A 72,089-nucleotide genomic window follows, 5' to 3' on the forward strand; every position below is an offset into this window, starting at 1 on the left:
CATTGAGTAGCAGTGCTTTTTTAGAGCAAAGAAGCAATAATATCTTTTGATTTCTGGTTAGAGTATGCAGAGATTGAGCTTACTGATCTTTAAATATAATTTTCATGAAAGAAAATAAGATATAATAGTGACATTTAGAGAAAAAAGAATATCACAAAACAGACAATTTGCAACAGTAAAAAAAACAGGATTAAATGTGAACACAGTTTGCCTAGTCTTTGGTTTCATGCAGAGTCCAGTTCACTTGCAACATAGTCCAATATCATAAATCAGAGTCATTGGCTCTCATAAATGACTCATAGCATTTTTTCATAGTTAATTCTTATTGGTCCCTGGAGAAGGCATTTACAAACATAAAGCAATCAATAAAAGGATCTGAGGGGTGTGCTGAAGGCATATTGAAGTGTTTAATTAAGCTCCAGCAGACATTCCCTTAATGCCAATTATTCTAACTATATCTATGTTTGCAGATGACTGAGATTCACATTCCAACAAAATGAAATTGCGGTTTGATAGATACCAACTATGACATGAAGCCTATGTTTGTTTCTCTTAGTAGGTGTAATATGTCCCATCATCCTTCTGAACCTGATAAAATAGATTAGCTGATTATTATTTGTTTATACATTAGTGTAACCATGTTCCATGAAGGTATCCCTATAACTGCAAGCATTCTGGAATATGAAATGGAGTTAGGCTTTGATAGTTAAAAAACCCAGACCAAAATGTCTAATGTCAAACCATTGAACAGACAGTATTACGGCCCAATTTTGACGTCCAATTATATCAACCATTTAGGACTGATTTGCATTAGGAGGTATCCTTGCAGATTCTGGCTAAGATGTTTCTGCATTCCTTTCTAGCTGCTTTTCTCTGTGTCAGTGTGTTTTTGGCTGGTTGTTTACTTTTGTCAAAAGTATTACCTCCCATGATTGCCTAGCACAAACATGAGATTTAAACCTGACCATATTTGTTGTCAACTATTTGACTTTTGGAAAAATGAGGGTTGAGCTGTGTGTAATATGACTACTCTACCCTCTCCACACAGTTTAGGGTCATCAGAACTCATTATCAGCACATCCCCCATACTCAAAAGCATGTATTTAGAAGCTTTTCCAAAAGATCAGCTATAGAGAACAGTAATAGTAAGTATAAGTAGGTCAGGGAAGGATCTTTTAGAGACATCTGTCACTTTGCCCTGAAGGCACTTTGCCCACCTTCACTCTCCAGTGCCCATTTCATGCTAGTGATCACTCATGATCCACAGGTGTCAATACCTTGCTGCCAGTCTAGCTCGACTGCTCCCTTGCCATCAAGCAAGATTCGGAAGAATTTCAGCCAGCGTTTTAGTGGCACAGTGGAAGCAAGTGAGTGTTCTGTTTTCTATTCTGTTGCTGGAAAACTGTTCCAGAGACAAGACTTTAAAATGGGCTTGTCAGCAGATATACAAAATAAAAATAATTATTTGCATTATTTGAAGTGAAGTTTTTATTTTATTTTCCATGGAAAGACCTTTAAGACAATGTTGAGCATATATGTATATATACCATTGCGCGTTTATGAGAAAGTATGTGTATTCCTGCATAGACGTATGCAATGTTTCCTTTAATTTCTGACAATCTTTCAAATATAATAGAAATGGTTACCAACAAAAAAAAATAAAAAAATTAGCTTTTTATCAGCCAGTGTCAAATGCATCTCAATGTCTATGGTTCCTGGTCCTCAGTATGACCTCAGAAGGGAACAGCACAGCCTTACCAATAAAAAAAATCCCGCTCACATAGTAGTATAGTCTGTTTGTGTTTCCTCCTCATCTGTTGAAATGAGCCATCTGCTCTTTGCCAAAACCAATACGGGATCAACCAGTCACTGTCTGTAGGTATCTACCAGGATAAGTCTCACAGGGCTCTACTTGTTGTGGAAATTTGCTGAATATAAATAGAAAACAGGCCAAAAATGTAAGATGAAGTTGGCTAAAGTGTGGGCTGCAGAAAAGAAGGATGCATGGAGAACATTTAAGGTCAAAGCTTCACATGAAAATATAGGAACTAAAGGTGTTGTGAATATTCCAATTTACTTTTTTGCCATATCCCAAATATTTGGATAGTTATCCATCTGAAGCTGAATACAAAGCCAAACAGTTCGTGTAACTATAAAAAGAACATAAAAACACAACTTCTGTTTCTTTTTCATAGGTTCATTGAGTTTTATTACACACACTTGTTGTTCTGGCAATTTCTATAGTGCAAATGTACATTCCAATTTTGTAAAAGAAAGACAAGCCTTTCTTGTCTTGTAATTAACAGAGAGCATAAATAATTCAAATGCTTTGGCCCAGAGAAAGCAAAACATAGTCCCTTCAAAACCCGGGAAAATAGCTGAAGATTTCAGGTGTGAATGAACCTATTGCATTATTCTATTAACAACATAATAAAATTAGGATTATTTTTATTATAATAATATTTTTACAGCTTTATCAGATTTGGTGACCCCCTCCAAGCTCTGTATTTTTTCTTTAGCGTCAGAGACATTTTTATCCTAGCTGACTTTTGCAATGTCCTGCCCAAAGTTTAGCACTGTCGGATTCTTCCATGTCCATGTGGCACTTTACCCAGAGTACCAATTTATATTTACTATTAGTATTAGAAAAAACTATTTAAGGGTCAGTACACCTGAAAGTGATGTTTCAGTGTTTAAGTACTTGAAAGTTAAGCCTCCTGACGGTTTCTTATATATCTCTGGGACTCCATTAAAGAAATCTCACCACTGCGTCCTCAAGAAATATGATGACAGTAGGGTCGATTTACTAAAGACAAATGGATTGAAAAAGACAAATAAAATTCACTTTGCAAAGGAATTTTCCCCAGAGCTTCGTGAATGTAGTGAAATTTCTCTTAGCAAAGTATACCCAATCACATGCAAGGAAAATTTTAAAGTGAAAGTGCATTTTTGCATGAAGTCAGTAGAGCTTCACTTCATTCCCTTGCAAAGTAGAGTTTAGTAACTCAACCCCAGTGTGCAACTAAGGATGCAAAATTGGACATATACTCAAATTGTCCAATTTTGCATACACTGCACATGCCTGCAGCAGCTTCTAAAATCCTCCTGTCATAGATTAATCTTCCATATATTTACCAGCAGACCCAGTTGCTCATAATGAGCACATTAAATATTATCTTGTAAAAAAGAAAATATTCAGAGCCTCACAGGGATAATTCATGAGGCAACAGTCACTGTTGTCTGATGAAGGAGATCTCTAAGGCTTTGGAATGTTGCTTTATTACATATGATTATTAAATTTGCTCATTATGAGCAACTGAATAGCACATACTGGGTAGCAATCCACCATGAGTTCACTAAGCACACCTTCCTTAAGGTCTTCATGCCAAATGGAGTGCGCCTGGATATACACATTTACACAGATTCATTTTGGAATGTTCTGACAGGCAAAGGTTCAATAAATCTGACTTAAGTCAGAGCTTGCCATTAAGCTCCACCCCCACACAATCTTAGTGGCTCATCATTACAATGGCCAGCCTGGCTAATAGGAATGAGCAGGAGGTAGGAAGGGCATGCAACTTCAGCAGGAGACTTTTGGAGACATTATTTCACACAAAGTTCTTAGTGCTGCTGACTTCTCTGAAACGATCAACAACATCCTACCCTGGCCATTCGACTCAAAAGTACATGCTGCTAAATTGGGGGAAATTGGGGCGACTTCATAAAAATTATCTGCGATTTCTTGGATTCTCTGAAGGGGCTGAAGGCAAAATCCCTAAAGAATTTCTTACTGAATTAATGAAAAAATTGATTGTTTGTGAGATGGCTATGCAGAGTTTAACAGTGGACATTTGTAATGTCCGAGGCTTCAATTCTAAAATAAAGCTCTCCCTAGTATTTCAATATATATAAAAGCATAAACCTCACTTTATACTCTTACAAGAAACTCATCTTATTGATTCTAAGGTAATGGCTTTGAAACAGGCATTTGTGGCCCACACACTGCATTCAGCGTACTGCAGATTAATAACTCATCCTATGCTTTTTTGTCCCTATATATTCCACCTCCTTTCACTGTGACTTTTTGGGAACATGTTATGGCTAGAGTACTTCCAGTGGCAAAGGGCTCTGTACTTCAAGCTGGAGATTTTAATATGGTACTCTCATCTGACCTGGATAGGTAGACTCCAAGATAGACTCCAACTACTCTTCCCCATTAGCTGTGTGGCAAAATATAACTAGACTGCCTGCTGACGGTGGAAATACCCCCAGGCCAGAGAATTCTCCTGTCACACATGATTCGCTTTCTCGGCTGGACATGTGTTTTGTATCTCTGAATCTTCATCATCTTGTTCTGGAGGTTAAATACCTGCCCAGAGCTATCTCTGGCCATTCTCCATTATTATTGAAAGTTGACCTAGCTGTCCCCAGTAAGATATGTTTTATGGTGATTGAGTCCATTATGACTAAAATAAGAGTTTTTTTTCTGCTACTGACTACTACTTTTTTTTTACATTTGTGACTACTGGAACACCAACTCATCAGGTACTTCAATGGCTACTTCTTGGGATGCCTTTATGGCTAAATTTTGGGGTAATATTATAGGAACAATTAAACAACTCAGATCTGATTGGGCCTGGAAGGTCTCCACTCATAAACAGGTTGCCTCAGCAGCTGAACTGGAATATATTAAAAACCTCTCCTCCAGTAATTATCAACTATAGAGGGAGGCTGCTAGAAAACTTGATCTGGTTCTAGTAGAAAAAGTGCAAAAGAAGTTGCTTTACCAACAGCAGCAACTGTTTGCATTTGCTCATACAGCTGCATAGGGTATAACTCGAGTTTTCATTGATGTCTATACTCAGTTGTATACTTCCAGGGTTGAGTACACTACTAAGACCCTTCTAACCTGTTTAGATATGGTCCACCCCCCTGCACTGCCTCTGACTGTGGCTGACACACTTAATTTACCTATTACCACAAAAGTATTTGACGCTGCCATAGCTTATTTTACTCACAACAAAATCCCTGGTCTGAATGGTTACTCGACAGACTGGTAAAAGACTTATGCTGACTATCTTACCCTTAAGCTGTTAGAGATGTTCTTCACCATGCTTCCCGAATCTATGTGCGAAGCATTAGTTGTCCTTATACCCAAGCTGAACAAGAACCCCAAATACTGTGACTCTTACCGTCCCATTGCTCTAATCAATGTGGATGCTAAGATTCTAGCTAAAGACTGAATTCGGTAATTGATACTTTTATACATTCAGATTAAATGGGTATTATACCCGTGAGCTCTATGGCCATTAATTTACACCACTCATTTTCTAATTTACAAATCTCTTTTGCAGACCCAGATACTAGGTGTCAGGGCTCCCGGGTATGACCAGAGGTGTGTGACTGACGCAGGGAAACGCAGACTTCAGATATATTATAAACAATGTAATTTATTAACACTAACAATACAAACATAAACGCAGTGCAATACTAAAACATAACACAGTGCAAACAAACCAACCAACCACCCACAGATAACAGTACATACAATGCAAGCGTCGTCAGGCAGGCCGGGTCAATATCAATTGGGCAGGTAGGTACAGGGGGAGCAAGCGGAGAATGGTCGGGGTCACAGGCCAGGTTCAGCAGGTAGCGGGCAGCGTGGTAGAGAGGGTCAGGCAGAGGAGAATGGTCAGACAAGCCAGGGATCAGAGCAGGGTCAGCAGAGAATCAGACAGGAACAGGGAACAGGGAGCAGGAACAGGATACAGGGCCCAGGAGAAACACAACACCAAGGCAGAGTCTGCAGGTCTGAATGTCCCTTAAATACACCAGTATAATTAGTTCCAGGTGTTTGACTGGCTGCAAGGTTGAGTCTCTGATTGCTGGGAGCACCCGCTGGCCAGCCCTGGTACTGCAGCTCATAAGGCAGCTGAGTCCCACTATTGCTGGCCAGTCCATTCCTGACACTAGGATTGTGGTGTCGCTTGACACTGCCCCTCCAACCTCTAACAACATATACCCAACAATGTCTCACCGCTGGTGCAGCAGCTGAAGGACAGCTTAGGGACTTCGGCCACACTACCACTAACCCTACTGGGAAAGATAAATGTATTTAAAATGATTTTTCTGCCCAGGTTCTTGTATGTGTTTTGTTATGTTCTAGTTTATATCCCTAAAAACCTTTGCAGAGATTGATGCGTTACTAACTTCTTTCTTATGGGGGTCCAGCCCACCTAGAATATGCTTGGAAACTCTTCAGTTGCCCACTGGGGGGGCAGTTAGCACTACCTAATTAATACATATCATTATTTTTATCTTCAACTTCATCATGCAGTTGCAGCCTAATTTTGACTGCAAGAAGTTTCCCTCCAACCATTTGCACTTGAAGCTGCTCTGCTAGGAAAGGATCATTCTAAGTTAATATCTACATACTATCATCTGTTACCCCTTCATACACCTTGTGCAGAGAAACTTAAACTGTAGTGGCAAACTGATCTTCCAGCATTACAGGATGACTCCTGGGAAGAGGTGGTGGGGAGTCAGGTAACTAGTGTTATTGCTGCAAGAGATAAGGTCATCCAAATGAAATATTTACATAGGATCTATTACACTCCACTCAGGCTATATAAAATGTGCAGATTGGTTTCCCCAGAGTGTCATAGATATCACACTGCTACTGGAGAGTTCTTTCATAAGATATGGACCTGCCCCAGGGTGGGATCCTTTTGGTCTTCTATTACTAAATTTATGGAAGAAAAATAGCTTTACCTAATATCTGCAATCATAGTAGGTGTTTAGTTGGAGACTTTGGCGATGAGGACCTCCATGAATCCCAAAAGTTGATGATACGTCTCCTCTTCTTTTATGCCAAAAGGTGTATTGCACAACACTGGAAAAAACTCAAACTCCTAGCTTACACATGTGGAATAGATTGGTCAACCTTACCTATGTGTAGCACTACCCCATTAGGAGTTGATGAAGTTTTGGGTCCCCCTATAGTCCTGCACTGCCAGGCAACATGCATTTCCACAATAACTTGCATCCAGGAGACAGTAACCAGTCCTTAGCTTTGTTTTGTGACTTTATTAGGGGATTTGAACTGGGATAGGTTAGGGGTGTACGGGATGCCCAATGGAACTGTGAAACTGAGAACAACTTCCTAGAACTATAAAAAACTATAAGTTTTTTGCAGCAAAATCCTCTTCTTAGAGGGCTAGCAAGCCTCTCCAGATTTACCACCCCAGACCCCAGATACTTCTTTATCCAGCTGCCTGGAGGGATTCCTGAGCAGGGGATCTAGTGCCTGTCACTTCAAAGTAAGACAGTCCCCAATAGTCATTAATCTGATTTCCCACCAGAATGCTCTTTCCCCTATCTGGCCAAGGGGGTGCAGGTTTACTCACTTAGTCCTTCTTCTGTGTTGCTGGCAGGTCGGTGGCTGCTAACAGGCCTTCTAGCTGGGCTGCTCCTTCCCTGCCACACAGGGGGTCTTCTCTCAGGGAGTCGGTGAAGTCCCAAGCTTTCCTCCTTCAAAGATTCCTGCCTGGAGGTGAGTCCATCTCCAATTTGGGCCCCCTCCCAGGCTCCTGCTCTCAAGCTTCACTTCCTCATCTTCCACCCGAACTCTACTCCAACTCTCCTGCTGCTGAGCAGGCTCAGTTACTCTTAGAGACTGTCCTGGCCCCTTGCCAAGCCCCCTGTTAGGGATTGGCCAGTATCCTCTAAGAGTACAGACCAGTCACTCCTCACCTCCTCCCACTGCCTCTAGCTCTCTCTCCAAAGTTCTCCAAATCCCAGAGAGCAGGTCTGCAGAGCTGTGACCTAAATTTGACCCACCTGGCTATTACACCCAGGTTGCTACTCTAGCTAACAAATAAAGCTACAGTTCTCCCTAGCTAACTAGGAGGGTGCTACATATGTATACATTGATCTATATTGTTAGAGGTTGTCCACGTAAATTTGATAAAATGTGGTCTACCTGGACTTCCTTTGTGTCTGGGGACATCGAGGCTTAGACTACTATGCCCCTTCCTCTTTATTTCTATTAAAGTTCTTAGCTCCTAATTTGCCATCTGAGATGAGGACTTTGTCCCGTAATATACTCACCAGCTTTTTTTGTTTGTTTATTTGGATAGTTAGTAAACTTACCTTTAAAAAAAGGAAGAGGGAGGAAACACCTTTACTTTTATGATATCATTATATTCCTAATCAGACAAAAGGATTTTACTGAATCAGATCAAACAGATCCAGAGATAATGTTTCTCAGCAAATCTGCTTGGTTAAAACTAAAAACCCATCCAACACCTTTTTCCTTTTCTCTCACTATTGTTTTTTACATTTTTAAATGTAAAAATGTAGCTCCCCCCCTCATTCTCCAGAGGTATTTGAGGGACCCCAAGTGGCAGGGTGGTCTAACATCTACCCAGGGTTCAGTCAATGGCTTGTAATGGGGGACTGAGAAAAACGGTAACTTTCTTGTTTTTAAGTTTTTATTTCTCCAAACATGTAGAGAAAGGGTTGAGGGCTGCAGATACCCATAGCAACACTTACAGACTCCAGAACGTCTTCCAGCTCATACAGTTAAAAATGTGCCTTTAAGTTGTAATCCAGCACCACTGCAGATAGCAGAACTTCAGCTGGCTAGCAGGCTCTTCTGTGCATCCTCTTAAGAGAATCACCAGGCCCCTCTAAGGGACCAGATTCTTTCCAGTTCAACATAAAGTAAGCCCCTGGCAACAGGCAGAAGCAACAACAATCCAGAGCTTAGAGGATGTCAAAATGAGTAGAGCCCTACAAACCAGCTTCTGCTGTTTACCAGACAGCAAAAAGTATTTAGATAGTCACCCAAGCTTGGGGCAAGGTGGCTAGAAAAAAAAACTAGTGTCTCAGTCTGATAAAAATTCCAGTCCCATGCACGAACATGTCTACGTATGATGTCACATGAGTGTGTTCAGCACCACAGCCGACAGCTGAAACAACACATTTCAGCAGTGTGCTCCCATGCTTCTTTCACATCAGATGAATTGGCATTTGGCTGTTTGGGAAGACTACAGATCTTATCATAGAAATGCACAGCACAACATGTCTTTGAATTCTAAATTGAAAATGAAGTCCATGTATGCAGCCCCATGGAGAATACCCTGAGACATGTATGTAGTTTGATCTCATTCATTTTTGGGGTGGCAAAGAAAGCCATAGCTATATCATGGAGTTTGGGAGTGATAACTTTAAACTTGGTAAAGACCAAACTGACCTGGCTCATGATTAATGAGCATCTATCTGCAGTACTGAACGACAAACTCAAGCTGTTTGAAAAAACCTGGAGCCCCTGGATTCAGTATCTGATGGAGGACACTCAGACCCTCTCAGTCTAGATTGTGGTCTGGTTCAGGAGGTTGGCACCTCCTTTCCTTTCTTTTCTCTTCTTTCTTTTTTCTTTCCTTCTAGTCCGCTATTATCTGTCCTTTCTTTGGGGAGTGTAACCTCCCCGTTACCAGTTTTTGGGAAGTCCACTGCTATTCTCTGAGATTCAAAGTCTTTCCCTCCATTTGGTGGAAGTTGGAAACCATGTATAATGCCAGCACACAAGACAGTGTACTGTGTGTCCCTCCTATAGCTTATCTATCTTCTATTGTAATTTAGCTGTGAATGATGTATTGTGCCTAGGCTATTTACTGCCAGACAGAATGGTTGCTTTGACTATAGGCTTGTTTAACTTGTAGTGTACCATGGTGATAAGATCCTAATATCCTTGTGTGTGCAGATAGGCTCAACACAATCAAGGTTTTCAGTGGACCTAGATCTCCTTTACCATACGTGATTCTATTCTTTTATTTTGTAAGTTTGTGAAGATGTATGACTTGGCATTGTCTTAATGTAATCTTACAACGCTGTTTATATTTTTCTCTTGTAAAATAATTTTTCAATAAAAATTATTGGAAATGAAAATGAAGTCCATGTAGCACACAAAACTGAAAAAAAACCTAATCAAAAATTTTAATAATTAGCTCCATCACCCAGGCATCATATAATGTCAAGCGCTCCAAGGTCTGATATACTAGAATGAAACAGTGAAGATGAACAGTGATCACTTTCCCTTCCAACAAAATGATGTTAACTTTTTTACAGTATATATCTTGCATGTTTGTATGCAAGGGCGTTGCTAAGTCACCCAAAGCAATTGGCATGTGGATTTAAGAGTCATGGTGCAATTATGATAACCTTTATTCCCATGGTAATATAATGACAAACCTTTCAGCCCTTACAAACTATAGGTGCTCTTCTCACCTGTTGGTGCTCACATTACTGACTGTCTCACTGTATGCTTTCATTGAGCCCTGGTTCACACTGATGCAGTTTGGAATTCGCAGCGTTTTCTGTGCGAATTCCGCACCGCATCAGAATCACACCCCGTTTATGCGAACCACTGCGGTTGTGTATGTTAACAACAACCCGAAAGCGGTCCACAAAACACCGTGCGATGTGCAGAATCGGATCGCATAGGTGTGAATACCCATGCGATTCGATTCTAGTGCTGACCAAAAAAAGGGTCCTGCACCTTTTTGGTGAGGGTGCAGTTGATTAGAGCCATACAAAATGTATGGCTCCAACCGCACACAAATCGCATGTGATTTGCACAGGAATGCGGTGCGGTTCCTGTGTGAATCACATGCGATATACCGCACCGCATATATGTGAACCCAGGCTAACAGTCAAACTGTGCAAAAAAAATTTTCCCTTGCAATGGCAGGCACTGCTCATTTTTGTCTAGGGGTTTCGAGAACGGAGATATACTTACCTACTCCTCCAATTCTTCCGTTTTTCCCCTCCTTCCACAAAACCACGTGCACTTCTGGTTTACGGCTTGACGTCATCGGCATACCCTACGCGTTATATCACGTTCTTAGGAGTACTCCTGATGAAGTCACGTGACGTGATGTAACGCATAGTGTATGTTGATGACGTCAAGCCATAAACCGGAAGTGCACGTACCGCCATTTTGAATAAGGGATCCATGGACTTTCATTCAAGAAAGACACTGTATAGTGAGTCCTTAATCCTGTAGTGTCCCAGATGGACATTTACAAATGTGAGTGCATTTTGATCATTATTTTAATAAAGTTGAATACATTTGGCTATACTTCACTATATGGAGCATTATTTTTTTCAATTTTCTGTGGAGCGTTTTGGAGCTTAGAAGTGCTGAAGGTAATGGAGATCTTTGCACCAGCATACCCTCCCGGGGTTAAAGGGAAAGGTGTAGTTTGAACTAAGTATTCAGGTCAAATCTGAAGGAAAGCATAAGTGTGTTGGAGGTGGATAAGCACTAAGGGGTGACACAGGAGCACCAAATATGTATACTGTGACGGGAGTGACTTTTGGGGGTGGGGGGACCGCTTGGTCAGCTCATGTCCCCCTCATTATGTTTAACCCACCCTGTGCCTGTTAAGGGGTACAGGGTGTGAATGTGAATGTCCCAGTATTGTGTATAGTGTGTGTTCCTATGTCCCTGCCATGTGCTCCCCCCCATGGTGCTGTGTCTTCCTGTCCAGCCAACTATTATGGGATGTACTGTTTGTGTATTGGTGTGGGGGTTGGTCAATGTCCTTTGCCACATGGTTGCATCCCATTGTTCTGTGTCTGATTGGATGGGGAGGGGTGATGAGGTATTTCCTGCCTATACTGTAGCCCTTCCCACTGAGAGGGTGGGCTGATGATGTATGTCCTGTTCCTGGATGTGTTTCCCCGCCCTCTGTATAAAACATGTTGTTTGTGAAAAATAAAGAGTTGTTGGCTTCCTGTTTCAGTAAGAGCTGGGTATTGTCTATTTTCCTGAGGGATTTCAAGGGCGTGGTCCGTGGATGGTGTTCGGACAGGGGAAGTTGTGCTATAACGGAAAAACTCAGTGCGGTCTGGGTTCCGGTTCCGTTACATTGGTGGCAAGCGGTGGGATTGTGCTTCCAGCTGTAAACACATCCAAACCACCACCGGGATTCAAGAGCAGGAAAAGACGTCAGTCACCCCAGTGGAGATATGGACCTGGCATCAGAGTTCCCAGGGCTGCTACAGACTGTTCTTGCAACATACCCCAGGACTGTGTCTACGTATCAGTACCTGGAGCTCAGGCAGCGGATTTGGGAGGTGCTTTGGAGAGGTATGGACAAGGGCAAGTGGTATCCAACCCCAGAGGAGAGGGCCAGGGACCAACGGAAGTTACGGATGCCATTCCTGGGAGAGCAACCCCAGGAGCAATGGTTGGCTGAGTTGGACAGGCTGGTCCAGCAGGAGATACAACTGGACAATAGATATCGGGCTCTGCGGTGGTACGCAGAGCAGGAGTATTTAGGGGAGGCAACAGAATGCTTTCCTGAGGGACATGACTTTGGTGGGCCTGGATTGCTGTGGGAGAGCCTTACAAATCTTTTTGTGTTTGGCGATAGAGGAGAACCTACTCTGGAGGAGTTGCGGGAAGGCAGAGAGGCTATGTTTGGTCTCAGAGGGGTCTCAGAACTTAAACCAGATCTGGAATACCTGCTGAAGAAAGAACTGGATCTAGAAAGGGCATACAGGCGACTGCTAGGACATGTTCGGCAGCATGCCCAAGAATCAGCAGTGGAAATTCCAGAGACTGGGGATCTGATAGACTTCTCTGCTGAGGAGGAACCAGCAGTAGACCTGGCAACAGGGCCAAACAGTACTGAACTCTGCCCAGCACTGGTAACGTCTCCTGAGTTCCACGGACAGGAGATGGTGAGCCCCGATCCCCAAACCCCAGTTCCAGAGGCTGGGGATTTGATTGATTTCTTTTCTGAGGAGGAACCAGCCGGGGAGCCGCCAGCTGAAGTGCTGACAACCGGACAGAGGGTCCAGGACCTCTGTCCCATGCCTGTGGTAGTTTCAGAGGCCCAGGGTGAGAAGGGAGAGGAGGTTGTTGTCCTCTCTCCCCCACAGTCAGCCAGAGTGGGGGAAACTGTTTTCCCTCCCAAGCCAGGATCTGTGCACCAGGGGGACAGTGACAGAGGAATGCCATCCCAGCAGCAGATCCACAGTCTGGGAGGGGAGGAAGCCGGCCTCCCTCCCCTACAGTTAGCTGGAGCAGATGTGGGGTCCCCAGCAGAAGTTCTGGCAACAGGGCAGAGCGCCGCTGGCCTCTGCCTAGCAACTACAGCTACCACCTGGATACCCCAGGGATGCTGGGCAGTCGGCCCAGATCCCCCACAGAAGGATGAAGGCGGCCCAGCCATTCTGTCTTCTCCCCAGTGGCTGAGAGGATTCCCAGGAGAAGGACTAGTCCGTACTTCTCCCCAGCGGTGGGTATGTTCTACGGGAGAGGCAGAGGTTGGCTGGGTGAGTAATGCTTGGTGTGGGACAATTTGCATGGGGTACTGTGCGGGTGCTGGCATTGAGGGACTGGAGGTGCAGAGTAACTTCAGAGTACATCCGTCTGGGATCTACTCCTGTGTTACTCTCCTGCCGAAAGGGGAGATATGTGACGGGAGTGACTTTTGGGGGTGGGGGGACCGCTTGGTCAGCTCATGTCCCCCTCATTATGTTTAACCCACCCTGTGCCTGTTAAGGGGTACAGGGTGTGAATGTGAATGTCCCAGTATTGTGTATAGTGTGTGTTCCTTTGTCCCTGCCATGTGCTCCCCCCCATGGTGCTGTGTCTTCCTGTCCAGCCAACTATTATGGGATGTACTGTTTGTGTATTGGTGTGGGGGTTGGTCAATGTCCTTTGCCACATGGTTGCATCCCATTTTTCTGTGTCTGGTTGGATGGGGAGGGGTGATGAGGTATTTCCTGCCTATACTGTAGCCCTTCCAACTGAGAGGGTGGGCTGATGATGTATGTCCTGTTCCTGGATGTGTTTCCCCGCCCCCTGTATAAAACATGTTGTTTGTGAAAAATAAAGAGTTGTTGGCTTCCTGTTTCAGTAAGAGCTGGGTATTGTCTATTTTCCTGAGGGATTTCAAGGGCGTGGTCCGTGGATGGTGTTCGGACAGGGGAAGTTGTGCTATAACGGAAAAACTCAGTGCGGTCTGGGTTCCGGTTCCGTTACATATACACAGTAGAGTGATTACACAAATTCACTTGGAGCACAGCGGTCTTAAAGGGACAGTTCACCAGCATTCTGATACCATAACATTGGGACACTTGTTGATGGTATTTGGTACATGATGCACAGGAGATATATCGCATAAGCACATATGAAGATTTTGGAGTGTTAAAGGGACAGTTCACCATATTATACGATTAATTTGGTATTTGTATACACAATTCATTTAGCACTGGTATATGCAGTTTTATTTATATATGTGTTTCATTTTGATGTAGCACATATTATTGTCACGAAGATTCCCTGATGAAGCAGCTGTTAACTGCAATACGTGTTGGATATAGGGCAGCAGGATTTACTCAGCATCTCTTTTGGAAACTATTTACAACCTTATTAAATGTGTTTTATGTTATTGAATGTATTGCATTATAACAGTCCGTGAGGACCTTAATTTTTAAACTGAATTGCGTAATAAAAAAACTCTTTATTTTATTTAATTTTGTTTTTTGTTGCCTCACCTTTAGTATGGAGCCTTAAAACTCCAGAGTTTAGTAATGTGGTTTCCTTCCTATTGTTCCTGTGTAGCTGAAGACCGCTAAAAAGCTGGACCCGGCAGAGTCTCAGATATGCCTATGCATGGAATCCAGTGTCTGGAATGCTGGGAAGATGGACCGCTAGGCGCGGAGATACCTAACTCTGTAAAATCAATGAAATAACTTTTATCAATGGAGGGGGAAGAAGGGGGCAGGTCCTCATCTGACCATCTCCACTGCTTTTCTGAAAGAAGATGCAAAGCTATTAACTGCTGCAGTGCCGAAATTCAGAGACAAAAATAGATAGGTATTCCTGCAGTGAAGATTTTGCCAATATCCAGCTGCCTGCACAACGTGGGATATAATTCTTTACAGGTAAGAGATGTGACTAAAGCTGTAGGAAAAATTAAATACATGCGTTTAAAGCAAATTTCTAAATGCATATAAATCCATGATGTAATGATTTTCAAAGATATAATTTACACTGTGTGCTTACCTGATTACATGTGTTTAGGTGCATTCAGTTCAGCTGCACTTAGAAAAAATAGAATTCTGTACATCCAGAGACTGATTAGATACTCTGAACGGGTGTGAATGCATGTAAACACACGTAAAAGTAAGTACAACTGAACTCGAGCAGGAACTTTTTTTTTTATACTTACCAGATCATTTGCTTTCTAATTGGGACTATTGTGAATGTAACCTTAAATAACTGATTTGAGTATGTGCTGCCCATGTGCTACTTTCACATGTACATTCGCTTAAGCTATTTGTGCATTGCAATAGCTAACATTTCCTGATATTTTTCATAAAATTATCTGCTGGGGATAACCAGCAAGTTCACTTTGGAAGCTATTACACTTAACTTTTACAGGGAGACTGGGTGCAAGCAAGGCACTTTCATGTTATTCAGCTGCTCCCAGCACATATTCATGATACATGCATACATTCAGAGCATGGCATCATCCAACTTTAGGATGACATTGTAATAATTAACCCTTGCTTGTCTGTTTCTAAGATGAGAGTATGCATGCTGGAAAAGGATGCTTGAATATAGCAAATTAGTGCATGTGTGATATTGACCTGAGAATGTGCATATATATGCATGCTCTGATTACACTCAGTTTCTAGTAATTCTGGAAAAGGCAATACTTAATTTTCTGCGTTCCCTGGCCCCAGCATGTGAGATAACTATTGCATCAAGCACCCATACTCTACCCAGATTTCTGCTTTACTGTGGGAAATATAATGACAGAGACAATAATCAACAATTCTAAAAGTCCCCCCAAGTCTCTGGCTTATGGCAGATTTCTTTTGCACGTGTGTGCAGAGTGGTCCCTATTGTCAGAAGTTAGTAAATTCTCGGAACTGGCTGTCTGAGACCCCAGGTAAGAATGTTAGAATCTTCCTTTCATGTCACTGATGCTCTGCCTTCAAGTGTGGTCTGAGCCTTAGCAATGGAGACCACTTGGGGCATCTGGCAAGTTGTTTTCTGACCCTCTGTACTTATAGAAATGCAAAGACTTCTAACCAGGGGCGGACTGACCATTTGGAAACTTGGGCACTGCCCGAGGGCCTGGGGTCAGTAGGGGGCCCCATGAGATGCCCCTGGTACCTTTTTCATAGGCTTTTTTGAGTTTGGGCAAGGACACAGGGGCCCTATGATCCCCTATTGCCCAGGGGCCCCATGAGTTGTCAGTCCGCCCCTGCTTCTAATGTAACATAGAAAATACTCTGCACCTGGGTTTCACCTCGAAAGATACCTCTGATAGATTACTGTCTGTAATAGACTGTACCTTTTGCAGGTATGCTGGGGCAGCACGTAGCCTAAGTTAGGAATAGGGATGTAGGAATAATCCTGCTTTTGCATGTTGGACTGGGAGATATTAATTTTGTATTTTTTCAAGTAAAGCTTTGAAACTTTGTCTAAAGTTACTCAAGGGGTGTATTGCAAGTAACCTGCACCATAGCCTAAGATTTGGGTCATTAAATTCACTGGGGTATGAAGACAGCTATGCAAGAGTTAATACAGTGTGGAGCGCAAGCAAGTGATTACCTAGGGTAACGGACGTTTAGCAAGCAGCCTGTCGATAGCATGTACCTGTTGCAGGAAGGTTGGCCTCTAGAGGCGAGGAAGATGTTGTTAGCACTCTTTCCACTGCAGTCTGTTTCCCATAGCAACGGGAGTGGACTCGCATTACAGGGGTCCCCATCCTGTACAGAGGTACGAAAGCTCACAGGTGAAGTCTTTTGCAGATTGGAGCCCGCACTAGGTATATGGCGGGGCCCAGTATGATACTGGGGACAGCAGTGGAAAATGCTGGACAGGTAGTTGTGGTCAGTGTTAGTCACAGCCCTCCTGATTGTAAGCAGTAATGGAAAAATGTACATTTTATGCGGGACCCGAGAATTAACTGGAGAACAGTTATGGTGCAAGTGTACCTGGTGTACGTTCTCTAGAGTAGAGGCCCACCTTAAGGGTGAGTATTCTCCAATTAGAACTTCAGCCTTGTTCCAGGGCATTGGTGAAAATGGCAGAGAGTAAAGGTGCCCCATGTGGGAGGCAATGACCCTGTTACAGGTGCCTAACTTAGCCTAGAAAAACCCACCCTGGGGGTAGTCCTTTCATGTGATCCAAACTTGGCACCCAACGAGTTAATAGGAAGCATGGATGAGGTGCCACCTACCTACTACCCCCCTTCTGCACCTAGATCAGTATATTTCCATATGTTTCTTATCATCCATGGACCATAAACCTGTACAAATCAATGACAGGCCAACACCATCCACAGAACACATGAAATGATTACCTGTGATTAGGTATGGATGTGCACCTCTGGATGCAAACTATCTGCATCCAGAAGGGCACATCCATCCCTAACTGCAGGTAATCATTCAATGTACTATTTGGATAGTGTCAGCCTGTCATTGATTAAAACAGGCTTTTGAGGCTGATCAGAAACCCCAGTTGTGCTTCAAAGTTTGCATACCCTGACAGAAATTGTGAAATTTTGACATTTATGTTGAAAATATGACTGATCATGCCAAACAACTGTCTTTTAATTAAGGATAGTTATCATATGAAGCTAGTTATAATCACGTAGTTGTTTGGCTCCTTTTTAAATCCTTTTGATAACAGAAATCACGCAAATGGCCATGATCAAAAGACTACATAGCCTGAAATGCTTGACCTTGGTACAGACACACAAGGAGGGTTTTTTTTTATATGAACAATTCTTCTGGCAGTTGTGGCTGCAATCATTCTTGGTCTACCTGATCTTGGCTTGGTATGAAGAGATCCCCGAATTTTCCACTTCTTAATAGGTGATTGGACAGTACTGCCTGGCATATTCAAGGCTTTCGACATCTTTGTATTCCTTTCCCATCTTTATAAAGTTCCAATACCTTGTCATGCAGGTCTTTTGACAGTTCTTTTCTGCTCCTCATGGCTCAGTATCTAGATGCTCAGTGCATCCATGTAAGAGTTAGCAAACTTATTGTCTATTTATACACAGACCCTAATTGCAATTTAAAAAGCCACAGATGTGGGAAATCCATATTTAATTGCCAGTATAACCTGTGTATGTCACCTTGTGTGTTTGTACCAACTTTTGATCATGACTATTTGGAGGACTTTTGTTATCATTATGATTTAAAAAGGAGCCAAACAACAACGTGATGATACATGGCTTCATATTATCACTATTCTTGATCAGTCATATTTTTAATATAAATGCCAAAATGTCATCATTTCTGCCAGGGTATGCAAACTTTTGAGCACAGCTATATGCTGATCTAGGTGGTGCATGGCCATGTTCATGAGCCCTAATATTCCACTGCAAATTGCTAATCAATCGCAGTATAAATTTAGATTGATTCAAATTGTTCTATAGCACTGCTAGCTTGCCTTACATGTGACAGGTTCCCTTTAAACAATATCGTGAAAATCATGTAGAAAGGTATCTAGCACCTCCTGCCTGCAGCTGAACCTTACTTGGAATGTGCACAGGCTGGTGCACTTTATGCGGCCATACTGCCTATGTGAGCTCTATTGTTATGCATGCCCTAGCGCTGACATAGGAAAGAAGGGAAGCCCTGCAGAGCCGGGACAAGTCCATCCATCATCATCTACCTCGTCGTAGTAGTGAGTAGGCTGGGGAGCCCCGCCCACTTCGAAAGCTGTCAAACCGCCGGGACGCTGTGATTGGTGCACGCCTAAGACAACACCTGCTTGACTCCTTCATTCAAGTGACAGCAGAGCTCGCAGGGGATATTTGAGGCACCATCCCTCCCCGATTCTCATCATTCCCAGTGTTTGGTGGGCAGCTCGAGTTGCACTCACGCTGAAAGGGGCTGGCCAGTGCTACAAGTATAGGCTGATCTGTCAGCCTCTCTCTATTGCAGCCCGGAGTGTGAGCATTCACAAAACAGGACCATGTGCTCAGAACTTCTCCACAGACTGGTCACTCTGGGACTGGTGTTCGCCAGCTTTGATGCCGTGCTTGGGACAGATGCCACAGACCTGCCCGAGAGCAGCCAGGACAGAGCAGACAAACTGGCTAACCAGAAAGGGAGGCTCTCCCTGCAGAACACAGGTAACTTCCACTGAGCCAGCCTGGAACCTTGACCTTTCTCCTGCAGCCATCTAACTTTGAGTATCTATCTGTTCATTTCACCAATCTCTTGCAGTAATCTATCTATCTACCGGTCTATCTATTGATCTCTCTCTCTCTCTCTCTCTCTCTCTCTCTCTCTCCCCCCCCCCCCCCTTGACCTATCTCTTGCAGTTATCTAACATCTAACTGAGTATCTATCTATCTATCTGACCTATCTCTTGCAGCTATCTACCTCTGAGTATCTCTCACTCTTTTTCAGCCATCTAACTTTTACTCTCTATCTCTCTCTCTTTAGATAGATAGATAGATAGATAGATAGATAGATAGATAGATAGATAGATTTCCTTGACCTAACTCCTGCAGCCATCTAACTTTGAGTATCTATCTGTTCATTTGACCAATCTCTTGCAGTAATAGAGAGAGTGAGAGAGAGAGAGAGAGACCCTTGACCAGTCATCTAACTTTGAGTATCTATCTATCTATCTATCTATCTATCTATCTATCTATCTATCTATCTATATACCCTTGACCTATCTCTTGCAGCTATCTAACTTTGAGTATCTATCTATCTATCTATCTATCTATCTATCTATCTATCTATCTATCTATCTATCTATCTCTCTGTTCATTTGACCAATCTCTTTCAGTATTCTATCTATCTATCTATCTATCTATCTATCTATCTATCTATCTATCTGTTCATTTGACCAATCTCTTGCAGTATTATATCTATCTATCTATCTATCTATCTATCTATCTATCTGTTCATTTGATCAATCTCTTGCAGTATTATATCTATCTATCTATCTATCTATCTATCTATCTATCTATCTATCTGTTCATTTGATCAATCTCTTGCAGTATTATATCTATCTATCTATCTATCTATCTATCTATCTATCTATCTATCTATCTGTTCATTTGATCAATCTCTTGCAGTATTATATCTATCTATCTATCTATCTATCTATCTATCTATCTATCTATCTATCTATCTATCTATCTATCCATCCACCCTTTACCAAATCAAACCTGTATGTAGATGACACATACATCCAGAGGTTCACAGACATACACAGATAAATAAACAGATGAGTAGTTTAAATTATGACAAGATATATATTGTATCTTTTAATTTCTTCCCAGGAGTAATACAGTAATTTCACCTAGGTTCACACATATGCATTGCAGGAAACGCAGCAATCCCAGCACATTTCCCTCGCTGCATTGCAATCACACTGTGTTTTGCGATCTGCTGCGGGTGTCAATACAAAGTTAATGACACCTCAAAGCAGGTCACAAACACAGTACGTTTGCCTGCACTGAATCGCAAGGTACAAAGCGACCATGTGATTGGGTTGCAGTGCGGCCGAAAAAAGGTGCGTGCACGTTTTTGGTGCTATGTGGTGCAATATGAACCCATCCAAAATCAATGGCTTCAAATTGCACCACTCTGAATGGCATGTGAATTGCGCGGGAATGTGGTGTGGTTCCTGTGCGATTCACATGAGAGTTATAGTGTGAACTTTGTTTCAGTGCTATAACTGATTCAGATCAGAAGAGGAGTTCAATAAATGTAGAAATCTTATTTCTGATGTGTTTACAAAGTTATCGCAACATGATTAAACAAAATTCTCATGTGGTTACAAATATTTTGGGAATATGGCAAAATACATGATTGTAGAACTTTCTTTCAGCAATAAAATGAAGCTTGCTGACAGGCAGTGAGATTTGTAGTGTGTGAATGCTTGCTACTAACCAGTGCTTGTGTTAAAGCACGTGCTAAGTGTGCCTGCTAGGGGAGGAATAGTTTATTCACATGGGAATTGCAGAGTTAATATCTGCAAGTCAGAGACTGAAAGAAAAAAAAATACACTCATCCCCAGACAGGCTGCTGTAGTAAATAGGATGGTGTTTTGTCTGACTGGACCAAGGCTGGGGTCTTTTACAAGAAATGGCCTGTTTTCTGTTTAGCAAACATGTCAGCGAGATTCAGGTTGCCAGTTCAGGTAACAATAGTACTTTGAGGTGTTTGGTCAGTGCCCAAGAAAGCATTTTTCCACAGAAAGGTTGTACTGTAAAGGCTGTTTTTTTTTTAGAGTCATGGTATGTGCCGGTTTGTAAAATTATATTTGGAATATTTACATAACCTAGTTTTTCAAAAATAAAAACAGAGTTTTAAGCATGAAATGTTTTTTTTAATCTAGCTTTACAGCAGATGCTGGCAACCAGTGGACAGGGGAGGACTAGGCTGAGGGGAAGGGGGTCATTTATCCCCTGGGCCACTGAAATCAGGTATGTTGGGCTGGTGGCCCTGAGTAGAGATACTTCACCATTCAGACACTGATCAGAGCAGGATCTGCTGTGGGTAGCTTAGGTTGGGCTTTATTCCACTATCTGCTCCTCATTCAGACCTGTGATTACAGCATCGGGCAGCAGGAATCATCCAGCACTAACTTCTGTTGCAGCTATGAGGTGCCGTGAGAACGAATGCTGAGAGCAACCAAGGAAGTCGATGCTTGAAGATGTGAAAAAGCATCACAAGGAACTTATGCCTTGTCCTTTAGGGTCCCCCACCCTTCACCATGCCCACCAATCAGTGCAGTAGCATAGCTTATAGAAATCTGTCCAGACTAATGAAAGGTCTTTGAGTTGCCTTTACCCCACTACCACCACCCCCTCCAGGGCAAAGGTCCCCAGTCCTCCCCTACCTGTAGATTACCAAGTTCTCATGGAAGTAGTCCCAACATGCTGTAACAGTTTGAAGCCTGATTGCTAACAAAGTGACCTGGTATTTGTAGCTCTACATCAGTTGGAGAGCCATAGATTGCATATGCCAGCTTAGTACTGTGCATTTCTTTTCCACTTCCCCCTAGGGAACATTTCATTAGCTTTGTGGTCTACAGAGCAATGTCTCTGTGTGCCTGTGTCAGACTTACGTACATTCCAAGCAAACTAGGCTTGATAATGATTTATTCTGTTTACACGCCAATGGCTAGCAGTGTGCCAAGTGCATAGTATTATAAGTGAGAGCCCATGTTAAATCATTATATAAAGAAGGATGAATAAGTAAAGGTCTAAATTAGAATTTATTATGTTAATAGCTTTAGAAAAACACCCAAGGTTACTTCACTGTGTGGGACTGCATCTTCAAAGTTGTTTCCAAGTAACAGGTTCTCCTGTGTACATCACTCCTGTCATGTGCGGTGACAGAATCAAGGATCAGTCAAAATAGAGAGATCTGTGTGATGGTTGGGGGCTCAGAATGAGACATGCTCACCTCCAGAATTCCTCCAAATTATTTTCTGTACCAGTAAAGAGGGGTATCACATATGTATTAAAGGTATTTAATTTGCTCTTAATAAAATAATCACCAATCAGAGTATTTTTAGTAGAGAGACCCAATCCAACTTTACTATCAGTGTGGATAATTTTTGGTCAAATATCTACAGCATAGACTAACAATACTCAATATATGATATGAGAGAAGAAAACTTCCTTAAAGAGTAACCTCAATCCCTGTTATTTCTGCCCCCAACTCTCCCTATGTGTGCAGCCATCTTTGAATGGTTCATGCATGCACAGTTGTGCCAAACGCCTCTGCTGGGTCTTGGGGTTTTCCATGCATGCGCACACAACGCTGGTGTCTGGGACCTTGATATTTGTGGCACATCTGTGCTTTCACATGCACCTGTCAGTATAACTGCCAGGGGCAATACATCATTCATGTCTGGGCGAGACAAAAGCTCAAAATGGTCAGAAACATTTAAAAAAGCATCTAATTGTAGGATAGGTAAGAGCCTGGTGGAAATAAACTGTTTTATTGGGTGAAGTACCTATTTCAGTTGGCTCTGCTTTTACAGAAATATGGTGATTGTCATTGCAGGTGTGCTTCTGATAATGCCATTTGTTTGGCTTTGTCCAGCCAAAGTACTTTTAAAGTGATTGTAAACCCTCATCATGTAAAACAACCCATTCAGTTTAAAATAGAAATGAAAGGCCAAATATTTGTGTATATATAAAAAAAAACATTATAAACACCTGTTTTTTCCCCTTTTTTATAAGTGATCACATATCCCCTGTTTTCAGCTGCCTGCACTGGTCTTCCCAGCATAGCTAGAGAACTGACCATGGTGTGTTCTCCTTCTTAGTGTGGTCAGTTTAAAATAGGAAAGCAAAGGAGCTGGCAGGAACACCAGGGATTTCACACAAAGGAAGTGATACAAAGAGAACAGAATACTTTTTCATACAAGTGCATGGTACAGCAGGCATGTATCAGGAATATGAAATGTTGGGTTTACATACTCTAAGTCTTTTAAGTTACAGATGTGGAAGAAGCATCTTGTAAATGAGCGTCAGCAAAGTGTCAGGATTTCTTGTCTCATTACTTGTTCTGGGTCAAGTAATAATAAAGTGTTCATGTATTCTTCAACGACAACTGTACATCAGCATTCAGTAGAGAGATATTCTTCAACCAGTAGATGGCAGTGTTTATAAGTTTTTAGCTGCGACTATGATAAATTCTATGTGTTTTTTTGTGATTAAAGTTCCTGTTTCCTGTTAGCAGAAAAGCAGCAAATAAATGCTTGGACTGTGCACTGTCTGTTCTGTAGGGCTATGTACAAAATCTCTAACACTCAGACAACACTGAAGCCAAATCATCAGGATGACATCCAGGTAACTAGTATTCTCAAAAAGGAGAGATCAATAATGGCAACCTCTGCTATTTTTTCATGAATCCCTTTACATATAGGGCCAATGGTAGAAGAACTGAAGTTATAGTTATATAAGAGGAGCATTTGTGAAGACTCATTAAAGCGACTATATAAAATACATCATTAGGGATGGAATGCTGTACCTCTTTAACCACTTGAACTCTGAAGGATTTTACCCCTTTCAAGACCAGGACATTTTTTGCTAAACCACATTGCACTACTTTAACTAGTAACCTCTTTAGCCGCTACAGCCTTGGCAAACAAACAATACCAGATGCCTCAAAAAAACATAGCTGTGTTCTTGAGCATTTATGGCGTAAGACTAAGACCCAGGAAGACTTCGACCAATATAAATCTGCCCTTCAAAAATACAATTCTTGTCTCCACACTGCCAAACAGACCTATTTTATCACTCTCATTAACACCCTCTCACACAATCCCTGTCAACTCTTTTCTACCTTTAACTCTCTACTTCGTCCTTCTTTACCTTCACCCAATAACACACTCACTGCCCAGGAGATCGCTATTCACTTCAAAAATAAGATTGATACAATTGGTGACGAGATCTCCACTGTACAGATATCTCCCTCACCCTACACTCCTTGTCCACTTGCAGAATCTATACTTCCTCTGTTTAACCCAACTACTATAGAGGAGGTTGGTAAAATTTTTTCTAAAGCCCACCTAACCACCTGCTCCCTACACCCTGTTCCCTCACAACTACTATGGTCACCCTCTGGCTCTATCCTTCATTCTTTAACTCATATCTTCAACCTCTTCCTTTCTACTGGCATCTTCCCCAACTCTCTAAAACATGCTCTAGTCACCCCCATGCATAAAAAGGCCTCACTGAATCCAACCAATCTTAGCAACCTAAGACCCATCTCCTTATTCTCTTTTGCCTCCAAACTCCATGAACGTCTAGTCTACAACCGGCTGAGCTGTCACCTTATTGAGAATAATCTTATCGATCCCCTTCAGTCTGGATTTTGCACACAACACTCCACAGAAACTGCTCTCCTAAAACTCCCAAACGACTTACTAACCGCTAAAACCAATGGTCACTATTCCGTACTCTTACTCTTGGACCTCTCTACTGCCTTTGACACAGTTGACCACCCCCTCCTGCTTAAAAAACTCTATTTACTTGGTCTCCGTGACTGTACTCTCCAATGGTTCGAATCTTACCTATCTCACCGCACCTTCAGTGTCACTTACAACTCTACTTTCTCCTCTCCTACTCCTCTTAATGTCGGGGTCCCCCAAGGTTCTGTCCTTGGACCTCTCCTATTCTCGATCTACACTTCTTCCTTGGGTCAGGTAATAGCTTCCCATGGTTTTCAATACCATTTCTATGCTGATGACACACAAATCTATCTCTCTACTCCTCAGCTCACCCCATCAGTTTATCACCGATTTACTAACAGACATATCAGACTGGATGTCACACCACTTCCTGAAATTCAATCCATCCAAAACTGAGCTCATAATATTTCGTCCCCCACGTGCATTTTCCCCTGATTTCTCGGTCAGGATCAATAGCACCACTATCAACCCATCCCTGCTTGCCAGGGTGCTAGGGATAACCTTGGATTCTGAACTATCCATTCAGGCCCATATCCAATCCCTGTCCAAATCATGCCGCCTCAACCTCCGCAACTTCTCCAGAATATGCCCCTTTTTAACCAATGATACCACAAAGTTCCTAATTCACTCCCTGGTTATCGCTCGCCTCAACTACTGCAACTCCCTTTACCTTTACATAGGCTATCCCCCTTCTGGTCCATCATGAATACTGCAGCCAGGCTCATCCACTTTACCAACCGTTCAGTGTCTTCTACCCCTTTCTGCCAATCTGACCACTGGCTTCCACTCTCTCAACAAATGAAAACCTTTCTCTTTAAAGAAGCCTATTCTGCTTCTACCTAGTAAACTGCCTTTTATTTCCTCCATCAGCTAATCCCCTACAGCTATTACCTTTTGTATCACTCAACCCTTCCTCCTAGATTGTAAGCTGTAACGAGCAGGGCCCTCTGTTTCTTCTTGTACGAAATTGTGTTGTAACTGTACTGTCTACCTTCATTTTGTAAAGCGCTGCGCAAACTGTTGGCGCTATATACATCCTGTATAATAATAATTGGGCGGGCATGCAGTGCTGTACCCATAGGAAATGTATATAATTTTTTTTCACACAAATAGAGCTTTCTTTTGTTGGTATTTAATTACCACTGGCTTTTTTATTTAATAATAAAAAAAGACTGAAAATTTTGGGGAAAAAAATGTTTTACTTTCTACTATAAAACATCCAAAAAAAGAATTTTAAAATCAAATTTCTTCATACATTTTGGTCAAAATGTATTCTGCTACATGTCTTTGATTTAAAAAAAAATACCAATAAGAGTATATTGATTGGTTTGCGTGAAAAGTTATAGCGCCTACAAACTATGGTATATATACTGGAATTTGTATTTTATTTTTTTTTTACTGTTAATGGCGATGATCAGAGACTTATAATGGGACTGCAATAGTGCGGCGGGCAATCTGATACTAACCGACACTGGGGGGAACTAACTAACTGCCCCTGGCATCATCAGTGACACTAATACAGTGATCAGTGATAATATTTTACACTGTCACTGTACTAATGACACTGGTTGGGAAGGGGATACCATCTAGGGCGATCAAGGGGGAAAGTGTGTGTAGAGTATGCTGCTTTTTACTAATGATCTCTAAGTTTCTCATCCCTGCTTTGCAGGAATGAGAAACACAGAGATTGTTCCCTCTGTGCAGACCTCTGTGTTGATTGTCAACACAGAGCTCTGGGCTCTGATTGCACACAGCTGATCAGCAGTTCCTGGTCATGAATCATTGGCCAGGACTTGCTGACAGACTTCCGTTTTGTACAGTCACAGTTGGTGCTGGCTGGGGGCCACGCATGAGGCAGAAATGTACGGGTACGTCACTTTGCCTACAGCTGCCACCCATCAGCATTGCATTGTGGGTGGGCGTTAATTGGATAATGATATGAATACATGTAAGCTCCAAGGAGCAGGGCCCTCCTAACCCTCTTGTATTGAACTGTATTGTTGCTGTATTGTCTCCCTTTATATTGTAAAGCGCTGAGCAAACTGTTGGCGCCATATAAATCCTGTATAATAATATTCTTATTTTAACTCCATCTATCCTAACACAAGGAAACCTGCAATGTGGATTTGTGTTGGCTGCCATTGATGACTACTTCTTCTTGAAAAGCTAGTTGCCTGGCCATTATACTAAGTCAATGGTTTCAGTACTTTCTAAGTCTCTGGGCCAGAACAAGTAAACAAGTATAGAGATCAGGAGTTCTTACTTGGATCAGGGACATCAAAACGTAGAGTGCATTGCTTTCAAGCCCTAGGTCAGGTCAGCCAAGTAAAGAGCCCCTGCATGGGAACCTCCTCCACGGACACGTTTCACCCCTAAGGCTGGCTAAAATCTAAAACAAAAATATAATTTAAAAAACATGTACAGTAAATAATAAAATGACCCAGCACAACACAGTGGGGGAAATATTAATTTTTTTATAAAGAAACAAAATAAAATTGGTGAAAAGGGAAGGAGTGAGGAAGGCGGGAAAGGTAAGAAGGCAAAGAAGAGGGGAGAAGAGAAGACAAGGAAGAAGGGGAGGAAAATCTGGGGAAGTGATGGGAAAGAAAAGAGAGAGAGGAGAGAAGGGGGAGGGAAATGTGGAAAGGGGTAAAGATGGGGGGCGAAAGAAGAAGACCCCTTCTTAGTGTGTCTGAATGTGACTGTACAGTTCAATAGGCACTAGTTTTTGATCATGCTGCCAAGTGCGCTCTGTAATCTACCAGGCCTAGTCAGACACACCCCCTATTTTTTTTTTTTTTGCAATACAAGTCTTTGAGGATGAGCAGCAATTTTACTAAAAGAGAAAGTACTTTAAGGCACTTACAAATGAAAATCATAACATGATGCTAGCGGTTATGAAGAGAAATAAAACATGCATAAATGTATTGGACTTTACAATTCTATAATGGTGAATTCTAGAACTATAGTCTGTGGACAAACATTGTTTGTGTTGCATACTGGTTTGGCCATCATGGTTCTTAGATGCCTAATGAGCATGCCCAGTGATGGTAACTTCACAAAAATACTAATCTGCCTGATTAATGACAAATTCTTGTAGAAGTCATTGTTCTTTTATACCTGGATTTATTGATGTGCAAAATAATATGAGTGTTAGAATCTGGTTTGCAAAAACTACAAACCAACAACATTAATAAAATTCCTAAAGAATCTTTGATACCTCAGAATGAATGTTTGGTATAGGGAATAGTGACAAACCGAGTTCCAGAATAAATGTGAAACATTTTATTTTCCTAACAATTACGTAATTGCAAGTTTTATTCATAAATTCTAAAAACTGTCTCCTCTAATCCTTTCAGTCACTAATAATACTCAAATATTCTTGAAAAAAGATCATACACATTTTCATTTTGACCACTGAGCACTTTGTGGTTAGTTCATTAAATCCCATGGTTCGAGTCACAGACTAGAATAGACAAATTCTAGTTTGGGAATTGGAATAAAAGAACGCGGTCTGGTATCTGATGAGAACAGGGAATTCTCCTTCACTTTTTCTTAGTGCAGAAATATTTACTAAGTACATGAGCCAACCTCGGTACAAGTAGGGTCACACTTCCTGGCTGCTCCAGCAGATGTTTAAAACATACACTGCTTCCATGGGTCACAGGGTCAGCATTTTGTAGCTTATTTGATATCCTCAATTTACAACTCATAGTGAACTGAACAGCCAAGCATGAAGGACAAGAGGGATGTTTTCAAAACATTTGTGTTACTTAGATACTTCTTCAGTTATGTGACGTGACTTAGGACAGCGGAGCTAGAGGCGACCTCATCCTCATCCTCAAATGAGGGAAGTCTGAGTTTATTTTGTAAACTGGGTATTTTAGGTGAAAATATGTTTATATTATAGGAAACATTTTTTTTATTTTGAATCTTTTGTCATGTCATACATTTTAGAATGCCAAGTGTCCCTGTTGACTCGACTTGCCGTGTTCAGGGACCAAAGGTATGAGTAGCTTTCTTTCTACACGTGCATGACTGAAGGTACTCTTGTACAGCTGAGGTTGGGTGTATTATGGTTTGTGGTTTTGATGTCTACCCTTATATGGAACTGATATGGATTTTGGGCTTTTTTACTAGTTGCGTCTTTGGTATCAGATTTAGCATCTGCACTGTCTCTCATGACATCTGGTTTTGATCTTGCCATGGAGTCTACATCCAGTCCTGTCTGTTGATTCTGTACTGATCCTGGTGATATCTGACCAGTTTGTATGACTTTGCTTTTTTCAAGCTCTCTTGCCTGGGGTGTTATTAAGGTCACATGCCTTAGATCATCGTTTGACACATTTTTCACAGAGAAAAGCAGGCAGTGATCATTCTGATCACATTTGATAGCAAGCAGCCCAATCTTTCCAGCTTAGTCATAGTTTAAATGCAGCATGCATGCAGTGATGGGATTTTTTTTCTTTTCTGGTGTGAAAGTTGATCAGTGAAAGTCCACTAGACTGTTTAATATCTTGGAAATCTGTGTGAATTTGCAAACTCTTCCCATACACAGAAATTATATCTATCATTATGGAGTGGACTGTTACAAGTTGTTGCAAATGATGCTCAAATCAAGCACATTACTTTAAAAAAATAGGCCATGTATGGCCATGGGCAACTAAGCAAAGAATACTTTTAATACCATGAAAAAATGCACTGTGGTTAAATTACGAATTAAAAAGATTTGTTGAAATTGAAAAATATAACTTTCCTGGCAATGGCAGAGCAGCTAATAATCAAACACAGTACCAGACACATTCAATAGCCCTTTATAAGTCTTCTACAGTTCATTGTGTCTTGCTGATTGACAGCACAGATTATCATAACAGGAAAAGATCTCATGGCATTGTGGGAGCATATTCGTACCTTGGCTTAGACCTACTCAGACCTAGCCAAAGTGGACCTTTCTGTAATTTTCCAAATCTGTCTGAATAAACTCCTTACCCATCAAAATAGACAGCACCAGTGTAATTTTTCATCAACCTTCATCAGATAAACAAGGATGCTGGGTTCTGTATGAAACCCAATTCAGCAGAACCTGTACGAAGCTATCACATAGTACAAATCCAAAAGTAGTGCCCAACAGACTTTGTGAGACACAACAAACAGATGGTTCTTTCTCCTTTTTTTTTTTTTTTTTACTAACAACCTGGTTTCCCTGTAAACATTCATGAGTTCTCAAATCTCCTGAGGAAGTGAGCGATGTCTCACGAAACGTGTCAAGATTTGTGCAAGCGTTCTCCTACCCTAAAACATTTAAGATGTTGAATATATTTGTAACTACTCACACATATGTATATGATCACTCTGTTTATGTTTATTAAGGTTTTTATACCTAGCTTGAGCTTTTTTTAATATGTCTATTTTCAATAAAATGTAAGGTTTTTTTACCGTCTTTGTTGCTGCTCACAAAGTCCCTTGGGCACTTCTTTTGGTTTTGTATTATTGCATTTCTTATGGGACTTAGTTACATTATGCCCACATGCATCAGCCCTCTATTTTGGAATGATTGCTTCCCCACTGGCCCAATCAGATGAGGCTGAGGCATTCCCAGCCCCACAGCTGCACGAACACAAAGGAACAGGAATGCTCATGCCATAAACTACATCTTCCCATGTGTTCTGCTAAACTGGGTTTTGAAGGAGTTCAGAACAAACCCAGCACATCCCTACTGGTAAAGATTCCTTTAGACCTCTTACCCAATCCCAGGTAAAGTAGTCCTTTCACCTGTATCCAAGTATTATGTGGATATGGACCAGAAACGAACACTATGCTTAAGAAATAGCGATATGGATTGGTAATGTATTACTTCAATTGATACTGGTGATGCAGCCTGTAAATTACACCCACAAAGTGTATTGCCAGCAGAGTGTACCTATGTATTGCTACAGAGAAAGTACCTGGCAGTTATCAGCATCAGGTAGTTTAAATAGCATTCACAGAGTAGGTCGTAGCTTTTTTTACAATGGGTATTTTATGTGACCATTATAGATACATATCACAAATAAACAGTACAGTTTTTCCTGTAGGATATATGCCATAGTGTGTTACAGTAAAATTTAATAAAATGGTAGTTTATACTTACATTAATGAGTCGCCAGGCTGGGCAACCATTTTCCAGTTCAAAACATTAAAAAAAAGGTTCTTGTCAGGTGGGAGAACTGAGAGTCAAATTCAAATGAATGATTAGTGGTTAATTACATTTTGGAGACAGGAGCGATTATTCCTAACACATAATCTCCTTCTAAGACTTCAAGCTCATGACTGGAACCGCCCTCCCATTACCCTTTAATTCCATTCTCCTCTGACTAATCTCTAAGTTTAATATAAATATTACCTAAAAGCCCCTTATATTTACCTAAAAATGTGGTCCATGGGCACGTCTTCTCTCTTCTGAACTGCTGAGTGGGAGGGTTCTTCTTCTGGCGCTCATGCCGCTGTCTGCATGACATGAACATTTCCCATTGGCTTTGAAGTGGCCAGGTCCTCTCAAAGCTCCAGATGGCTGAAAATGTGTGATGACATCACAGTGAGGGACAGCATTAAGATGGGTCAAATGAAAGCAGGGGACTGCTAAAAGCAGAACATTTTATACCTTACTGCATTCCCTGCATTAAGGGAAAAAAATGTCCTAGTCATTTTACCCCCCCCCCCATACTTATCTGAGTCCTATTTTGATCCAGTGCTGTGTCAGTCTGCAGTTGGTCCCAGGATACAGAGGCGGCAGGAGGACCAATTGATTCCTCAAGTCAAATCATATGAGGAGGGAGCGGGGGGTGGGGCGGAGCCAAGCTGTGTTTGTCAGAAGCAAGAACGCACGTGTGCCCTCATAGCAAGCAGCTTGCTATGGTAGTGACAGCAGAAGAGGAGGACCCTAGAGGCATGGGACAATGGAAGAGGAGGTTTGAAGCTGCTCTTTGCAATACCATTGCACAGAGAAGGTAAGTATGCCATGTCTATTATTTTAGAGGGAAAATAATGTGTACTTTACAACCACTTTAATGGTATGTTCAGCTAAACTCTCTACAGAGTATTGTACAGACTTTGCTATGCATCCACATTACCCTAATTGAGCCACAAGGACATTGCTGTGAAGATTCCACGTTTGTGCAGCTTTCATAATATATTTTTTTTTATCAGGCTAAGTTTGCCTCTAAACTGCTACCTCTCGGGGATCAGTTTTCAGATGATGCCTCACCTCCTGTTTTAGCCCCCGTAAAAGCCACGCCAATACTACATAACCACATGCACTGCACGCACATGTGGGGCATTTGTGGCACATCCCCATTCTTTTGAATGGGTCATATCCAGTAGCGGTACAGCTCAGTGAGCACAATGGGAGAGATATGTTTTTTTCCATGGACAAGGGGGGGGGGGAAGTGTGGGGGTGCCTTTATGCTGCACAGTGCCATACTGACTTTTTGTTTTGCATTATTGCTTCTACCTTTGCACCTGTTTAGTAAACTGTAAGTTTCAGTTACTCCCTCTATGATCACTGGGCTGATTACCTGTTCTGTTACCAGGCCTTGTTACTTCTAATTTTTTTTTACTTCCACACTAATACACACATTGCTAATAATTTGATTTAAAATAAGAGGAGAAATGTAATACACCCATAGACAGTGCTTCGGTTACATCCTAAATAATAGATCAGATGATGACTGGCATCACTGAAACGAGCAATGATGCAGTTGGATGGTGAAAGTGTTTAAAAGTAACATGAGAATTTGAACGTGTTTCAAGTTACTTCAGGCTTTCAAGGGCAGAGGAATTTGTTATCACCAAGCTTCAGAAACCATGAATGCATCATTACACTGGTGACGCTGTTCCACAAATACTTTTACACATCTGATAATTAAATTATCCTAGAAGGGTCTATTGATGATGACTATTAGTGGCCAGGCAAAAGTTAAACCTGTAGTGATGGAGTAAGACAATAGCATGTAAGTCTATTTTTCATATACTGTATGTATAATAACAATGGAACTACAGAGCCGGAGCAGTAGGCAGGATACATCAAGGGGAATTACTGAAACAGTGGGCAGGATTCACTGGGATGAATTATGGGGCTGAAGCAGTAGGCAAAATCCATCAGCATGAAGTAGGAGACTGAAGCAATAGGCAGGGTTCATAATGAGGGATTTTACAACTTGAGCAGTAAGCAGGATCCATGTTTTAGAATTTAAAATGTATGTCCACCCAAACATTTTTTTTTTCAAAACCATTCTCACCTGAACAAGTTTAAACACCTCTAACAGAAATAAACTTATGAGTTCTAATCCTTCCCCATTTTATCCAAAACTATAAAGAAATTTGACTCACACTTTAAGTACTGAAGCAGTAGGCAGAATTCATCAGGAAAAAACTTCAGAATTGCAGCAGCAGGCAGGATTCATCAGGAGGAATTTCTGATTTGATAATGGCACATAGTACATAACTGTTCTTGATAACTGCAGACCTAAGTGCTAAAATGTACAGTATATTTATGCCTGATTGGGAAAGTAAAGTTATGCCGACATCAAGACAACAATAATGATAATGACAGTGTTTATGATAAAAGGAAATAAACATGCTACTCTGGCGATGATTACTATCATCATTATTATTTATGTATTTTTTAGAGCGTACACATAAACTATAACAGTTTGTTTTTTAATATTCTCTACCATAACAGCTGAAATTCAACACTGTCTAGTCAGCGCTGGTGACGTGGGATGCGGAGTCTTTGAATGCTTTGAGAACAACTCATGTGAGATCCGCGGTCTTCATGAGATCTGCATGACTTTCCTGCATAATGCTGGCCGATTTGATGCTCAGGTAATATAATGATAACACTACTAAATGTGTACCATTGCATAAGTCTAAAAAATTAAGTTCTTTCAGAAACGTTTTATCAGCGTCGTCAAAATATAGGAGTTGGAAAGACATATGGTGTAGTCCAGCAGTCACCTTGTCATGCACCAAACTGCTGTATTGGTGCAGGAGACAACCCATCACATTATAGAATCAATAGGAAGGCACAGGAGATTGGGTGGGGGCAAGCTTAACCCCTTGACGCCGACTGTACGCAAATATGTGGCCTCTCGGCGACTGGGCCTTGACGGCGAGCGGCTGCAAGTTTGCATACCGTTTGAAAACACATATGTGCTGAGAGCACGCACCCTGTGCGCTCCCAGCACATATATTGGTGTCTCAAGGAAAGGTCCCAATCTCCCCTTGCGATCGGGACCTTTTTCGATCATGTAACTTCCATGACAGCGAATCACGGTGGTCACATGACCCTAAAACCCTGCCCCGCCTCCCGGCATCTGAAATTCTTTAAAGGACCGGGAGACTCCTGCATACGTAGTGCAAAATGCTTAATTAAAAGAAGAATCAACCTGGTCAAAGCATATCATCCCATGATATAGCATGAACTTGAAGGAAGGCCTCTTCTAAGGCCTCAGATTTATAACCCCTATCAAGAAAACGCTGTTTTAGAAAATTAACCTCCTGCAAAAAATCATCACAATGGGTACAATTCCTTTTGTGGCACCATGATGCCAGACTTTAACATCAATGTAACCATTACGGTCTGTTTCCTTAAAAAACGTAGAGGTCACCATCTCCCCATTTTGAACCCTAATAGCGAGATCCAAAAAGTGGATCTCATTTTTACTAGCCTCATGTTGGAGGATAATACCTCGGTCATACAAATTCAAATGACCAATGTATCGATCAAGGAAATCAAAATCTCCTTCCCAAAGAAGGAGGATGTCATCTATATATCTTTTCCAAAGCACTAACTCAGGCCTTCGCACCTTATAGATGACGTCCTCCTCCCATTTGGCCATAAATAAATTGGTCATACTGGGCGCAAATTTTGCGCCCAAAGCCACCCCCCTATTTTGCAAAAAATATGGGCTCTTAAACCAAAAATAGTTGTGACCCATCGCAAAATCTAATAAAGAGAGAATAAAATCTCACTGTAATCCCCTCAACGTGACATCCCTCTGAAGGAAACAATCTACAGCCTTCCTTCACGTGTTCATGTGAGATAATAGTATAGAGGCTACATCTGCTGTGGCTAAAATGTAATTATCCTTCCACTCAATAGAATTCAATATATTAATCACCTGGGTGGTGTCTTTCAAAAATGAAGGGGTAGTGGATACCACAGGTTGCAAAAAAGAGTCTATATTTTGAGGTAACCGAGTCAATACCACTGATAATCGATCTTCCTGGATGGTTAGATAGACTTTTATGTATCTTAGGCAAATAGTAGATAACTGGCACATGAGGTGCTACTGGAATCAAAAATGACTTTTTTTTTTTTGTGGTAATAATCTTTTGGGCAAAACTTACCTCAACCACACCTTGTAGTTCCTTTTTAAATTTAGCCGTAGAGTTCCCATTCAAAGGAGAATAGGTATCTCTATCCAAAAGTAACCTATCAAGCTCATTATAATAAGCCTCACGATCTAAAATGATGATACCCCCCTTCCTTTGTCAGCGGGGTGAACCGCTATATCATTTTGTGACTTCAAAGCCTCCATTCCCTTTTTAAACTTAAGATCCAACTTGGGCTTTTTTAATTTAAGATGTTCTAAATCTCTACATACCAGGTCTTTAAAAACAGAAACCGATGCTGCAACACTACCCGGGGGATGGAAAAGAGAGGTATTAGAGAGAGGAGTTTTTAAATGTATTAGTATCACATCCCTTTACCCTTGACAGGTTGGTTATAAAGTATCTTTTAATGCTTGGATTATTAGGAGATCTCTGAACTATCAAATGCTGTAGCTTTTCTAAGTGGGTGAACCAAATCTAATCACATTTAATCAAATAGTCTGAGGGGTGTGTCGATAAGTGTTTGTTATTAAGTTAATATGCTTTAATACATCTATATTTCCAGATGACAAATTTTCATAATCCAACATCCAACATATTCTTAAACAGATTGAAACTGCGATTTGTAAGACATCATACATCATATGGATATTATGAATGTCTCTTTTAAAAGGAGGAATGTGTCCCATCTGCCCTCTGAGCCCTGTAATATAGGCACGTTTCATGTCTAACTGATTAGCATCTTCCCATACATTAGTGTGACCCCTTTTTTAAGGTAACTCCATTACAACAGGAGTTATGAATTAAAAATAGAGTTAGCTTTGGTAGTACAAAAACCAGGCTCACAGATGTATATTGTTGAAACTATTCAGCAGACTGTTTACGGCCTGACCATTTATTACAGGGTATAATTTAGAGGTCTTTTAAAGACCTTGCTAGCAGGGTTTTTTTATACCCCTGCTTTATTTAAAATGTTTCTTAAAGTGGTAGTAAAGTTTCTGAATAAAAGAAAAAAAAATCTCCCTACAAGGTAATATCATAATGTGCTAGTATGCATCGCATACTAGCACGTTATGAGAGACTTACTTTAAAACAAAGCCCTCCAGCCATATGCTATCACCGTTGCAGAGGCTTCCATCTTCTCCCGCTCTTACTTCCGGGTTCACAGGCCAAGGCCACTTGAATGGCTGAACCTCAATGACATCACTCTCGCACATGTGCACGGGGATCATGGTTTATGGCACAGAACTCTGAAGGAAAGGCACGGGTATGCCAGTGACCTCATCGGCTGCTGCTCACTGGAATATTTCCAAAACAGTGCACGTTTAGGAGATATTCATTTTATCTACAGTTAAGCTTTATTAAAGGCTTACTTGTAGGTAAAAATAGGCGAATAGAGTTTTCTAACACTCTAAACTAAGCTGTGTTTTATAAAAGGTGCGCCAAGCTGGTCTATGGCTTATTAATTGCCTTCTCTGACTGCCCACCACAGACATTAAATTTAAATCTGTTACAGTCCTGCGCATTTTGGGAAAAATGAGGGTGGCATTGTTTTGAGTATGACTCTCCCATTCTGTTCACACAGTTTGAGGCTCATCAGGCTATTATCATCTCAGTCCTACATATATGAACATAATATATAGCATTGATCTGCCACTGAATTTATCATTCTAAGCAAAGAAGTTCCAACAGTTATAAACTGATGAAAAAAGCTGGATTGACTGACAATCTGTTTTCTAATACCTGTGGTTGGGTCCTGGGATTGCCAGCCACCGCCTTCTATGGCAATAGTTAGAAAACCTGCTCCAATTGCATTTGTTGCCTCTCTAATGAATCCGCTCCCACTCCACTCTCCTTTTTATTAAGTTTACACTATTTGCTTAGTCAAGCCAGGCTTGCAAAAGACCTACTGTGCAATTTATTTTGCTTGAGAGTGGTCTAATTGTTATTACAATCTCTACAGTCTATAAGTAGCTTTATTCAAGACATAGATGAGAGAATTATTGTCATGAAGAGCTATTCTAATATACAGTATATCCCTGTATGCAATTCATACTGCTGAAATAATCTGAAAACCAGTGGAATTCCATTAGTTTACTTATTTTTACCCATATGACCAGTGTGCAACTCTGTGGCAAGAATGTGGACAGGACATTTTCCACTTTAATGCTACAGGAGACTGTCGGTTCAGTGTTGCCCTTCCCCCACTGCTAAGCTTCACTTCCAGTATTCACACAGTTGTTTTCTAAACCTTATGAGTTTGTAATATTTACATGTACAAATATTAATTTAGGAAAATATGAAAACATGTTTACAAATATTCTGAACTAAAACCTTCGTCACAGAAGTATTTTTGGCAATTTTACTGTTTGGCCACAGTCAGTTAATAGATGCTATTTGGTAATTGTTTATGCTGTAACTTAAACAGGAGCAGCAAACTATGGTTATGTGAAAACAGTTATGTAAACTTTTTTTTCCTATATCTTTTGTCTCTAAGCATAAAATATTAATCTAGTAAATGTAAAAGGAACGTGTGCTTTTCCATATATTTTTGCTCTTTGTTATGGTAAGGAATATTTTTTTTCCATAATACATTTTTATTTGGTTTTACAAATATAGTTACAACAGCAAAAAAAACAAAAAACAAAAATAGGACAGTGAAAAGCTACACAATATCTCAGTATAGGTGCTGCGGTAAAGTTTAATAAAGAGAAAAAAGGAAAAATGTAATAATTCCTAACAATCCTACTAGTTCCACGAAAAAATAATTTTAGAGTATCAAAAAAAAAGGTTAAACATAATAAAATCTTAGGTTACAGCTCTGAACCAGACGGACCAGTGTTTCCAAGCTTTGTCAAATTTGGTAAATCTATTGTTTAGGTAAGCTAAAGATTTCTCATAGATGAAGTGGGTCTGGACTAGCTCAATGACTTCTTTTAGAGAAGGGGCTTTTTTTAGAGAAGTCTTTTTTCCAGTGTCTAGTAATGGTAAGTCTTGATGCTAGGAGTATATGTGGCACTAAGAGTTGATAATGGATTGGATATGTATCTATATTTATATTCAGAATGGCTAGGGTAGGATCTGGTTGTTTTAATATTCCAGTAATTTTCGATATCATATGGAAAACTTTATACCAATAGCTTCTAATATTTTTACATGTCCATAATATATGTAATAGAGTAGGAATAGTTTTTTAACTGTTCTTTTTTATTTAACTAACAGGAATTATTGAATATAAATATTTAGTATTTTCATGTCCAGCCAGCAAATTAATATCTAGGATCTTATTTCTAATGCTTCTGTGTCATGGGTCTCCTGTAATAAATGTTTATTTCTAAAATAAAGATATTGTGTACATTCTAAAAACAATAAAGATATAAAACATGAGATTAAAAACATACAAAATCCTTCATGACTTTGTGATGCATTAACGCACGCACCCCATACATTTAGAATGGACAGCCAGTGTACCAAACCAGATCTGGCCTGTTTTACGTACATAGCGCACCACAATGCTTGTTAGAGCAGGTCCATTGCCTTGGGCCCCTTACATAGGCCGGATCTGGCTTTGCATAGCAGGAGATCCATATGCTGTTGAGATGAGCGGAGCAGCCGGATGACAAGTCCATGTCTGCTCCGCTTTTGCAGAGTGGCCACAGACACAGCCTGCTTTGCTTTATGGGCAGTCAGATGTAAACAGACCGGGAGTCCCTTTACACTCGACTGCCAGGCAGAGGGGAACAAATCCCCCTTCCATTTGTTTTTGCCAGATCGGAGGTAGCCGGGTGTAAATGAACACAACTCCATTTACATCTGACTGCCCATAGAGGAGAATGGAGGGTCCAATTGGGTCTGCCTGAAAAATGGACAAGCGGACCTGATCAGACTACTGATTCAGCAGCACACATGCTCCATTCCATGGTACTGCAACACAAATGCTTTAAAGTGATCCAAACCATTATTTTTGTTTTGCCTAATTTTTTTGAAAAGTAATGCATAACTATTATGAGTAAATGGCAGATCTTAGCCAAAGGTATTATTTTCTCTTACTTCCAGGGGAAATCATTTATCAAGGATGCACTGAAATGCAAAGCTCATGGACTGAGACACAAATTCAGCTGCATCAGTCGTAAGTGCCCAGCTATTAAAGAGATGGTATACCAGCTCCAGAAGGAATGCTACGCCAAGCACGACCTCTGCTCTGCTGCCAAGGATAATGTTCAAGTGATTGTGGAGATGATTCACTTCAAAGACCTCCTGTTACATGAGTAAGTGATGATGGTCAGAGTGTTGCAGCATTGCCAGGGGCGTTTTGCGGCCTTTAGTTCTGGAATTCCTCGTGTGAAAGGTATTGTAGCCAGGAGCACAAAACTGACATTTAGAATAGAATCAAGTCATCCACAATTTGCCACAACTACCCTTTTCTATAAAAATGACTTTCCATAATAATTTTTTTTAAAAACAGAGGAATGCTAGCATATTAACACAAAACACATTCAAAGTGATTTATACATGGTTGCTGTAAAAAAAAAGAAAAAAAATCACAATTTGGAATCGTAATAATTCAGTAAGTAACAAAGATTCAGAAATAACTGCAAGTTTTTCCTCAAGTCGTAATTCAGTTAGCACAGAAGCCTTTATATCATCACTTACTAATGTTGACTTTAACAACAGAGTGCTGGCAGGTCCAGGTTCTTGGCTGCTTCTTCCAGGTCCTGCACATCTCCTATTTGGCCATTGAGTGGCCAATGAAGATGTAACTCCTGTGCGTGCATACAGAAGTTACATCATTTCCAGCACCTAGTTCCATGCTCGGCATTTTTCAGATGCCAAGAATGAGGCAGTGTACAAAAAAATGCCAGGAGACAGGGAAAAGAGATTTTGCATATCTCTTTGGTCAAAAAAACTCTACCTCATAGTAGGTTTTTATTTTCAGACTTCAGTTCTGTTTTATCTGTAATTTCCACAGCATAGTTTACAACTGATGCTGCTCTGTGTTACAAAATGTGTAATAGGAATCAGTGGTGCATTCTTGGGAATGTCTGCCCTATCCAAACAAGGTTCATAAAAAAATGACATGCAAGTGAGAGTGGAGTATGGAGTTGTTATTTCTTGTGTCTACCCACATAACAGCCCCTCCTGGCTCAAGTGGACAGTGAATATAGAAAGAAGTTTACAGCTGTAATGTAATAACATTTATTCATTCGCCTTTGCTTAGAAAGTGTACATCCAACTTTGAGGAGGACATTGAGTTACTTCATGTACAATTGAAAGTCCTGAATTGGAATTGGGCCCATGCTCATAGTATCATTTAGGGATCCCCCTTCTCACAGCTTTCTGTTGAACAAAACAGAGTGCTACCCTCCCAATACTTTCAATACTTAGGTGGAATCTAAACAGTGTAATAAAGTGTTTCTCACAAAAAATCAAAGGATTTTATAAACTCCCCACAATAGTAGGCTACACCAGACTGCTTGCTTTAAGAAGACTCAGGAGCTATGTGGATAGGGGATTCTTCATGTTACTACACAGGAGGGACCCAAACCTAATTGGGGATTTACAGGTCCAATATAAGTCCTATTGAGAAACTACTGTTCCAAGCATTCCACTATTAAGAGATAGTAGGCCATAAAAAAAACTTTTATGTGTTTTGACATAGCCACACTGTTTTCATCTCTTGAATTCACATGTGCGGTATAGGAAATTAATCATATAAATGACATGGTATGTATGGGAGAGCATGTGACTCACTCCACCTCTCCAATGCAGAAACTTTGTATCTCAGGATTGGCCCAGGGATATCATGTTTGAGAGCAAAGGAGTCTATAGCTCTGTGTAAATGCTTACATATCAGCTTGGAGCTTCCATGGGGCTTCTTCCCTGATCCTATCAGTGGAATATCCTGGAACCAAAGAAAGCTGACTATATGCGGCAGTTAGAAGTAGAAGATAGAAGTGTCTGTTTTACTTTTCCCTGAAAAAATTCATCTGGTGCTAATGAAAATTCCCAAATCTGGTGAAACCTGTTTTTGTACAAGTGTTTAAAGTTTCCCAATTAATTAATTATAGAAACGACTTTCTTTACTGTTTCACTGTATTATTTAAATTTATGTACAGCACTTTGGGGACAACAGATGCTATTTTGGAGACCCCCAATATCTGTCAACCACTGAGATAGATAGATAGATAGATAGATAGATAGATAGATAGATAGATAGATAGATAAATAATTAAAGTGGCATTAAACAATATCCTTATTCTGCAAAAATAATCAATACACGTCCACTACTCAATGGCCCTGTAATCTATTTTTCATTAATTATTTTGTTACTGTAAAAAGGCAAAGGGTTTATTAAAGAATATATAAAACCAAACTTTTTTCAGTTGTGGGTAAAATATGAAATTGTTAAAATCCCAGTTTTTACTGCTTCAGATTTATCCTAATGTTTTATTGTGTTCTTTCCTTAGGCCCTATGTTGATCTAGTAAACATTTTGCTTACCTGTGGGGATGAGGTGAAAGATGCAATCACTCGCAGTGTACAAGCTCAGTGTGCTCAGAACTGGGGAAGCCTTTGTTACATTCTAAGCTTCTGCACTTCTGCTATGCAAGGTGATGGTACGACTGGATCTAGCGCCTCCCCTGCCAAAAAGCAAGGGGACCCAATCAAAGGAGACACAGGCAAAATCATGCGTAGTCAGAGTGACTCTTTTTCGCAGTCTGACTTGGAAAGAGAAAGTGCTAAATCCACCAAAAATGAAAAAAACAACAAAGTGCAGTCAAACATACGTGGAAAACCCATAAGCAACAAAATAGCATTTAGTGCTACAGAGAGTTCTGAAAAACTGGTCGGTTCAACAGACATCCGAAGGTGAAAAGGTTTTTCCACCAACATTCTCTAGCATCCTTCCATTGAGAAGCCTGTCATACCTTTTTCTGTGGACATTCCAAGGCATTTACCATAAAAGAGGGCAATGCTTCGCTTGAAGTACATTCTCAGATTCAGTCGCTTAATCTCAAATTCCTAAGGAGACAGAGCACCATACAACCAACATCATCTAAGAACCCATTCAGACCATTTCATTTATATACATTGCCGGCATGAGATAGCATTTGAACTGATCAGTTGTCAAATCAAACTGATATTATGATGTACTTATGTGGTGGTTAACTTCTTAAACACAAGCAACCTTAAATGTTCAGTTGTAGCTAAATTGATGTTGAGTGTTGTCTAATTAGGATAATAAGCTACCATTCCATCACAATAATACTTTAATTGTAAGCCTCTGACGTTTTACTGACAAGAAGAGGAAGGTTACATATTTATGCAAGCTAGATAGCATTTGCTAAATACAGGTGTTTTGCATAATCATCAGTAATTATAAAACATATTTATATTGCAATTGACCGTACTCCAGATACTCCAACCCAGGGCTCAACCTCCTATCCCCTCCCGGAGTCCCCCATAGTAATTTGTTATGTGTGTGTGTATATGTATATGTATATATATATATATATATATATATATATATATGTATATGTTATTGGGCTAGTCACATAATGTACCTTTCTAGGTGGTCCTTAATAATGCAGAGAGCATAATCACACTGTGAGTGAAGGCTGCTGAAGCTATGCGGGCCCATGATGCCCTGCACTCACGTGCTCCCTACAGTCTTTCAACCCAAAAGTCTCAGGACATCTTGCGGTGAAAAGGTATTACTGGAAGGGATAACTCCAGATTAAAGGTGTCTTTTGTAGCCTGAGCAACTTTTTTAGTTTATGGGAGATTATTTCACTTTAGAATATTTTGCCCATAGTCAAGTTTTCCAGTTATTTTGTGTCCTGCTCTCAATCCTAGGAATGTTCTATGATTTTCAATCTCCTCTTTAATCCAGTGAAATCAAACTGAAGGTGTTTAAAACATAAAAGCTTGGACATATCCACTTTCATAGTCAGTACAGAATTTTGTCAGTGTTGTGCTTTCAACACTTTGTACAATATTTAACATGTCTAAAAAAAGTTGAGTCCATAGAAAACAATGAATGTCTTGTTCAACAGATCACCTCAGTATGCATCATACATAGCTATTATTTCTTTATTACAAGGATGTATTTCCTTATCTTTATGTGATGAACATTGCTGCCATTGTGTATTTTTGTGTGGGTGTATGAGAATTTGTTGGTATCTGTGTATGCATGACTGGGTGTGAATGTAGACATAGTTACACCTGTCAGGAGAAAAATATACTTAATGGGAGACCTTTGTTGCTGGCCAGTAGTCTGGCTATCTTTAGTGCTGTAGAAAGTATGAAAAAAATAAAAGTCAAAGAAAAGTTGGAATTCCTCTAGTTGTAGGTATGTGAGCATCTTCAGTCCACATATTTTTCTCTTGACTGGTTTACTTTAGGTGTGTGTGTGTTGTGTATGTGACCACTCAGTAAGTCTATGTATGCACTGCCCGTGGTGGCTTGAAGTCAGTGAGATCAGCAATCTCTAGAATGGCTGAAGACATCATCATGAAGGCAAGACACACCTAAAAGACAGCATACAACATGTGAGAAGCATCTCAACTCTGTAGACCCTGTAAATATACATAATGGAGTTGATATACTAAAACTGGATAGTGCAAAATCTGGTGCAGCTATGCATGGTAGCCAATCAGCTTAGGACTTCAGCTTGTTCAATTAAACTTTGACCTCTGATCCCACGCCCTGTTGTCAACCTCCTTGAATCTAAACTTGCTGGGTCAACAACACAGAGTACACTCATGGTGATACTTGTCAAATCTAAAATACCCTACCGCAGGGGTAAACAAATGTCCAGATGTCCTAGGCTCCATGTACACTAGCGTTCCTTTCCTCTACATGTACTGTAAAAACGCTAATAAAATATTAACGCTCCTAAACGCTACGAAAACACTACTATGTTTTTTTCAGCCTATAAAAACACTAGTGTGTACAAAGCCTTAAAGTTGACCGTATACAATATGGCTCAAATTTCTTCTGAATCAGCTGAAATTCATACTGTATATTTTTCAATCAACTTTTGTTAAAGGAGCTGAGTGCAAAATTGTCTTCTAAACAGTGAGCATCAAATCAGATGCAGACACTATTTGGGTATTCAGCAGCCAGCAGAGAAGATTACTTCATCCACACTGTTTAGCATGGATGGAAGAATCTATATGTGTATTGCTAGCCTTAGACTTTAGAGTCTGAGAGTCTATCATTCCAAATGAAAAGATAATGGGGTTCATTTACTAGAGACATATATACTGGGCACTGCAAGTGCTGTTGCTCCAAAGCTTAGTAAATGAGGTAAAACTTCACTTTGCAAAGAATACCCAATCACATGCAAGGAAAATAAAACACAGCATTTTTGCTTGCACATGATTGGATGATAGAAATTAGAAGAGCTTCCCCTCATTTCAAAGCTTCTCCTCAGATCTAGAGCAACTTCACTTGAAGTGCACAGACTATTTGCCTTTAATAAATCAACCCCCTGGTGCATATTAATTGATTCAAGAAACACCATGCATGCTGACTGCCTGATTTCTCTTCGCCATGGCCCCACAATGCCACAGACAGGACTGTTCCTATATTATAGTAAAGCTGGCTGCTGAGTTTCACACCATTTACAGGTAAGCGTGAGAACTCTGTATCTTCCACATTTATTTATTTAGAACTTTGAAGGATGAATGTAACGGTTTATCAACCAGGTGCAGATCTCTGATGTTGACATGCCTGGTCTAGGCTATACTAAACTAATATGTCTGGCAAGCAGCAAGTGAACCACTGACCAATAGACAGTAGCATGCCTTTGACAAATATGTCTGCCTATGTTAGTTTCTACAATAACTGTATCAATATGGACCCTCTGATGGAGACAAGATTTTTAATTCTTTGACTCCAGCTGCCTCTTGCCCCTGTGAATACTGGAGATTTACGTGAGGGCGGACAGAATCTCAAGTGTCCACAATTTTGGCCTTCACTGGCAGAGTGCTTCTAGCTACATGAGCTGCTATAATGGCATTCCTGACTGGTATCTACATCCACTGCAGGCAAGGTGTACATGGTTACTGTTTTAACTAAAACAAATTGCAGGGCTGAATGAAGTTAATGTTTGTTTACATGTATATCTACTGTTTCTTTGCTGTTATTGTATATATGTTATGCTCTATTTATTGTATTGTTTTCCTTTACGAACACGATATTACATACACATATCTGTACACCAGCACACTAGGCACACGGCCTCCCTTACTATACACATGTGCAGACACATGTACACTTTTTTCTGATTTTTTTGCTAATTTAAACCAATTTTTTTTCACCTTATGTTGTACATATTTTACGCCACTAGTAGTATATTTTGTTAAGCAACTTAATATAATTTTATGCAGTTGTGTAATGTAATTGATGTCATAACACTTTATTTATTGCTATAATTATTTTATTATTAATAAACATTTTACGTATAATCAGAAATTGCTTTTTTTTTTTTAAACAGTAAACCTTTTGGCTATGTGAATATAATTGTGCTATAAAAGTTTGTTATCTAATGACTGAATATTGGAAAGTTATAGATGCCTTCATTCTCTTGTGCAAAGCAAAATGTTAAATGTTAAAATAATATAATTTAAATACCATCCGGTCCATAGAGGTCTATGGATGGTCTGACCGGGTCCGCCTGAAAAACTGAAAGGCGGACCCGATCGGACTGTCATTGTGAATGGGCCCTACTTTTGGACCCTGGTTTTAAAGTGTATCTAAAATGAAGAAAAAAATTCAAAACACTGCAGCTTGGATTTGATCATTAGTTAGCATTAGTTTTTTTTCAGGCTTTTTTCCCCTTCATTTTTACCTGATCACCCTGCCAGTAACATACTTTATATCCTAGGGTGGTAATGCCTACTCACTGTACTGTATATATGGAGGCGGCTTGCTCTTAATTTGGACTACAAAATGTCTCCCCATCTCCATAATATAGGAGTTAGATGTTCTTTAGTTCACAGAAGAGAACTGGACAAAGCTGATAAGTCTCCTTGGGATTTCTGTTCGTAGAGGCACTGCCTTCTCAGCTCACCACAAAAAAAGTTACTGTATGGATAGTCCTGAAGGAGTCCTTCGTCAAATAAACAGCAGCTGTGTTGGTGAGCTGTGTGTTGGCACGTCATATTGTAGTCCACATGGCAATGCTTCTCAAGCATGCAGACCTTTAAAGGCAGCATTGTCACCCTCAAACAGGAAGTGGCCAGGGCAGAGCTTTGCAAGTTGTTTTATTACTGCCATATTAAATTATGGTACCATGCAACAGAAATAAATAAAAGTGAGAAATACAGTTTTTTGTATGTAGGTTTAGATACACTTTACAGATTTAATAGGTGAGAAGAACAGCTTCAGAGTAACTTCTGAAGGGAAGTTGATAAACAGACAGGGGAGAAATAAGAACTAATGAATTATATCATAGTTATGAGCATACAATTTAAGAAGCAGATATTTGAAGCAAACATCTTTGATGGCTTGGCCAGGAGGAAGACCTAAGAAGATATGAAGTAATGATGTGAAATAAGGCCAAAGGTCTGCAAAGATCTAGGAGTCTGAACGTGGAGACTACACAGTGGATGGAATGGAATGGGCTAAAATTGGGCTGGACATCAATATCCATAGAGAGAGAGTGACAGATCAGATCATTACTGGAGTGTAACAAAAAATAGGCACAAAATTGGGAACCAGAATGCTACTAGTCTTAAAGGACATTGCTTTCAGATAATAACCACAAGGAGGCCATGAGTAGTACAGAAAGATTAGTGCACAGTATGTAGTCAAAGTACATGTCCTTGCCACAGGCCCGGTTAAAAGGATAAAAAAGATTTATTATGAAGAAAATGATTGGCTGAACCTCACAAGTACTTTTTCACCTCTGGTTTTCTTGTATATCGTGTTATTAAAATAAAAAATGCAGTAATAGAGGTTGGATAAAAAGTTTAGTGCAGCATATTGCTTTTGATAGTAATATAGTACATTTTGTATAGAGATGTACACATCAGACCAAGGAAACAACTTACATTTGGCAAGGTTGCAAATGACCAATTGGTATGGTAGAGGCAGCCTTTCAGGTACATGTGTGGAAAATATATCCTTGCAGGACAAAGAGTAGGTTGCTCTCAACGCTTTAGGGAATTTGGTCCTAGGTCCTCATGGGGGACATCAGAAGGGTGATCGGCTGAGTAAGACCACATTGTGGAAACACAGCAAAACACACAGCACGCTTTTGGTCCCATTATTTCATAATGGCTCCCCAGATGCTGGAAGCAGTCACGCATTGTTTTGCACGTAAGAAAATGTGCAAAAAACTTGCCAAAATGTACATCGCAATATTCACTTGGCTCACTGCTTAAATGGATCAGGAGCTACTTGGTGCCCTGTTAAATTGCTTTTGGCACTGCACTTGTGTCCCAGAACATGGGGTGCAGGCTTGTCCTGATACCATTCCAGAGAGCTAGTAAATGTAAATAGGAAGGGATCGCCACTACTTCTGACCAGTCCAGGGTATGACTAAGCCCCGGTGGGCAGGGGGAAATGCATCAGGGTGTGTTATTTGGTGGAGACATATAGACTGAGGCCACTCTTTATCGTTTATTCACCTGTGCTGGTCAGAAGGAGTTGTGAACCTTTCATCTTTACAGCTACATTGGCACCATTGTCCAAGTGAATGGGCTGCCCTATGCTATCATGCCACAAACATGCTAAAAAACACTGCAGAAAAAGTGATACTTTGTGTTGCTAAGGTGTGAACGCCAAGAAAAAGTCCCTTAGACTGTTCGAGTGGCTAAGGCATCAATGGTGGCATGTGCTGATGTTTAGGAATGGCTCAAAGTCATTGTTTTAAATTCAGAAATGACATTTATTAATTACATACATCTAAGAAGCATTTCAGAGCTAAAACTTACCACCTCCTCAATTTAGTAATGATCGCACACAGAGATCTCACTTGCTGGTTTCCATGTGTTCAATGTAGTGATGTGTGTGGAACATTTTAATTTTGATGCCATACTATAGAATCTCTGTCCCAAAAAACTTTATTGAAAACCTTACAGATTTTTTTTAAATAGTGATCTGACTTCCCTATACCTAAGTAAATGTATTTTTGGTTTTAGATGAAGTAGAGAATGGTCAGAATTCTTCTCATGTCTCAGTAAAGAAGTTTCCTGTCCAGGTAACCACAAGAGGAGTGAGGAGAACTCTCTCTTCTTGGAACACAGACAGCAATAAGAAAAACTGTTTTAGGTGATAAAGTGTGAACACACTAAACCCAGGAGCCTGCATTCACTATATTTGGCCTCCCACAGTACACAGAACATGGAAATGCAAATATTTTAGTAAATATGAATTGCAAAATACCTTTTCTCATCAGCAGTATATAGCTCTCTTGTGGTTTCCATCAGTATTCAGCCGAGCACTGGTTAAAGCTTGTAGGAGTTTTCATTCCACTCTAGGAGGATGCAGAAACGCTGACCTCTGTCTGGACAGTGCTGATTGGTCCTGTGCTGATCACATGCACTCTCCCAAGAAAAAGAAAACTTACCTAGCAATACACACCAAACCAGGGGCGGACTGACCATTTGGAAGCTCGGGCACTGCCCGAGGGCCCGGGGTCAGTAGGGGGCCCCATGAGATGCCCCTGGTACCTTTTTCATAGGCTTTTTTGAGTTTGGACAAGGACACAGGGGCCCCATGATTCCCTATTGCCTGGGGGCCCCATGAGTTATCAGTCTGCCCCTGCACCAAACTGAGCATGTGCAGAGTGACTCCACACATATGTCTTATCAGGAGATAAGAGGGGGGCAATGCAAGAAGGGTAGGATCAGAAAAGCCAGGATCAAACTGTGTTTTTACAAAATGCAGAGGATAAACCCCTTAGGTTCCACAGTGAGTATAACAAGCATGCTTTACTGCATATACAGACTGATTTTACTGTTGTGGGTTTAGTAACACTATAATCTTTCCTAAATATGTAAAAAAAAAAACATTATTGCTGTTAGAAAGATTCTGCCTATTTTAATCCTGGTAAACACAGGAAAAGTGGAGAGACATTTCCCCAACAGGAAACAATAAAAAAAAAAATACTTCAACACACTCTTCAGCTAGCCAGTACAAAAATTCTATTTACAGGAGAAGCATAGCCAAAGCTATTTTAGTTATACTTCTTCTATGGATGCAGTTCATTCTACACTCCTGTGACCCATTTTCAGCCAACAGCAGGCTAGAGTTGACAGCACAGAGCCAGTCCAGGCTCCAAAAAAATCCCGACCATATGGTCAGGACCAGCACCTGGTTCAGTCTCTCAGTGACCTGCTGAGAGCTTGAGCCATCCGCTCCCTCCACAGCCCAGCTCTCCAGTGAGCGCTGGAGGGGCAGAGCATAGAGCCGGAGACTGACAGTCATGACAGCAGTTTTGATCACTCAGTACTCAGTGTAGAGCTGGAGAGTGACAGATGCAGCACTGGATGCTGCATTCATCTAGGTCAGTATATACACTGCTGAAAAGAATTTAGGGAACACTTTGAAAACACATCAGATCTCAATGGGTAAAAATATCATGCTGGATATCTTTACTGATATGAACTGGGTAATGTGTTAGGAACGTAAGGATGCCCCATTGTTTGATGGAGATGAAAATTCTCAACCTACAGAGGACTGAATTGAAAGACACCCCGAAAATCAAAATGAAAAAAATGATGCAGCAGGCTGGACCCCACGTGCTTGTATGCATGCCTGACAATGTTAGGGCATGCTCCTAATGAGACGACGGATGGTGTGCTGGGGTATTGCCTCCCAGATCTGGACCAGGGCATCACTGAGCTCCTGGACAGTCTGAGGAGCAACCTGGCGGTGTCGGATGGACCGAAACATGATTTCCCAGAGGTGTTCTATTGGATTTAGGTCAGGCGAGCATGGGGGCCATTCAATGTTATCAATTCCTTTATCCTCCAGGAACTTCCTGCATACTCTCACCACATGAGGCCAGGCATTGTCGTGTACCAGGAACCCAGGACCCACTGTACCAGCGTAGGGTCTGACAATGGGTCCAAAGATTTCCTCCTGATACCTAATGGCATGTAAAGATGTTACAGGCAGCATAATGTTATCCACAGCTTCTCCAGACCCTTTCATGTCTGTCACATGTGTTCAGGGTGAACCTGCTCTCATCTGTGAAAAGCACAAGGTGCCAGTGGCGTACCTGCCAATTCTGGTGTTCAATGGGAAATGCCAATCAAGCTCTATGGTACCAGGCAGTGAGCACAGGGCCCAGTAGAGGATGTTGGGCCCTCAGGCCACCCTTATGAAGTCCATTTCTGATTGGTCAGAGACATTACCATCAGCGGCCTGCTGGAGGTCATTTTGTAGGACTCTGGCAGTGCTCATCCTGTTCCTCCTTATACAAAAGCAGCAGATACCAGTCCTGCTGATAGATTAAGGACCTTATACGGCCCTGTCCAGCTCTTCCAGAGTAACTGCCTCTCTCCTGGTATCTCTTCCATGCTCTTGAGACTGTGCTGGGAGACACAGCAAACCTTCTGGCAATGGCACATATTGATGTGCCATCCTGGAGGAGTTGGACTGCCTGTGCAACCTCTGTAGGGTCCAGGTATCGCCTCATGCTACCAGTAGTGACACTGACCCTAGCCAAATGCAAAACTAGTGAAAAACTGTCAGAAACGATGAGCAGGGAAAAAAAAGTCATTGGCCTCCACCTGTAAAACCATTCCTGTTTTGGGGGTAGTCTCATTGTTGCCCATCTAGTGCACCTGTTGTTAATTTCATTAACACCAAAGCAGCTGAAACTGATTAACAACCCCCTCTGCTACTTAACTGACCAGATCAATAGCCCAGGAGTTTCATTGATTTGATGCTATACTCTGAATAAAAAGTGTTCCTTTAATTTTTTTGAGCAGTGTATATATTTTTTTGTAAAGCTCATACTTCTCTTTTAAGCCTTTTCAGTATTTAAGTTGCATACATTTGCAAATACACATAATGCTACACTGCCTTTGAAAAGTGTGATCCCTAACTTAAAGACTAGCTCCCAGCTTTGGACATACAGTATATAGCAATAAATTGAATGCAGGCACACTTTGGAGGTAGATCATTCTCCCTGAAAGTGCAACTAAAGGTATACTTTTTTGGAGTGGAGATGTATTAGAATTAGAACACCTTTCAGGTTTTTATTGCCACCTGTGCCCCGTTCACCTGTTCTATTTGTCCTAGTCACCGAGAGTGATAGTGAAAGAAAATTCAGAATTTTGGGTTGTTAGCAGAAAAAGAATAGAAGGGAAATCTTTATGTGGAGACAACAGTTCTGGTCATTCTGGTGACACCAAGGCATTCTCTTACTTTGGAGGGATTTACTCAGATATCCTGTTTGTCTATGGGACAGAAAGTGAAGAGAAATCTTCACGATGGGACAAAGTTGGCAAAAAAATCTGACATTGGTTATAACTCTCCTTCACTTTATCCAAAATGCAAACCTTCATTTCTACTTTAAAGATATAGCTAAACACTAAAGACCCAAGCTTGCTGAGGCAGCTATAGCCCCAAATCCATCTACACTAAATCCAACAAAGCAAAAATATCAGCCTCCCCAAGCATTTTGATAACTAATAACCAACAGGGAGACAGCACAGAAGCATAACAACTTCAAAACCCTTCTTCATCTTTTCCAAAGCTACAAAATAACTAAAGTTCCACTTTAAGTGGCATATTTTGTCTGAATATTAAATTAATAAATCTTTGATTAATTTATGGATGCCAGATCTTAAGTCTACATCTTTGGGCTACTCCGGATTTGAGAATACGAAAAGTCAAAGTTGTAAAGTAACGTTTTATGTACTACAGTGTGGCTTGTTTTATTCTGCCATCTTGTGACAATTAGAGTGAACTGCACTGACCATATTTAACATACACTAAATTGCCAAAAGTATTGGGACGCCTGCTTTTACACGCACATGAACTTTAATGGCATCCCAGTCTTAGTCCATGGGGTTCAATATTGAGTTGGTCCACGCTTTGCAGCTATAACAGCTTCAACTCTTCTGGGAAGGCTGTCCACAAGGTTTAGGAGTGTGTCTATGGGAATGTTTGACCATTCTTCCAGAAGTGCATTTGTGGGGTCAGGCACTGATGTCTGACGAGAAGGCCTGGCTTTCGATCTCCACTCTAATTCATCCCAAATGTGTTTTATCGAGTTGAGGTCAGGACTCTGTGCAGGCCAGTCAAGGTCCTCCACCCCAAACGTGTTCATCCATGTCTTTATGGACCTTGGTTTGTGCACTGGTGCGAAGTCTTGTTGGAACAGGAAGGGGCCATCCCCAGCATGAAATTGTCCAAAATGTCTTGGTATTATGATGCCTTAAGAGTTCCCTTCACTGGAACTAATGGGCCAAGCCCAACCCCTGAAAACAACCCCACACCATAATCCCCCCTCCATCAAACTTTACACTTGGCACAATGCAGTCAGGCAAATACTGTTCTCCTGACAACCGCCAAACCAAGACATGTCTATTGGATTGCCAGACAGAGAAGCGTGATTGGTCACACCAGAGAACAGGTCTCCACTGCTCTAGAATCCAGTTGCGACGTGCTTTACACCACTGCATCCGACACTTTACATTGCACTTGGTGATGTAAAGCTTGGATACAGCTGCTCAGCCATGCAAACCCATTCCATGAAGCTCTCTATGCATTGTTGTTGTGCTAATATGAAGGCCACACGAAGTTTGGATGTCTTTAGCTATTGACTCTACAGACATTTGGCGACCACTGCGCACTGTGCGCTTCAGCATGCGCTGACCCTGCTCTGTCATTTTACATGTCCTACCACTTTGTGGCTGAGTTGCTGTTGGTCCCAGTTGCTTCCACTTTGTTATAATACCACTAAGAGTTGACTATGGAATATTTAATAACAAGGAAATTTCACGGATGGACTTATTGCACAGGTGGCAACCTATCATGGTACTTGAATTCACTGAGTTGCTGAGAGTGACCCATTCTTTCACAAATGTTTTTAGAGGCAGTCTGCATGCCTAGCTGCTTGATTTTATACACCTGTGGCCATGGAAGTGATTGGAACACCTGAATGCAATGATTTGGAGGGGTGTCCCAATACTTTTTGCAATATAGTGTGTCTATGGTTGGCTGATGCAGATGCATGATCACTCTGGGGCAACCTATTACTTGCTACCTAGGACAGATTTTACAGTTGAGACATTTATTTCCAAATACTTTTCTAATTGCAGCAATGTAGTAAAGTGCATTTGCTGTAATTATGAAATGAGTTTTGAGCTGTCTGTATTCTTAAAATTATGGAATATGGACAAAACACTAATAATCATCAATGGATAGCACAGTGGTATAATGATTAGCATTCTGCCTCGCAGCACTAGGGTCCCTGGTTTGAATCCCAGTCAGGACATTATCTGCTTGGAGTTTGCATAATATCCCTGTGCTTGTGTGTGTTTCCGCTGCATACTCCCAGATATGTGCACGTACAATATGTAAAGCTCTGCAAAGTGTAAAGTAATTACAAAGATATGAAAAGTGTTTATTCCATCCAAAGTACTTATGTTTGTGAGTAAAGTGATATCATATAATAAAATGCAATAAACATGCATCCACTTTAAATCCAATCCACCATTTAAAGCCACTTAATGGTGCATGCTAATGATTAGTTGTACCTTTCTGCTAAGACTGTATTTTTAAAAAAAACTTTGTTACAAGCTATGTGGTTTGGTACTTGATAATATTCCAAAGACATGCTGGTTGGTTAATGAGCTCCTGTCTAAATTGGCCCTGGTATGTGTGCATGTGGGATAGGAAGATTAGATTGTAAGCTCCTTGAGGGCAAGGACTGCACAAATTGACTGCACTATATAAATTCCTATAATAATTATTTAATAGTATTCTGTTCTCTAGTTCATTTCATTATTCATTTCCCTATTTCATTCCATTGTCAGCTTGAAACACTAATCCCAGGTATGTAAAGCTCAGGCGGCATTTATGATTGGATCTATTCAACGGAATGGTTTTAAATTTCCTTCCTTTCTTTTTATAGATTAAACATACAGTATATTTCATTTTAGTGTAGTTCACCATCAAGCCTATCTCTGTCATATGTTATTCTAGCCTTACAAGGATTTCTTCAAGGTCTTGCAACCTTCAAGAAAGCATATTGAAGTTATTAACATATACTGTATGTTATCCAACTAAATAACTTAAAGTAAAACTGTGGCCTTAATTGTAGGTACATCTGCACAGTATTTGCTTAGTCCCCTGAAATATCCAAAAATAACTACTGAGTGGGCCATTGAAGTCCATCTAATGCAGCTTCTTGTGAAGAGGTGACAACACTGCTGCACTGCTACTGAATTCAGAGTGAAGTTTCTGTGATGTAGGCTGTGCCTGTTTGTATGAGATTGGGATGGGGAGATGTTGCAGAGGGGTGTAGATCTCAGTATTGTCACTTACTGGCTCACAAGCCTGTAGCTTGTCACTCAGCACCTGGCCACACTTAGTCCTGCCCACTGCTTTCTAGATTGACAGTACTGCCTCTGTTGCTAAAACCCTCCCACAGTGAGCTGCAGTGTCCGGGTGGTGGAGTGTGTTAGACACAAATGTTCTGAATACCCGATGTTGATATTGGTATTGGATTTGGTACTTGTCTACACGGGAGCTTTCAGCTGTATTTGCTGAATGCCAGGATTATTATCTTTTGCATTTCCCTTGAATTTATATACATTAAATAAAATAAACATGTATTATATATAGAGAGGACATCCTGTATCGAGTTGGTTAAGCAACAATGGAAGTTTTAATGCTTCACTAGGGGGTCTATTTATAAAAATTTACTTTGCAAATGTCTCAACATTCAACCAAGTGTAACAAATAATGCCAATAATATTTGTAATATGTATGGAATAGTTCTGTTGCCTTTCACCAGGCATGTATAATATTCCCTAGCATTCGATCTTAAGAGAAAATTAGCCAAAAGAACATTCAACCATGAGAGTTACCATTCACCAATAGAGAAAAAAGCCTCACACTATGTGCTAAAAACATTCAACCTGCAGCACCATTAATATGAGGGAGAGCTCAGCACCATGTACAATCTAAAGGGGAATCCAGTGAGCACGTCAGAAAAAATAGATATTCAGCCAGCAAACCTCCAGCTGCAGTGTGAAATGGAAAATTTAGCAGTGATATAAGTACCACTGCTAAATGTGACAGCCTGCCCCTGCTTGTTAGGAAACCGAAACCCGCCAGAGCCCTAACAACCACTGACTCATTCCTACTTTCAGCTGTCAGCTGGGGATTCCTGACTGACAGGTGATTGTAAGCAAACAGCAGAGATAGTGAAAACAATAAAATATAGTGTGGGGTACTCTACAAAATTCATACCAGGTCCTTTAGGTCTAGGGTGGATATTAAAGAAGTATTGCCAAAGCTCTTAGTTCTGCACTCCTGTGACCTAGATTCAGGTGGCAGAGGGCTAAAGTCTGCTTACGGCTGATGTCACAGAGCTCTGCAGGGATCCTGACAATAATGTCGGGATCCACCCTGATTTCTGACCAGCAGCTGGCTCAGCCAGTTGCTTCTGCCCCTTCCCCAGCCCAGCACTCCAGCGAGCGCTGAAGAGGTAGATCACTGAGCGGTGACTGTACTCAGAGGGGACCTGAGAACTGAGTGATCTGTGGGCTTTGATCACTCAGTTCTCCAGTGTAAAGCCGGCGGAGGACAACTGCAGCTTTGTATCGATGCTGAGACCATCTAGGTGAGTGTGCAGGTTTGTTTTTTCCCAAATCTCTCTTTTAAGAGGGACCCGACTAAAAAAGGCATGGAGTACCCCTCAAAATTCCATATGATACCCTTCAATTCTGGCATGGACTTTATTGGGAACCCTATGCAAAAAAACAAAAAGATGGGGTGCCAGAAAAAAATCCAGCATTATAATTACAGCTGACTTATGCTTGCATGGCACTTTCCACTGTCAGCCAGGGATTCCTGACTGACAAGTGAATGTAAATAAACAGCAGGGATAGTGAAAATAAGAAAAAAAAGATGGTGTGGGGTCCTTCCCAAAATTCATACCAGGTCTTTTAGTTCTAGTATGGATATAAAGGAGGACCCCTTGATAGGGGAAATAAATACCCCCACCCAATTCCTTACCAGATCCTTTGAGTCTGCTATGGATTTTATGGGGGAAGCTTATGCTAAAAGGAAAAAAGGGTGCCCCCCCACTCTTAAAATCCATACTAGGCTAACTGAGCATGCAGTCTGGGTGGCCAGAGGCCATTCAAGCCCCACCCCAATGTCCCCATTAAAAATAAATTGATGACATTGACCAAATATGGTCATGTCTATATATGGTCACTGGCTGCACCCGGGGGTTCCGGGATTGCAGCCACAAGTACTGGGAAATGACATTCAGCAGGAGTGAAGTGATGAGTTTGGATGGGTCGGCGGGCATCTGGCATCGTGATTGATATGGAAATGCATCACTGGGCGTGACTGATGATGGATTTACATTATTGGACATTTTTTTTAATTAAAGAATTTGAGTCTTTAAAGGACTATTGTGTTTTTTTGTGACGGCGTAGGAGTACATACATTATATATTCATGTGGGGGGGGCAGTATCTAGGGCCCTCCTTATTTTTAAAGGAAGCTTTCAGTTCTCAATAAGCCCCCCACCTGCAGACGCCTGAAACCACTGGGCCAGTGTTGTGGGGGAAAGGTCCTTGCCCTTATCACCATGGGGACAAGATGCCTTGCCAGAGGGTCCCTCTGGCAAGGTTTCCCCTATGTTAAGGGCATGTGGCTTGGTATGGTATAGGGGGGTGCATGCTCATCCCCAACTTTCCTGGCCACCCAGTCTGCATGCTTGGATAAGGATCTGGTATGAAAAAGAAAAACGACGTGGCGTCTACTCAAAGTTTATACTAGGCTCTTTAGGCTTGGCATGGATTTTAAGTGGGAACTCCATACAAAAAAACAAGGAAAAAAACATGTTTCAGCTGCCTAACAACTAGGATGAATCTTTTACATTTAGCAGAGGTAATAATAACCCTTCTAAATGTTTCCTCATGCTGCAACTGGAGATTCGCCCAGCTGAACGCCCATTCGTTTGGCCATTAGAACAAAATCTCTATGTACACAGTGCAGAGGTCTCCCTCATATGATTTCCTCTGCTGGTTGAATGTTCTTAGTCTATAGTGTAAGGCTATTTTCTCTATTGAAGTCAAGAGATGGATCCTTGCAATGATAAATAAGGATGGGCAGCTGCTTACACATAACACTGACCTGTAGCGATGTGTGAAAATAAGAAAGATTTGACATAGCGCTGCCTCTTAACCAAACTTGTGTGAGGTATAATGAACTGTGTTAGCGCATGTCAAAATTTTATACACTATGGGTGCTGCAATAACCCTCCCCACGTACTGTGTACTGATAGCTCCTTAAGTTTTCAAAGTCTGCAGACCTGTGCATACAAGTGTAGTGAGCTGATAGTTAAATCAGCGCTTCCACTCGTGCTCTCCCTTATCCACAGCACTCGTTGCAATATGTTGACCCCTTATACAAGCAGGTCAAATGCGCTTAGGTTGTACTCTAACCTTGGATGAGTAGTGGTGTTCTGATGCTGTATCCTTCCCGATCCTACATGTTCCTTTCCTTCTTTACATGGACCAGTTTATAGATGTCAAAAAAGAGGGAAGCATAAATGAATGGGCTCTTAAAGACAATATAAAAGTGATCTGAGCGGCTGATGAGCCCCCCCCCCCGCCACTTTCCAGGGGTTCTCAGGTAAGGGAACTGAAGTGACAGTTGCAGCTGCTGGAGAGAGATTGTCTCTGTTCACTCTATGATCTAGGAGGCCGGAAACGATGTCAGGACGTCACTTACGTCACTTCAGGTTTAGGGTGGATGTATGCCTTTTTTTGGGGGGGGTAGCATCAAATAAATGTTTTTTGGGGTTTTTTATCTGATGCTTTCAAGGGTAGAGGAGATCTGATGCTTTCAAAGTCTCCCTATAAAGAGGACCTGTCATGCTTTATTGTTATCACAAGGGATGTTGAGATAGCAATAAAAGTGATCAAAAGTATTATATAAAGGGACAGTGTAAAAATGTGAAAAGTGAAAAAAATTATAATTTTAAAATGTTTTCAAAGCGCATCCCCCCCATAGGTCACGCCAGCATAGGTAAATGGTGATCAAACCACACATGTGAAGTAGTGAAGTATCGCCACGAATGTTATACAAAAGACGGAGCTGTTGTTGCTGCTGGCTGAACAGAACCCCTCCATAGCTGACTACAATTGGGAGAGAAAGCTCTAAAAATACTCTCATCATGCAGGATCTTGAGTGAGAGACTAGGAACTTTCTCACTGGGAGTGTGTGAGGTGCAAATTGGATACCTGGTGAGATCAGACTGTACTACTGAGTCCCCCATCTGAACCAGAGCACATGTACGGAGACCCAGAAGAGGGCTCTCTGGGTCTGGTGAGAGACTAACACTGCACAAATTAATCCAATATCTGCTGGGAACTGTTTGCTTTCTTTAAGGGCCCCAACTTTGCCAGCCAAAGTTTTTTTGCTTTTAAAAATCACTGGCCAGTGAGATAAAACTGGGACTGTTATAGCAAGTTAGGACTGTCTTTATATACTATTTCTAGGTAAATGCAGTTTAGTTATGTTAACCAGTGTTAGTCATTATACTACAGGTGTTTAACCATAGCTCTGGGAATAATGTTGTTGTCTTATTGATTGTTTGTATAAGTACACTTGCTCAACATCTCTTGTTTTAGGCTTTGTTTGACCTAATAAATTCTTTGAAATACCTCAAAGTGGTTTGGTAAGTGCTAGGTGAGTGAGGTTTGTCATCTTCAGGTGTGCAGAGAAATCACAAAAAAATCAGTGGCTCTTCTGAGGGGTAAGCACTGCATAGGGGTAATCCTTTTTAATGTAGTCCTGCTCTGGGGTTCTCTTGGGTACCGCAGACTCCCAGCTGAACCTTGACATGGTCTTGGTTAACATCAAACATGCAGTTGTAACTTGTCATAAAAGAAGAAGGAAGGTATGTTGCCACAAATCAACATGATAGTGCTAGATTTTAATATGTAAATATATAATCCCTGTATAAGAGGACAATTCTGTCAAAGTTTTCCTTATAAGCATACTTATAAGCCAGTAGTAATGATAAAGCATCTAGCATTTTAAGATGGAAGTCAGCAATTGCAGCCCTAATATATTAAGAAGTAACTATAACCATTGCAACTAGATTGGCTGCTATCGGGCCACAAGGAGGTAAAAGTACCTAATGTACATTCTAATAAAGAGGATCTGGGACTTTATGGAGCCCTCCTTCCACTGTCATATGGGACAGCAAAGCACACATACAGTATGTAGCACTACCTTCTTGAGGGCTTCTGTGTTTTTGGATCCCTCTAATCTTCACACAGCCAGGCAACATGCATTTTACACACTTGCATCCACAGTCAGTAAACAGTCCATGAGCTTGGCTTTTGTTGTTTATTAGGGGATATATCTTGAATAGATTAATAGGGATTATGGGATGCCCAACTTGACTGAATCAATGCAAAAGGAGAATTTCCTTCTTATAAGCAGTCAGTCATTACGGATCACTAGCAACTGACCCTTATGGGCTAGGGACTAGCAGCCCCTCTGAAAGCTAGCTTAGCTTGTTCAAAACTACATGCAGAGATGTCTCCTCCCCCCTGTAGAACTGCTTCCAGCTCCACAACCTACCGACACTATCAACCCTCCTGGCTGCTCTGAAGATTGCCCAGGGCAAGGATAATGGGTTATGCACAATACTGCCCTTTGAAAGCTTGCTACACCTGGCAGTCTTTCCCCTTGTAAATCCTTGGGTCTGCTGATGTACTCATTCTGTCCTCATTTCTCCCACTGCTCCCAGGCCTTGATCCTGTTCATGCCATGATGCTCAAACGACCTTCCTGAGCCAGCCCAAGCCTAGCCTGGAGGCCATCCCCCCTAGACCTAGGGGACCCCTCCCAAGCCACCAGCAGTCTCCTCAGTACTCCATCTTTCACCCAATTCACATACCAGCCTGATTCTCCCATATTTATAGGTTAGTCTTACCACATTACCAGGGCTCCCAAACCTGGGATTGCATAAACTCCCTTAAAACAAGCAGATTAGGTCTCCACCCCTTCTGCCCACTGGTTTCTGGAAGGTTCCATGGTCCTCCAGAACCAGGTGGAGGCGATAGAGTCCCCACCCATTAAGCCATCCAGCCTGACCTGCAGCAACCCAACGTGAATTACAGACTCATACAGTTACCATGAGTCACACACAATAGATTTAACTACACTAATATAGTAGCACACTAAACGTGCTACACATAAAAAAAGAGAACAGCAAAAGGTACCTCTATGATACTCTCACTGCTATCCCTTGCTGTAAGTTGTCAGCAGTGTCAGAGCAGCTAATATTTCCTGTCCACCGACCAGTGAGATATACCCTTTGAATCTATTCAGTTGGGCAGAGAATTATAATGAGGTGTGTGTAACCTGGACCCAGGGGCGGACTGACCTTTCAAGCACTTGGGCACTACCCGAGAGCCCGGGGTCAGTAGGGGGCCCCATGAAATGCCCCTGGTACCTATTATAGACTTTTTTGGGTGTGCTTTGAATGTGGGCAAGGGCACAGGGGCCCCATGATCCCCTATTGCCCGGGGGCCCCATGAGTTGTCAGTCCGTCCCTGCCTGGACTTACTTACATGATACAGTGTAGGAGTGTGGTGAGAATATAGTGAAAGATGGCTCCTTCAACCCATCTCAATAGAAAGACATAGATGCAGGGAGTCATGGAGACAGAGGAACACAAAAGGTGGAAAGAAACAAAAGTAGGTGAACCATAAAAGCTGTAGCACATAGTCATAGCTACCAAATGTCCCTTACTTGGAGGGACTGACCTTCTTTTCAAATAAAATACCTCTGTCCCTCTTTTCTCCTAAGTTGTCCTCTCTTTTGACCTGATTTATAAATGTACTTTTTAAAGCAAAACTATACTCATCTCCACTCCAGCGAGCAATGTCTGCAAGCTCCTTTGCTGACACTGGCATCTTTTCCTGCAGCTTCTCCCAGTTTCAGGATGTTTACTGGCTAGGCCAGAAAAAGCACAATTTACACATGTGCGTATGCAGTTTGTACATCCCGGAACTAAGGCATGCCAAGAATACACAATAAGCTGCACATGCACAGCTCACTGTATGTTCTGAGGAAACTTGCGAAAAAGCAGGTGAGTTTTTTTTTATTGCAGAAGAGACAAAGTGGTGTACTTTACCACTTCAATACCGGGCACTTATACCCCCTTCCTGCCCAGGCCAATTTTCAGCTTTCAGTGCTGTCACACTTTGAATGACAATTGCGCGTTCATGCAACACTGTACCCATATGACATTTTTATAATTTTTTTCAAACAAATAGAGCTTTCTTTTGGTGGTATTTAATCACCACTGAGTTTTTTATTTTTTGCTAAATAAAACAGAAAACACTTGAAACGTTTGAAAAAAAACACACTTTTCTTCATTTCTGTTATAAACTTTTGCAAATAAATAAAACATTTTCATAAATTTAGGTCAAAATGCATTCTGCTACATTCCTTTGATGAAAATAATAATAATTGCATTTTTTTCCAGATGTTTCTATTATATTTTTTATTTTTTATGAAATGTTTTTTTTTACTCTTTTATTTTTCAGCACTCTGTGACCAAAGCAATACAATGTTACCATAGTAACAATGAACTACTCTGGGCAAGTGATCAGGATTTTTTTTTTAACACATTATGATTGCTAATACCAATGTATTTCATTGATATATGCAATCATTGTTACTGAATGAAACTGATTAATTCAGTCTTTTGTTGTGATTAGCTGTGATTGGGCAAAGCTGATCACATGATACTGATGGGCTGTGATTGGCCCTGTCTGAATCATGTGACTGCCTTAACCAGTCACAGCTAACAACATAATTGTATACAAGGGATGGCATGACAGGAAGCCATCCATTGTATACAATTTACATGATCTGCTGTGATTGGTCACAGGGGTCACATGACACTGGCAACGGGCTGGTGTAGTGATATGTCATCAGCTGTATCCCATGGACGCAGCCGGTGACAGATTGCGTCGCTGCATGGCCCTGCGGCCTCGTGAGCTACTCGTTTTGACAGGATGTCATATAACACCCAGTCACAGCGGTGAGTGTTCCATCCGGCCGACAATCTGCTATAGGCCGGGTGGGAAGGTGTTAAAAAAGGATACATAGCAATTTGCACAGTGAAGGTGCATGTGCATTTGTTGTGTTCAAATGGGGTAAAACAAAACAAACTAATATTAATAGTCTGTGTTTTTCATTGCTTTAAAATGGAAAGTGCTTCATTTGGTCACTGGATGGCACTAAGTATCATTTCCTATGATACTTAGGGGTTTATTTACTAAACCTGGTTGACTCAGAATCTTGTCCACTTCTGCATAAAAACCAATCAGCTTGCAGGTTTTATTGCTGAAGCTTAACTGAACATGCTAAGGTTAGAAGCTGATTGGCTACCATGCACAGGTGCCCAAGATTCTGAGTCAACCAGGTTTAGTAAATAAACCCCTTAGTGTCATTTATCACTTCCCACAAGTGTTCTTCTACTCGAAACAAACATTCATCAAACCTCTAGTTATTCCATTTACTATTTTACTAAGTCAATGAAAGAAAAAGGCTCATGTGGGTTTAACTGATCATATTAGAATGATTATGATTCTTGCTGTTTCTCATAACAGGGATGTGTCATTTGCATACATACTTTTTACTGGAAGGTGTCCCTCTATCATCTCAGAAAGCTGAGAGGTATACAAAGAGAAGAAGCAAGTGCATGAAAACAAAAACAGGCATAGGAGGAAAAACACAGAAGGAAATGTCAATCATCTGGTGCGTCACTTCCGGTTTACCGTGGAATGCACGCTGAGCGATTGGCCCTCGTACGACGAGAGTAGTGATTGCTTATATGACTGCCTAATATTTTTTTTTATCTATTTATGGGTACATATTTTTTATGAAACTTTTTTATACTCTCACACTATGAGATGGTCCCTTTGCTTATTTTGGATTACTTTCCATTTCTATGCCATTGGGACATCGTATGGCCATTAGATGTGACAACATAGAGAGGTGTCGAACAAGAAGATCCTGGGGTGACCGCAAAGTGTTTATGAATCTTCTTGTTGTATAACAAGGAGGTCAAAGGAATCTGTTGAGTGAGGAGTGTTTCTGGTCACTGGTGGTGGCTCACTCAGCAGTGGGAACGGTGGATAACAGAACTTTCTTCACTTTTTTTGGACTTCCTTTATATATTTTTTTGTGTGTGGAACTATATGGAACATGCATGATTTGGGCCTTTTCACTTATACATGATATGTGGAATTGTAATATAATGTTTTTTGCACATATTTATTTGAGGTACAGTGGGGCAAAAAAGTATTTAGTCAGCCACCAATTGTGCAAGTTCTCCCACTTAAAAAGATGAGAGAGGCCTGTAATTGGCATCATAAGTAGACCTCAACTATGAGAGACAAAATGAGAAAAAAAATCCAGACAATCACATTGGCTGATTTGGAAATAATTTATTTGCAAATTATGGTGGAAAATAAGTATTTGGTCATCTACAAACAAGCAAGATTTCTGGCTCTCACAGACCTGTACCTTCTTCTTTAAGAGGCTCCTCTGTCCTGCACTCATTACCTGTATCAATGGCACCTGTTTGAACTTGTTATCAGTATAAAAGACACCCATCCACAACCTCAAACAGTCACACTCCAAACTCCACTATGGTGAAGACCAAAGAGCTGTCGAAGGACACCAGAAACAAAATTGTAGACCTGCACCAGGCTGGGAAGACTGACTCTGCAATAGGCAAGCAGCTTGGTGTGAACAAATCAACTGTGGAAGCAATAATTAGAAAATGGAAGACATACAAGACCACTGATAATCTCCCTCGATCTGGGGCTCCACGCAAGATCTCACCCCGTGGGGTCAAAATGATCACAAGAACGGTGAGCAAAAATCCCAGGACCACACGGGGGGACCTAGTGAATGACCTGCAGAGAGCTGGGACCATTGTAACAAAGGCTACCATCAGTAACACACTACGCCGCCAGGGACTCAGATCCTGCAGTGCCAGTAGTGTCCCCCTGCTTAAGCCAGTACATGTCCGGGCCCGTCTGAAGTTTGCTAGAGAGCATTTGGATGATCCAGAAGAGGATTGGGAGAATGTCATATGGTCAGATGAAACCCAAATAAAACTGTTTGGTAGAAATACAACTTGTCATGTTTAGAGGAGAGAGAATGCTGAGTTGCATCCAAAGAACACCATACCTACTGTGAAGCATGGGGGGTGGCAACATCATGCTTTGGGGCTGTTTCTCTGCAAAGGGACCAGGACGACTGATCCATGTACAGGACAGAATGAATGGGGCCATGTATCGTGGGATTTTGAGTGCAAACCTCCTTCCATCAGCAAGGGCATTGAAGATGAAATGTGGCTGGGTCTTCCAACATGACAATGATCCCAAACATACCGCCCGGGCAACGAAGGAGTGGCTTCGTAAGAAGCATTTCGAGGCCCTGGAGTGGCCTAGCCAGTCTCCAGATCTCAACTCCAGAGAAAACCTTTGGAGGGAGTTGAAAGTCCGTGTTGCCCAGCGACAGCCCCAAAACATCACTGCTCTAGAGGAGATCTGCATGGAGGAATGGGCCAACATACCAGCAACAGTGTGTGCCAACCTTGTGAAGACTTACAGGAAACGTTTGACCTCTGTCATTGCCAACAAAGAATATATAACAAAGTATTGAGATGAACTTTTGATATTGACCAAATACTTATTTTCCACCATAATTTGCAAATAAATTCTTTCCAAATCAGCCAATGTGATTGTCTGGATTTTGTTTATCATTTGGTCTCTCATAGTTGAGGTCTACCTATGATGCCAATTACAGGCCTCTCTCATCTTTTTAAGTGGGAGAACTTGCACAATTGGTGGCTGACTAAATACTTTTTTGCCCCACTGTATATTGCTTTATGAGCACATTTGGGTATAGAATATTTTTATACACAATTGATGTTAAGAAGCAAGCACCATCAGTAGTATATATTTATTAACATCCTTCTAAGTCAAGAGGTGGCAGCTGCAAACATGTGGTATTTGTTATCAATTGGCGTAGGTGGTTATTGCACATTACAGAAGGAGATGTAACTGGAAAAAAAAATAAATTTTACTATTGTTTTTAACTATTGTGGGAAGGTGCAACCAAACTTTTCTTATGAGATGCAGTTACTAGTTATGTCTGTGTTCTATATTTCATCCATGTGGTTTATAAATAAATTTACATTAGACTACAAAAATAATTAATGGTGGGTTTGTGATATTGTGTACTCAATTTTCTCTCTGAATTTATATTTATCTTATTTTGTTATGCAAGTCATCATAACATAAAATGTTTGCAATTAAACTGATGTAACAGAAAAAAGTGGCATTTACAGTACATCAGTCAGATCAAGAAAATATGCAAGTAACTGTAATATTCAATAATGACCACTGGAGGTCAATATGTGATAGTCATACTTTGGTGGTTTGAAACTCAGAACACACTTGAGATGTTTATCAGTGACAATGTTGCCAATCTAACATTTAGGCTTCGTTCACACAGAGAATAGGTGCGATTCAGAGCTATTCTCTGGTCATTCACAGTTTATGACACTTAGGAGATCAGCGGAGAACATGTTCAGCCCTTCACTGGCGATCTGTGTTCTCCCTCCAGATTCTCCAGCCCAGAGCTGGAGAATCGGAGGAACCGCAAATTAAGCAGAGATAATTTACCTCTGTTTAGTAAACTGATCTTTTACTGTAATCTCGCGAGAATATAGTAAAAGCAGCTGTTTTCCAACGTTTGTAGATCGTTCTCCCTTCGTTTGGAGAACTGATCTACACCGCTTCATAAAAGGCATTCGCAGGAGAACTGTCTTCTCCGAGAATTCCGGAGAACTGAGCAGCGATCATTTACCACTGGTTCATAAACGGACACCTTAGTGGCAGTTTGAAATGTATCCAATCTGCCTGATATGTCAAATAACATTGCTTCTCATGGCGCCTGTTCACATATGTCCAGTGCACTGGTGGTGCGATTTCAGTGCGATTTGAAAAAAGAGTCCTGTACGATTTCTGAGCAATGCCTTCAGGTTATTATTATTATTATTCAGGATTTATAGAAAGCCAACAGTTTGCTCAGTGCTTTACAAAATAAAGGGAGACAATACAGCAACAATACAGTTCAATACAAGAGGGTTAGGAGGGCCCTGCTCCTTGGAGCTTACAATCTAAGGGTTCAGGTGCAGATTACAGGCACAGGCTAATGACGTCTATGGGAACTGTTTCTGAACCGCATATGTGTAAACAAGATAATGCTGACCTAATCCTGTCCTGATCCTGTTGTAAACCTGACATGAACCCCTGAACAACTACTCTGTCAGTTAGCTGTGAAACCTGAGCTTCAATCAGCAGGGCACATGTGTTAATCAGCTTTTATGCAGGTGTGACAGTGTCAGTGTGCACTGCTTTGTTGCACAATGCATTTCAATGGGCTACCCTATGCACAAAAAATGGCACAAAAGAAGTGTAAAGTGGGTTGGGTACTGCCATGCACCTATGAAAAGGATGTACTTTTTTTGGTGCATTGTGGGAACGCACGTCTTTCTGCATGCATTCCTGCAGCACACAAATGTGAATCTAGTCTTGAATAAATGGGGTTCCCCATAATTAAATCTCACTAATTATGCAAAAAAAAAACATGCACTTTCACACTTGCACAGGTGTGAACATGGCCTTAAAGTGGTTGTAAACCCTTATATATACCCAGTGAAGTGATAAGCCTCGGGTGATACACAGAGATGAAACAAATGCTCCTACATAAGTTGAACGTGTTTATCTGTCTTCCCTCTACATTCATTCAAAGTGCTGACTTTATAAAGCTTGTATTAGCGTTCAAAAAACGGGGTGAAAAGCTGAAATTATACCCTGCAGAGCTCAGTGAGGAGAGCTCTGAGAGCTGATTGGAGGGAAGAGACACACCTCCTCCACACAGCTCACAGGAACAGAGCTGAGGCTGCCAATCTTCTGGAGGTCCCTCCCCTGTCACCATTTTCCCTATCTCAGCAGATAGAAATGGCACTTAGTGCTCTTAATTGAGACAAGTTCACACTATAGGGAGATATGCTTTGTTCATATTTCAGGTCTGAGGTTTACAACCACTTTAAGGTTTTGTTTTTTTGTTGTTGTTGTTACATCAGACCTTCCAAAGTGATTCACACATTCCTGGACATGAGCAATTTAGGGCTCGTTCACGCTTGACTTTATTTCTAACTCTTGCCAAACACCCCTATAGTGTTTGACAGGCGTTAGATAGGCATTTGGGAAGTGTTTTTAACACTCCTCAAACGCTCCCCAAACACCCTAGTATAGTTTTGAGGCATTTGATAGGCATTTGCCAAGTGTGAAAACCGCAGCACAAATGCCTATAATGAAGTTAAGTGGTATTAATGCTCCACAACCGCCTCGCAAATGCTTGCCAGGCAATTGAGGAGCGGCACCATAGACTTGAATGGGAGGCTTCAACTCCTCCTTACTCGATATGAGGCGTCAGTTTTGCCGCGACACAACGCGATGTGATGCTAACGCTTCAGTGTGAACAGCACTGTGTGCTGCCATGTGCAAAATTTTCATAGGCATTTGAGAAGCATTAAAAACGCTTCCCAAACGCCTGTCTGATGCCTGCTGATAAAGCTAGTGTGAACGTAGCCTTAGAGGCAGGATGGCATTACATTGTACAGCACTGCACAATACACAGACAACTATTCAATATCTATGAAGAAAAAAAACATAAATATTTAAAGCAGAACTTCACTCTCTCAATCAACATTGACCATTAACATGGCTGCTCCCATATGAGGTTCCCATTCTGCTCAGAGTGTGGGCGCGAGCAGGTTTATATGACCTATCCAGGAGGATCCCCCCTTTGGTTACCCTTAAACTACTGTGTACACACCACATGGCCATATATGGATGGCCGGCGGCCATCTTTGATTTTTATGTAAGTGAGATTCTTTTTGTTTGTTTGAATTTCTTATAATAAACAATACTGCACTATTGGAGGCTTTCTCTGGGGCTCGTTTTTGTCTGGGAGCCCCACTTTTAAAGGTTAATCCTGATTCCTGCTGACCTGGCACATGGTACTGTACATGATCCCCATGTGGCTGGTATCAGCATCTCTGGAGGCTGGAAACCTTATCCGGATGTATGACACCTGGTGGTTGCTGCGGTGATGACTTCTACTGTCTGCAGTGTTCCAAATCCAGAGAACCAGGAGTAGGTCTTATATACTCCATGCGCAAGCATTTTTGCTATCCGGTTAGTGCAATCTATATCCATTTCTACTAACACAGGAGTCACGGATATTCAACTAAGTTTTATTGACTTTCACACAGAAGTCACGGATTTTCCATATCACTAATAATTTTATGTTACATGTTTTGGTTTACATTTCATCACTTTGTGTTGAGCACCATTTTGGATATATTTATCGTGAGGTATACTAATACTTGTCATGTCTATATGTTTATGAGCGTGGCATATATTTTTTACTATACAAATATACAAGTTACAATACTCCAATACCCAGAAGAGCATATAAACTTCTTACCTAGGTACCTAAATGAGAACTAAATATTACAATTTCAGATATATGCCACTTTACTATTCCAAAACTTGTTGATATTTCCATCTCCACAAAGAAAAACAAAAATAAAACAAAGTATAATACTCTCCTCTCCCCTTCCTCCCATGGTCTCCCCTCTGTTTTCCAAAAATTCCACCATTTAAATATATATATTTCTCCCTATTGGGCCAGTGGAGATTGATCCTTATATAGAATATACGGGGACTATATCTTCGGATATAGCTCACTCTGTTCCCTCTTGGCCATAGTTAAATCTCCCATTTCCTGAATTTCCGTTATTCTAACCTGCCACTGAGACTTAGTCAGCAGATCCTGACTCTTCCATAATGCTGGAATACATGCTTTTGCTGCCGTTAGTAAATATTTTACCCAAGAATTTTTATACTTTTTATAGGACAAGGATGTATCGTGGAGTAAGTATGCTACCAGATTCCTCCCAAGAGACACACCAGTTAGCTCTATAATTGTTTGTTGTACCACATTCCAAAACTCATTCGATTTCCTGCATTTCCAGAAAATATAAATTAAGGTACTCTCCGACTCCCCACAGCACCAGCAAATGTTGGAAGTCTGAGGGAACACATGACGTATCACTCATAGAGTTTAATAACATAACACCTTGTGAGGAGTTTATTTCTGAGGATTTATAAGCAAGTAATAATATTTTATCTTTTTGATTTTGTGTAAAGGTGATTTTTAAATCTCTTTCCCATTGTTGTACAAAGGGGAGGTCCTGGAGGTCCAATGGAGCATTGACCCTTATCAACGAGTACAAGTGGGAAAACCGGTGTCTCCTTGGGTCCCCTGCAAGACAATACTGTTCTAATAAGGAAGGATTCCATTTAATAAAATATGTATCTGGCAAAGAACGAAGGTATGCCCTTAACTGAGCCCAACAAACAAAATCCAGGACGTGGGAAAAATTGCTTGCAATTTCATGGCTCTTCATGGGTCAGTTTTCTTGAATGAAATGCTGCAAGCAGAAAATGCCCTGATAAATGAATGCATCAAATTGCATATCATTAAGTCCAGGTTTAAAAGCCAGATTGCCCAATATCAGTATCAAGGGACTAGGAAAACGAGAAAGATTTGTGTTCTTAAACACCGTTCTAACAGTCTTCAATGTGTCTCCAATCAAAGGATGTTGAATAGCTTGTAGGGGTATCAATTCCTAACATCCAGGGAAGTCCTGCCAACAGAGTTCCCACTGTTGCCTGTTCCACATCTACCCATTGTTTTTTCTGCCGTTTAGAGCACCAGTCTAATATTCTTTCCAAATGCACTGCCTCATGATATTTCAAAGGATCTGCAAAACCAATACCCCCTTTCGTCTGAGAGAGAGTCAAAATAGATCTCCGTATCCTGGCTCGTTTACCCACCCATATAAACTTCAAAAACCTTGTGTGTAGGTCCTTATAGGAAGCCCTGAGGCAATTTAATTGATAGTGACTGTAATAAATAAGTCTTGGCATCAGATTAATTTTAATGATAGTACGACCAAACCAAGTGAACAATTCCTTGTCCCATCTCTAAAGAGCTAATTTAAACTTTCGGATCAATGGTGAAAAATTTGGTTCAAAGGCTTCACAGAAATTACTCAGGATATTCATACCTAGATACTGAATATAAGAATCTGTCCATTTAGAGTTAAATTGGGAAAATATATGTTGTTTTTCTATTATATTTACATTCACCCCCATTGCTTCTGATTTTGTATAATTCACTTTAAAGTTCGAAAGAGCACCATACCTATGCAGTTCTACCAAAAGTGAGGGCAGGGAAGTTAATGGGGAAGTCAGGAAGAAAATCAGATCATCTGCAAATGCAGCTAATTTATGTTCCAACTCCCTTCTCTTAATACCCTTTATATCCAAATGGGCTCTAACCCTACATAAAAAAGGTTCTAAAGTATGAAGAAAAATAATAGGGGATAGCGGGCAGCCTTACCATGCACCATTTTGAATTGGGAACATTTCTGATATATCTGCATTGGTCCTCACCCTAGCTGCGGGGACAGAGTAAAGTGCAGAAAAATATAATATACTGTATGTAATCGCAACAAAAAAATATAAACCTGACCAAATAGCATAACTCCTTCAAAAACAAATATATCTGTAATAGTGTAGAAAGTTCTTCAAACTGTGTCCAGTCCGAAATCTTTCTCTTAAACCTTGTGTCTCCTCATTAATGACAGTGCATAATCACATATGTGTTTCATGCATGCTCCATACAAAATGCAGAAGTGCTCCACCACTGTGTACTACCACCTCTCACTGCTACCACTTACCTCAAGGATTGACCCACACACAGGTAAGGTCAATATGCGCTTCCCCTGCCATCTGTGTTATAACTCAGCAGCAATCCTTCAAGGAACTATTGGTAGCTTTAGATCACCATGCATCTCAGAAGCCAGCCCATTCAGAAAAAATATAATATAGAGACCCTTATGGTGCAATATCAGACACACTTTAATGTTTGTTAACCAGAAAGAATAACAAATAACTCTCAAAAAAGTGCACTAGATAAAATCACCTTTTTAACATTCACATTTCCCCCTTAAGGATGAATATCTATAGACAGAAGTCAAAGATGGCCGACTTTGGAGTTCCGGGAATGATGATGTCACGTGGTCCCACCTCCACGCATTTTGTCAAGCGATATAGTGACTTCCTCATAGGAAAAATATTGTGCAATATTTTATATTTTCCTAACTAAAGACTAAATCACACATTTTTTTACAATATGGCTTTTATTGCATTGACTTGAAAATCAGCAAATAAATATATTCATTGATGACATCTTGTCAGCCAACAAGGTATTTATGTAAAAGCAAAGTCATAGA

The 72,089-nt window shown here is 40.9% G+C and overlaps 1 protein-coding gene across 1 annotated transcript; it reads left to right on the forward strand.

The window, feature by feature from the left end:
• The first annotated feature begins 18,685 nt into the window (after nt 1–18,685).
• On the forward strand, nt 18,686–45,864 carry STC2 (stanniocalcin 2). The gene is made up of 4 exons (XM_089687386.1): nt 18,686–19,187; nt 33,729–33,871; nt 39,440–39,651; nt 41,851–45,864. Exons 1-4 carry the CDS (start codon nt 19,028–19,030, stop codon nt 42,254–42,256), a joined length of 921 nt encoding a protein of 306 aa, XP_089543512.1. The 5' UTR covers nt 18,686–19,027; the 3' UTR covers nt 42,257–45,864.
• The last annotated feature ends 26,225 nt before the right edge of the window (nt 45,865–72,089 follow it).

The sequence above is a fragment of the Staurois parvus genome, unplaced genomic scaffold (genome assembly GCF_062004578.1).
Source record: "Staurois parvus isolate SC_StPar_1 unplaced genomic scaffold, SC_StPar_1.0 ptg000424l, whole genome shotgun sequence".
Lineage (NCBI taxonomy): Eukaryota > Metazoa > Chordata > Amphibia > Anura > Ranidae > Staurois > Staurois parvus.

What these genes read in the sequence shown, in the direction of transcription:
- STC2 (XM_089687386.1), top strand. Translation starts at nt 19,028, where the DNA reads ATGTGCTCAGAACTTCTCCACAGACTGGTCACTCTGGGACTGGTGTTC. An exon ending in CTGGCCGATTTGATGCTCAG is followed by an intron (nt 33,872 to 39,439) that starts GTAATATAATGA and finishes TCTTACTTCCAG; the next exon opens with GGGAAATCATTTATCAAGGA. An exon ending in AAAGACCTCCTGTTACATGA is followed by an intron (nt 39,652 to 41,850) that starts GTAAGTGATGAT and finishes TTCTTTCCTTAG; the next exon opens with GCCCTATGTTGATCTAGTAA.